The sequence below is a fragment of the Nylanderia fulva genome, unplaced genomic scaffold, assembly GCF_048542155.1.
Source record: "Nylanderia fulva isolate GAGA-0341 unplaced genomic scaffold, ASM4854215v1 Scaffold12, whole genome shotgun sequence".
Lineage (NCBI taxonomy): Eukaryota > Metazoa > Arthropoda > Insecta > Hymenoptera > Formicidae > Nylanderia > Nylanderia fulva.
In genome coordinates, this window is record NW_028189409.1 from 30,798 (window position 1) to 91,745 (window position 60,948).

Genomic DNA, 60,948 nt, shown 5'->3' on the forward strand with positions numbered 1-60,948 from the left:
ACAATTTCTTAGCATGATTGCATAAAAATATTTTATTTAGTCCGTGATTAAACCTGCTAGTTAACGATTTATGTAATTTGTTTCAACTGTGATTGCAATCTTCTAAGAAATTGAAAAATTCATGCTTATTTTTATCATTACAGGAAAATAATACTCATTACTAAATGTAACATGATTTGCAAACATATTTTAATGAATGTAATTTCATGATACACAGTATAAATATTTCTTTTCAATGACAAAATTATGCAAGATACATATAACAATAAAAAAATGAAGAAATTTTTTTCAAAATTACAAAATAAAGAAATTATATTATTTTATAGAAAATACTCATATTAAAAAATAATTCTTTTTCTAGATAATTTTTACTACGTTCCACGTTATTTTATGTTTTTTCTATTCCTTACCTTAATTTTTTTTAATATTAAAATTAATAAATATTAATATATTATTATATATATATAAAATAATATAAGATGTATATATTAATATTAATTACTATTAATTAATAATAAAATAATATAAAATAAATATAAATATAAAATATTTAATAAATAAATGTATAAAATATTTATAAAATTTATTAAATAAATTTTATATAAAATTCTTAAATATTAATGGATTATTAATAATGATATTATTTTAGACCTTTGTGGTTTTTCTTTCTTCATATCATTTTTTTCTTATTTGTAATTAATATAATAGTGCTCAAGATGATCTTACATTTAGTATCCTTTATTTTTTACTTTTCTTATATATACTTTTATTTATTTATAAACCTCTTAACTTTTTTGTATGATGCACTAGCTACTTTGGCAGTACGATTGTTATATCTCGTACGGGAATATATTTTTACAGTAATCATGTATTTTAATGCTTGCATCCGATGATTATAACATTCGTTATTTTTATCTAACCAATCTGGATGAATTTGATTTGTTGCATGTACACATTCCGTCACTATTTTTTCAAGCATCTGTGTGGATGACCAATGGCTTTGCCATGTACAATTAAACGCCATTAATTGCGTTTTAGTAATATTTGTGTATAGAATTGTTGGTCGTACTAATTTTGTTACTGTTGGAGCATCTTCATCTGTATTTGGATATTCACGAAATTCTATATATTTTTCATTTGCTGCAGGTTCATCCATTGGTGTTTTCATCATTGCGTTGCGGCAATCGTCACAGTTACTTTTAGCAATACTTCGCTGTGCCACAAATCCGGCAAAAAATGTAATGGCATTTTCATCGTAATTGCTATCAATCGGATTTATATTATCAATTTGTTCGATATTATATTCTTCGAGAAGAATTCTAACATCTTCGTCAAGCAATTCACTTTCATGTTCAATATATTCTACAGTCGCATTGCTCGTATTCATGACATTTTCTATTGTCTTAACAAGTCGACTTGGTCGATTAATAAGAGTTACACTTTCTGTACATTGAACATTGCCCTTGTCGCTAGTCTGAATATATCCTGTGGAAAGTATATGCCTGATAGATAATCGGATCATTCTTGCGGTTGGATTTGGATTAAAACCTCCGCGTTGTCTCAATTTAGAAAACAAATGTTCGACAGAATCCTGATTACACAATCCTGTCGCAAGTTCAAATCCTTCGTATTGATTTACAAGTTTTTTATAAGTTGCAAGAATAGCTCGTATAGTTAATGGAAAACCTTTGAAACAAGGAATTTGAACTAGATTTTCCGCCGATTTTGACCATCTTGAGCACCATTCGATAGAATCTGTTAACAGATTTTCAATATTTGAATTTCTGAAGGATAATGGTCGTTTTCCGCCAAATGTAATATTAAGGCTGTAACTGTTACAAGCATCAATAATATTATTTAAGCGTGTTGCAAAGTCAGCTGTAGCTTCCCACGTACTCGTATTTAATTCTTTTGCATTACCAGCTGTTCTTATTGCAGCTGCAAATGTGTGACTAAATAATTGAAAAGCTCTTTTAACATTCATTGCTTCGAAATTATTTGGACGAATATGTGCTTCTGTTATATGGGATAATAAATTTGAGCCTCCTTTTGTGGCATTGTCAATATACCAAGTCATCTCAAAATCTGAATACGATGCGATTATTTTTCCATCACAATAAATGTTTTTGTGCGTTCTAAGAAAACTTGCCAATCTTTTTACCAGATGAGGAAAATCAAAAGATGCGTTATATTTTTTTCCATTATGTATAAAACATGGCCTCTGTGCATCAATACCGAGTTCACTATACGCACTTTGATTACATGTGCCTTGATCACATGTTAAAAGTTGCACATCAGCACCCGTTGTACTCAATCTGTCTAAACATTCTTTTAATAATATTATTATTTCTTCTGCTTTCATGCATTTTCCCGGAAGGAAATATGCTAAAGGCTATCGCCATGGGTGACGCGCATTTAAACTGTCTAGGCAAAAGACAAATACGCATTTAGATCTTTCAGATTTTCTTCCTAGAGGACCAAGATCGACAAGACCTTCTATTTTATCTAATTTTTGCGAATATTCTTCATAAGGTTTTATGGCCATTTTGTCCCATTTTAAGGCACACACTCTTTCCTCTACTGGTAAATAAGAAATCTTTTCCTTTAATTTTTGAAAAATAAAATCACAAAATCCTGGCCGTACGTCATATTCTTCCAGCCATCTTCTAATAATTCGTTGCCCTGGAAAATTGCAACCTGCTTTTCTTAAGCGGCAGAAAGCAGCGGGTGAATAATAATATAGTTGTCTTGACAGATTTTTCTCTTCTTCTGTATATGCTGCATTGCGTTTATAGATAGATATGTTTATTGTTGCTCCAATTAGAGATTACAAGGCGTTTTTTCTTGTTTAAAGGAGCGGTCCCAAACCTTTATACCTCCATTTACAATCCGACCTTAACCTATACTTAATCCTACAACTTAAATCTAATTAATCTAAACAATTGTATCTATATAATCATATATATAGTCATATATACAGACATAAAAATCGCCACGCCGCTCGCTTCGCCGTCTACCATGCCTTTTCTCGCCTTTCCACCCTACTTTCTTAGCCTTTCTTAACCTACGTTTTCTTACATAATTATTTTCACTATCTTACGTACTCCTTAACCTAAGTGGGACCTCCGCTTCCGGTTACTGTTACCCATTTTCTCTTCTTCCACTCGATCCCTCTCTCTCCCTCTCCCTCTCTCTCTCTCTCTCTCTCTCTCTCACTCTCTCCCTCTCTCTCCCTTCTCTCACACACACCCCTCTCTCTCTCTCTCTTCCCTCATCTCTTATCTCTTACCCTCTCTCTTCCCCCTATCCTCCTTTCCCATCTGTTAGCGCGCGATAAGCATTAGCACTAACCTTTTTACCTCGTCGCTGACTGGATTCGCGGTCCTCAGATTTATGCCAGATGGATGGATCTCGTTCAATTTATTATAATTTAGTCAGGATGAGTGTGAGGATATATATATGTATATTATGTTCCAGTAAAATGTATTTATTTGCGATCCGATGTGTATATATATATATATATATATATATTGTAGAGTCGATACAGACGCCGGAGCTGCTGGTAACGCCGCCAGAATAAGTACTTTCTCAGATTGTCAGACTGTGTCAAACTGTGTCGCGCGCTCAAATATCCTCATTTTTATACTCGCTTGTCTAAAATATTCCCACCCCAAAGTACCGGACCAATCGGAGTAATTTTACACAAAATCGTTCGGTGCTCGCGAAAACAATAATTCTTACGAACGAGAGAGATTAGGTTGACGGTCGCACAAATAAATAAAAATATAACGCATAATAAAACTAAACCGTCTAAGGACAAGTAAACGAAAATATAAATAAAATAGATTAACACCTCTCTCGCTTTCCTTTCCCTTATACATACGGCAATAAAGTTAAAATATATAAAAATGCTTACAGCTCGGCCATTCCTGACTCTTGACCGACCCGGTCAATCGTTATCCCCGTGATTCACGACAATTTATATCACAATCTCATATTCAAAATAAATATTACAAATAAAATAATGTTGTCACTTAATTACAAATATATGGACGCATATGATCTGGCGCAAAAATACCCGTATACGGTCGCTGCGTCAATTGGAATCCGTCTACATCGGCGATGACGTAACGGTCGCGATCTAACACCTTCTTCACAACGTACGGGCCTTTATATTTTGGAATTAGTTTTTTATTTATACCAGCTACAGTTTCTATGTTTCGAATTTCGACATAATCGCCGACGTTATATTTACGAGTTATATTAGCAATTATAATGTTTGCTGGGCAGTTGCTTCTTGAAAATTACATACGTCTTTTGCAACTGTGTTTTCTTTGCACCTATTAATTGGTCTTATTATTCCGTGCATAAAAAGTATAAATATATAATGAAAATTGAATGTTTTACAAGATATTGTCAATTTTATAAAAGAATTGTTCACTTCAAACCTTTATAACTCAATAAGTACATAAAAAAATCTTTTATTAGTGTTTTGGAAAATTCTTGAGATAAGCTACAAGAATATCTAATAAAAATAGAGGGTTTTGTTTAATAAAAGTTGATCTTGAAATGACCTCTAAATTTGACCCCTACGTCAAAGTCAAGGTCACCATAAAATATCTTATTTTTCCTAGAAACAATTTTTATATATAACAATATAAAATTATATAGAAATATACAAAATTATACATATAATTGCAAAATTAAATATGAAATATGTCTATATATAATTAGATAAAAGAGCTTTTTATATACATATACTTATATAAATATATATATATATATATATTGTATATATAATAAATGAGTATTCACATATATAAATATATATAATGTTTCATATATAACTTGACATGAGATTATACATGAACTTCATAATTTATATATAAATAAATTTAATTATATATAAAATGAACATATTTCACACATATAATTATGTATAATTATATAATTATTTAGATATAATTATATATAAAAAATTTTTCCCGGGTTAAACCCTGCAATTTTTATATTTTATTTATAAGACCACTATTTCTTGAACATAATTGACCGTTGCCGGACTTTTGAACCACCTTGTATATATATATATATGGTAGATTGTATATTTCCTTTGAAAAATACATGAAAATATGCATATATCATCAAAATATATAAAAGAGCAATATTAAAATTGTGTTCAACTATGTCATAAAGAGACACATTTATATATGTATGTTTTATTGTCATTGACACGCTTAGATGCGTGTGCGAGATAATTTGACAGTAAAAATATATTATGTTGTCTGATTTCAATATGTTGAACACACTAAAATGGCTTTTTGACATATATATATTACTGTCGATAATAGCAGAATTAAAATTGTCGGTAATTATCGACAATTTTAGTTCCTCTCAAATGAGGGCGCTAACCCGTCGGAGTTCGGCCAACGCTCCGGCATCCCCTTAAATGCTCTTTTACGATTTGTACCGCGCGCGATTGCTCTTCCCCCCACTCCCATCGCTTGTTCTTCTTTAGCAATCTAGTGAGGGGCTCGGTAACGGTAGCTAAGCGCGATATGAATCGTCTATACCACGAGGCCATGCCTAAAAACCGTCGTAGCTGTTTAATATTTCTCGGTATCGGAAACTCTATCACCGGTTGCGTCTTATCCGGGTCGACTGTAAGCCCTTCACTCTGCACGATAAATCCGAGATACTTTACTTGTGCTTGACAAAATTCGTAATTTTTCCGGGTTTATCGTTAACCCGGCGGACGATATTCTAACTATGACCCTCCTAAGCCACGCCAAATGTTCCTCGAATGTCGGCGTCGCGATAATAATGTCGTCTAAATAGGCGAATGCGAAAGGCTCCATTTCCGGTCCTATTAATTTATCTAGCAACCGTTGAAATGTGGCCGGGGCTCCCGTGAGCCCGTACGGCATCCGCGTAAAATGAAAAAGTCCCTTGCCGGCTACGCTGAAGGCTGTTATTTCACGGCTCTCCTTAGCCAGGGGTATTTGGAAATACGCCTGACTGAGGTCCAAAGTGGAGATGTATTTCGCGGCTCTTAATATCCTCTTGTCGAGGATAGCGTTCATGTTCGGAAGGGGATACGCGTCCTTCTTCGAGATCTCATTAACCTTCCGGAAATCTAAACAGAACCTATACTTTCCGGAAGGTTTCTTCACCATCACTATTGGATTGGACCATTCACTAAAAGAGGGTTCGATTATTCCGCTCGTTAGCATTTTATCAACTTCCTCGCGCACGGCGTCTTGTATTTTCGGGGACACAACGTAACACCGTTGTTTGATCGGTTTCTGTGCCCCGACGTCAATACGGTGTTCTGTCAGGGTGGTTACCCCCGGGTTATCGTTTGGAACTATCACCGCTTCTTTCAATACGCTCTCTATCTGTGCGCGTTGGGAGGAGTTAAGCTCGGGTAGCCCGCTACAGGCGTGTTCGGACGGCTCGGTAGCATTAAAACGGTACCTATTTGAGGGACTTCGCGAGAAGAACCACTCGGATTTGGTTAGATCTAACCCTATTCCGAACTTGCACAAAAAATCCATCCCTAGGATGCACGAAACTGCCAAATTGGGTAATAATCCCACGAAAAGGGTGTGTTCTATGCCGCCTAACTTGAGTGGTACCTCGCTAACCTCATCTATTTTCGCCACTTGGCCATTCGCCGTCCGGATTTTTCCGCCTCGGTATCGCGATATCGGTAATCTGAGAGATCGCACGAGCTTAATTCCCTCAGTCCCTATCAGCGTTCTACTCGAGCCTGAGTCGACAAGAGCCCTCAATGGTCGTCCTTTTATATATACTTCGAAATATTGCAACGGGGGAAATTCGGTATCGTCTAAGGTCACGTATGATTCTATACCCCCGGTGCCTGTAATTTCTCGAGTCCGTTCCTTTTGAGCCGATAGGACCCGATCTACCGACTCTCTCCCTCGTTTCCCGCGCAATTTGGACACGTTCGCGTCGTGTGCTGTTTCTTTCCGCACCGATAACAATGCAGATTCCGCGTCTGCGTACATTCTCGCGATCGGTGTCCCTTTTGTCCACAATTCCAACATTTCATGTCGGCTAATCGGCTATTCGCGGTGGATGAGGAGGGTGTCGGGTCCGTACCCGCGTTATTCACGGCGGCCACCGGAGGCCTCTTCGACTCGGTAGCTTTCCCCCTCTTCTTGGGCGCGGTCGCGGGGACTGCGGCCGCGGCGATCGTTTTCGGGTGTCTAGGCGATCGCGATGCTCCCTTATACGCGAGTTCCGGAAAAATAGACCGCGTCGATGTCGGCTGTCTATCTAGATCGTAACATTCCTCGATCTGCGACGCGAGGGTTTCTAATGACCGAAAATCATAAATTTCGTTACGCCTCACAGCTATACGCAACCTCGGTATCATGTTTCTATGCGCGTAATTTAGTTGTTCGTTTAGCTGCCATGGGGGGTCTAATCGTTCAAACAAGGCCTGCATGCACGTTATATAATCGGCGACGGGTTCGTCTTCCCCCTGCTTGCGTCGCATTATCTCGTCCCGTAAGGTAAATTGGAAGTTCGGGCATCCGAATCGCGCACGCCACGCGGCCTCGAATTGCCCCCAAGTACGCCAAAGATGTTGATTCAGACGGAACCAATGGGCCGCGGTGCCCGATAAAAAGAATGGCAGACACTTAAATATTTCGTCGTCATCTAAGGGAATTAATTGTCGACCCTGCTCTATACGAATGAGGAAAGCTTCCGCCTCCCCGTCGCGTGCACCGGAAAAATTTAAATTCCATTTCCGCATTACGTTATACGCGTCCACGGCGAAATTCGGTTTTACGCGAGGGCGATACGGCTCGGGATTTCTCCGCGGCTCCGGGTGCGTTTCTGTTGGCTCCGGGGGATGTACCCTGATTCGCGGTTTCGAGGGCCCCGCTAGGGATTCGCCTCCAACAGCACCTTTCTCGGTATCCGACTCCTCGTCTGACGCTTCCGATATTTCAGGGGTCGGCATATGCTCTCGCCCTACTAATTGCGCGGCCTCGTATCTCAATAATCGAGCCCTAAGGGTGGGGAGGATCCCTTTGGCGGACAGCTTTCTCTCCGCGAGGGCACACCTCACCTCCTCCTTTGATAACTTTCGAATCCACCGAAATTGTTCTTTTGTCGACATTTCGTTTTATGGTCAGTGACGGTGTGAGGGAAGTGAGATCTCGAAGGGGAAAATAGATAGTACGCGGACCGTGACCGGATTGACTAAACGAACGCTCCCTCCCTCAACTGTCTCGCCAACTAACTCTTTCTCGGTATCTTTGTGAGCGTTGCCTAAATTAGACACCGTCAATCCTCGATTACGCCGCTTGGTCACAATACCCCTCCTCCTAGAACCCGAAAATATGTCGCGAACGATACTCTATAAATTCCTAGTCAATAGGCAAGTCACTTATAGACATGAATAATCGGCGCGAATATCTCTTGAGAAGATAAAGAAGGGACGAGAAGAAGAGAGAGAAGAAAAAAATTCAACTCTTATTCCGAATTCGATAAACAGAAAGAAAATAACAAGTTCGCGAAAGGTGACGTATGCGAGAAAGTATGAAAAAAAAAAATGTTCCTTTGTATACACGGAAGTCTGTTATTGAGTCGAGTCTCGCTAAGGAATTTCGGGAATTCGCATAAACACCTATTCACCAATATTCGTCCTTAGCTCTCGGTATCTTGACAATAATATTTGAGGACGCGATATTCCTTCAAGAACAATACGTGTTTACCCGCTTTTTGATTCGACTCGACGAGTTGTAAATATTTCCGCGAAGAGATCGAAAGAAAGAAAGAAGAGAAAAAAAAATTCGTCGCTTTCCAATACTATTCCCTATACTGGGACAAGAATATTTGCCGACTTTGTATCATACGAAAAACTCGGTATCAATCAGGTGCCTATAATTCACTCGATATATCAAAGAAAGTCGTAAAAGGCGTATGAACGCGTTACCTTTGTAATACGATACTACGCGGTCGGGTTTACGATGCCGCGCGCGACAAAGAAACGTGTCGGTGTTTGCTCTCTGTCATATGCGTAGCGCTCCTCCGCACACGTGCACTTAACGCGATGGCACCTCAAATTCGGGTCCCCCCTCCGTTGTAACGGGAAGTCTCGAGATATCGAGACAAGCACAATGGGAACAATCTCAATAACGCGGGAACAATAATAATTGGGGACAAAGTAATACAAATGCATGCAATAAACAAAAGTCATCGACGGTACTAAATCAGATAATACTCGGAGAGTCTCCGACGGAGATCTCCGGCTCGGGTGAGACTAAAGTCAGCACCCGACAGACAAAGAAAAAGAAAAGAGAAAAGAGAAATTTTCTCTCACCCCACTGTCTCTCCGTTACCCGAAACGACACGTATTTTCCTTTATTAATTATCCTCTCTTTCGAGAGGCCCCACGTTGGGCGCCAAATTTGCGACCGTCTCTCCGTCCTCTCTCGTCAAACTAAGAGAGAGAGTGCGAGAGAGACTGCTGCGCAACCTCGTCGTGCCGCTCTCCCGTTCTCTCAATACTTGCTCGGTATTACTAATTGCTCGGTATCATATCTTTTGGGCGCCAGGTGCGGTCAGGCCGCACCACTCAACAATATCTCGGCAAATAATCAGCGGACACGACGGCTCGGCCTCGGTAGCTCGGTATCAACAGGGGGTAGAGTGTCGTGGTTCTTTCCGTAAGGAGATTCGGAATCGCAGTCTCGGAGAGAGAGAGGAAGTCTCGATATTGATTGTACTCAGAAATAAGATAAAATAAGAATATATTTTCAATTGGTAGTATATAAATATAGTGAATAAAAGTAACTATAATATTATTATCGAGCCGTAGGGAGATCGCTGGGTTTTCCCGAAATCTTTAGTTATCATTACTCTCCTCTCTTTGTATCCGGCTCGGAATCGAATAGATCATACACTAATCCAGCATAACTTATTCTCAAGGACTGCTAATCAATGACTCGATACAATGCTACAATTACAATATATTACGATATGACTGTCGACTCGTTTCGGTGCCCCTCGGAGAGGCGAAGAAGGCAAAGATTTACGCAATAACTTAATGACGCGGAAATCGACGCGAGTCCCGTGAGTCTCTCAACTAATTCTCGGTACTAAATTGTTTACAGCATAATTGCTCGGTATCGTTATATTTCTCTATTAACTCACGGGTCTCTGCCGAATCCGCGCTTACCGGACGATCGAGGAGGTAGCCTTACAATTATTCGCCGTCGCAGGTGGTCGCTGTGGGTCTTCGTCCTTGTTCGTGCTCGCAGGACACCGGCTTGCCGAACAGTGATTTCCTTTCGGGCCGGCGGGACCTCGGAAGGTACGCTGGTGGGGAGGGGGAAGACAATGCGCGCCACCCCGGCCCGGTTGCCAGGTTTCGCGGCAGCGTTGCGCCCCGCGCCGGACCCGGAATCGATCCTTGTATCGATTCCTGTGTCCCGCGGCTGGTTGCGGACTTCCGCCGCCAAATTCAAATTTCAGCCCTCGGGAGCGACGATGCAGCAGGTCCATTCTCGGCGGTCCCGTCCACACCTCGTATGGCCGTATGATGTTCCGAACGACCTTTATTTGCTGAGGGAAGTCGTCTCGGGGTGATCAGTCCCGTTAGATCTCCATGTTTCTCTCGATGTGTGGTGGCGGGTCCCTCAGGGGAATCATCCTGGTCGCGGAATGTAGGCGCCTTTTCCTCCCTGTTTTGGACTGCTCCTGTTCGTCCCATCGAGGCTGTAACGAGTTTATTTGCAGTATCCCTTCCTTATTTTCTCGGTACCGCGTATATTTTATTGTTCTTAATACTCACCGGGCCGGTCGCTCAGTCTCCGCTCCTCCCCCTCCGAGGTCGTTCCTCCGTCGTCTGCCCAGGTCCTCTTTTCCCTAAAACAATGGCCGTTCTCCTGGCCTACCACCTCGATCCCGATACAGAGTACGGGCGAGCTAGCGAAAAGGTCGCTGCTCACCCGCACGAAACACAAAATTGTACAGCGCTCTCAGACGCTTCCCGGCCGGGCGTGTCCGCCCTTGTGACGGGCTCAAAAAGACCACGTCACAATCTTCAATGTTAATTTTTTGTATACTTATGATTTTATAGACATATTAACAATGGCTGTTATCGAGATTCGCAACCGACCTCCGAACAGAACAATTAGCGAGAGATCTGTTTCGCGACAATTACATATAATGACGTTTTGAGGAATAGAATATATACTAAAAATGCTCATGCTTTATAAATGCGTTGATCTCGTGTGTTAGAATATAACTTGACTCCGTATAGTTTTATTATAATGACAGTGATGAATAATTTATTGTTAATTTCTACTAATTTTTAATTTTAATTGATGCGATGAAGAAGGTTGAAAAAGACAACCGAAACGTACGAACGAATTTATTTCTGTCTATTATTTAATATTTTATGTTATAAATCTTTTCACAAATAAATTTTTAGTATAGAACTTAATTAGCTCTTATTGCCTTTTTATTTGTAAATTAAAATTTTCTAAAGAGCTGTTACAAATGATATGTAATTTAAAATATCCTACGGGAGAAAAAGTTCTAATTAATTTTCTAGTAGAACTCAGAAATAAATATTTTTATCGGCTCTCAATATAAAGAATATAAATATGCTGTTTTCTAAGTCGGGCAATAGAGCCAAAGAAACGAAAAATTAATTACTCGGAACTGTATCTCAATTTGAGATCCCAAAGTTCCATATATAAATTAATTTCGAAACTTACATATGGAGAAATAAGCGCGAAAAATATAGGTCCGAAAAGTCGCTGAAGCGGGAATCGAACCCGCGTCTTTCACTTTCCGGGCGACTGCTCTTACCAACTAAGCTATTCAGACCCTTTCGATCCTATATTTTTCATTTGCCTTTTTAGTAGATGTTAGTAAATACCGCCGTGATTAGCCCAAGGCGTGAATAAACTCAGAAATAAATATTTTTATCGGCTCTCAATATAGAATTAGAAAACAGCATATTTATATTCTTTATATTGAGAGCCGATAAAAATATTTATTTCTGAGTTTATTCACGCCTTGGGCTAATCACGGCGGTATTTACTAACATCTACTAAAAAGGCAAATGAAAAATATGGGATCGAAAGGGTCTGAATAGCTTAGTTGGTAAGAGCAGTCGCCCGGAAAGTGAAAGACGCGGGTTCGATTCCCGCTTCAGCGACTTTTCGGACCTATATTTTTCGCGCTTATTTCTCCATATGTAAGTTTCGAAATTAATTTATATATGGAACTTTGGGATCTCAAATTGAGATACAGTTCCGAGTAATTAATTTTTCGTTTCTTTGGCTCTATTGCCCGACTTAGAAAACAGCATATTTATATTCTTTCTAGTAGAAGTTAAAGTAGAGATTGGAAGATATTGTGTTTCTATTCCTATGTTTGTCGCCGCCATAAATGATAATTGTATTTTGGGAACAGACTTTCTTAAAAAGATTAATTTACAAAATATTTTTGATGATGAATTTAATGAATTAAAGTCGAAAGAAAATAAAATTTTTAATTGTGCTAGAATTGAAAACTCTTGTAAAGTTTCAACTATTTTAAAAAATCTTTTGGAAAATAATTCTTTAAATTTGAAAGAAACAGAGAAAGAAATTTTTGCAAACTTCTTAAATGATTTCTCTAATGTATTTTCTGAAAACATTGTGGCTGGCAACTGTAGTGTTGTAGAACATGTCATTAACATAAAAGACTCTCTCCCCATTAAGCAGACACCTCGTCGAATTCTCATTCATTTAAGGAAGAAAGTAGATAAAATTATTGAGGACATGAAGGAACAAGGAGTAATAGAGGAATTGCAAAGTCCATGGATCTCTCCGGCCGTTATGGTGAAAAAGAAAGACGGCAGTATAAGATTTTACATTGATTATCGGAAATTAAATAATGTGACGGTAAAAGATTCATACCCTCTTCCCAGGATTGACGATATTTTAGATCAACTCTCAAATAACTCTTGGTTTTCCACATTAGATTTAAAGAGCGGTTATTGGCAACTAAAAGTCCGTTCCGAGGACAAAGAAAAGACGGCTTTCTCGATCGGCAGGGGTGTGTGGCAATTTACAAGTAATGCCGTTTGGTTTATGTAATGCTCCCGCGACTTTCGAACGATTAATGGAAAAAGTCTTACATGGCTTTTTATCAAAAAAATGTTTAGTATATTTAGATGATGTAATAATTTTCGGAAAAACTTTTGATGAAATGTTAGAGAGTTTGAATTTAGTATTTTCGCGATTGAGAGAAGCTAATTTAAAAATAAATAAAAAAAATGTATTTACTTTCAAAGAATTACGAAATATTTGGGACATATTATTTCAGAAGAAGGCATTACTACGGATCCCGAAAAGATTATAGCCGTGAAAGATTGGCCCGTCCCCCATACTAAAAAATAGTTACGAAGCTTTCTCGGTTTTTATTTGTATTACCGTAAATTTGTGAAAGGATTTTTTTCTTTGGCAAAACCCTTTACGTATTAACAGAGAATCAAGTTAAATTTGTTTGGGGAAAAGAATGCCAAGATGCTTTTGAGAAATTAAAATTGATGTTATCGTCTTCTCCGATATTATTTTTTCCTAAGGGAGAAGATGAATTTATTTTAGATACTGACGCGTCTAATATCGGTATCGGTGCAGTGTTATCCCAGAGACAGATGGGAAAAGAGAAAATGATCGCTTATTTTAGTAAAACGCTTAGCAAGACTGAGCGAAATTATTGTGTGACTAGAAGAGAATTGTTAGCAATAATAGATTCTTTGAAATTTTTCTGTCATTATCTTTTAGGTAGAAAATTTGTAATTTGTACAGATCATGTATCGTTAAAATGGTTGATGTCTTTTAAGGATCTAGAAGGATAATTGGCTCGTTGGCTCGAAAGATTTCAAGAATTTGAGTTCGAAATTATTCATCGAAAAGAACAATCTCATTGAAATGCCGATGGATTATCTAGGTGGTCATGTGAAGCTTTCGGATGCGAATACTGCGCTAAAGTCGAGACGAAAAACGCAGAAGAAACAGAAAATGATCGTTCGCATTATGCTTGAGAAGATCTTGAAGAGTGGCGTCGTGCACAGCAAAAAGATCCAAGCATTTTATTTATTATACGAGGAAAAGAAACAGGAAAAAGACCATTGCATTCGGAAGTTCCTACCAAGAATGTTTCGGCTCAGATTTATTGGTTTTATTGGGATTCTCTCGTTCTAAAAAATGGAATTCTTTATAAGAGATGGAAAGCCCCAAATCTTCAAACTAGTTTCCTTCAATTAATAGTTCCTCAAGATAGGATCAAAAAGATTTTACAGGAAACTCATGATTCTCCGCCCGGAGGACATTTCGGAGTTAACAAGACTCTTGAGAAGATTCGAAAAAGATTCTTTTGGGAGAATTGTAAGCAAGACGTTGAGAAGTGGTGCAGAACCTGCAAGATATGTATATCAAAGAAAGGTCCTTCTGGAAAAGGAAAATCCCTTTTGCAAATTTATAACGTCGAAGCTCCATTAGAAAGGGTGCAAATGGATATCCTTGGTCCTCTTCCGTTGACTAAGTCAGGGAATAAGTATCTTCTTGTAATGGTGGGTTGTTTCACAAAATAGATGGAAGCTTTCCCTGTCAAGAATATTAGAGTCAAGACTATGGCTGAAATTTTTGTGAGTCAGTTTGTTTCAAGGCATGGAATGCCTATTGAGATTCACACAAATCAGGGAAAGAATTTCGAGTCTCAATTATTTGGAGAATTAATGCGACTTCTTGGGATCAAAAAGACAAGAACTACTGCTCTTCAAATCAGATAGCCAGGTGGAACGTCAACATCAGACAATTATCAATTACTTGGCGAAATACATTTCTGAAAATCAGAAAGATTGGGATGAATGGATTCCTATGTTTCTCTTGGCATATAGATCGTCGAAACATGAGACTACAACAGGAGTGACTCTTGCCGAGTTGTACTTCGCTCGAGAACTTAGGCTACCAGTAGACTTGTTACAAAAGAGTCCTAAAATTGTTGAAGAGAAATTGCCTCCAGAGAATTTTGTGGATAATTTAAAGGAAAGATTAGAAGAAATTCATTCTTGTGTTAGGGAACGTATGGCTTTAAAGTCTTTGCAAATGAAAGCCAGATGATAGGAAAGTTAGAACAATTCTTTCGAGAAGGGAGAGAGAGTCTGGCTATATAATCTCAAGAGAAGTAAAGGAAAGGCCCAGAAATTGCAGAATAATTGGGAGGGTTCTTATTCGAATATTAAAAGATTTAACGACGTGGTATATTGTATTCAAAAAACTCCTAGACATAGGAAAAAGGTCGTACATGCTGATAGGATAGCTCCTTTTCTGGAAAGAGATTAGAATTGTTAGAATAGATTGGAGCCCGGGGAATGTCTATTTTATGGAAAATTCAGAGGAAAATTGAACAGATAGAAGTAGGGTAAATTAATTATTGCGTAATCTTCTTTTTCTTTTACAGAATCTCCGAAGAAGAAAAGTTTCACTCGAGGGAGAAATTTCAATTGAAAGAATATTTACGGTTCTGCTTCGGGGAGAAACAGAGTTTCCTGGATATGGCAGAGAAGCCGATTTTCGAGCTGAGCTTTTCAGAAAAAAGAGTTTTCGTCTTAATTCATTCTAAGAAGACTGCCTCTCCCGCGGTTTTTGATCCGTGGTTTTCCCGCGGGACTTTGGGCAGATGCCGGGGCAGGGACTTGAAGAGTCCATAAGGGACAATGGGTCCATAGAAGTTACCCCTCCCCTTGTCTGAAGTTCTTCACGAGGTCACAGGAAAATCAGGATGTGGAAGACAAAACATCGGAGGTCAATTGGGTTCGAGTTGGCAAATCGCCCGGTAACTTGAGGCAGCAGCCCGGGGTAGGACAGGATGATTCGTTACAGCCCTGAAGTCGATGTTGGACTGTCAGTCGATTGGGACTAAAATGACGAAGTCGCTTGGTAACCTGTGGCAGCAGCCCAGGGTAGAGCAGGAAGACTCGTTGGTGCCCTGAAGTCGACGATAACTTGTATGGATGTGCGACGGGATCCAGAATGGCGGATTGTTCGGTAACCTGTGGCAGGAGCCCAGGGTAGAACAGGAAAATTCGTCGGAGTCCTGAGGTCGGCATCGGAATGCAGAGTTATTGGACAGCGTTGGATAACCCTCTGTTTTTGATTGTCGGGACGACAATCTTGAAGAAGGGAGCAGTGTTACGTCCCTGGTTTACATCCCCTGAGCACCTTCACCCCTTTTCATCCTCTGAGCATCATCGCTAGGAAGGTTGTTTATAGACAACCGGCGTTCGAATGTTTTTTCGGCGCCATGACTAGATTTGGTTTAGCTGTCGCACCGTGTGGACGCTTACGAGACCGATGAGCATTCTGGTCTAGTACATATTGAATTTCTTCACTTTATTGTATTGGGGCGTTTCATTAAAACTCCTTTCCACATTACGAGAGTTTGTTCATTCCGGGCACAAGTGAGAGTGTGTATGACATCTTTCGTGAAACAGCGCAAGAGACGTCCCGAGGACGTAACAATATAAATAACTCTTTGAGGCAAGGTTGCTGTCTAAAAGGTTGGAAAACGTCTACGATAATACCGATTCCAAAAATAGAAAAAGCCAGAACAGCAAGTGAATTTAGACCTATTAATATGTTACCAGTATTTGAGAAAGTGTTAGAATTAGTAGTTAAAAAGCAAATTGAGACGTATTTGGAACATAATTATATTATAACAGAGCATCAGTCAGATTTTAGAAAACAGTATTCTTGTGAAACAGCGATTCAAACAGTTATTGACGAATGAAAATTGTTAGTTAGCGAGGCAAAAATGGTGGGGGTAATTTTCATGGATCTCAAACGAGCATTTGAAACAATAGATAGAGAAAGATTATTAGAGAAATTATATCAATATGGAATTAGAGGAGCAGTTTTAGAATGGTTAGGATCATATTTAAAGAATAGAACACAGCAGGTACGATTTAATAATGAATGGTCCACATTAATGGCCACAGAATATGGAGTACCACATGGATCTGTATTAGGACCTTTGTTATTTATAATATATCCATACAAAAGACATCACAGATGTTAAAAGAAAAACGCTAAGTATATCTTTCGTCAAAAAATTAGCAAAAATAATCCTTTAAAAAAATCACCATTAAAAATAATATTATCTTTCTAGAAATTATATTTATAAATTATATTTTATATCTTTATTAATAACACAAAAAAGTTTAAAATATTCGCATGAAAAAATAGTAAAATCAAAAATCATGCTAAGTAAGTCAAAATTATAAATAAACACAAAATTATCTTTTTAAAGTTTACAACCATCAAAAATATTTAATCTTTTCAAAATTACATCTGTAACAAAAATAATTTTTTACAAAAATTATTCAAAAATTATAAATTATATTTTATCTTTATTAATAACACAAAAAATCTTAAAATATTCGCATCAAAAAGTAGTAAAATCAAAAAATCACGCTAAGTAAATTTAGATATTTTTAAAAAATTAAAATTAAAAAATAAAAGAAAAACAAATTTAATTAAAATTAAGCAAAAAACTTAGCGCTGTAACTTTTATAATGCTTTATACATGTAGTATAATATCTATATATAACTACTGATCTCTATATACATAACATAAGTGATAATAACGTATTCAGCTAGCTTTAAAGTAGCCTCCTTGTAAAAACAGCGCTAAGTTTTTTGCTTAATTTTAATTAAATTTGTTGTTCTTTTATTTTTTTAACTTTAATTTTTTAAAAATATCTTTCTAAATTTACTTAGCGTGATTTTTTTATTTTATTACTTTTTGATGCAAATATTTTAAGATTTTTTGTGTTATTAATAATACAATACAAAACAATAAAATATTGTTTAATTATTCTTCTTAACGGTCACTGTATAATGGTAAACCTTTGCCCCCTTCAATCTTATATAAAAATGAAGGTTTGTACCAAAATTCAGTTTTTTAACATTTTTTCCGACATCAAACCCTAAAATGACTGTACTATTATCACAGATATAAGAAAAAGAGAAAAAGTGGAGAGGGGGAGAGAGAGGATGGGAGAAGGTGGGAGTGGGTGAGAGTAGGTGGGAGAGGGTGGGTGAAATGGGGGTGGGGTGGGTGGAAAGCGGTGGGAGGGATGAGTGGAGAGGTAAAAAGGATGGAATGAGTGGGAGGGGGGGAAAGGGATGGGAATGAGTGGAAAAGTGTGGGAGAATGTAGAAAAGGATGGAAGTGGGTGAGAAAGGGTGAGAGAGGGTGGCAGAAGGTGGGAAGGGTGGGAGAGAGTGGGTGTTGGTGCGGAAGAGTGGGAGAGGGTTTGTGAGGATGCAAAAGGGTGAAAGAGCCAGGAGAAAATGTATAAGGTTAAGCAACTATGTGCCTTGGCGAACACCCATCTCGGACAAGACAGCGGCTGAACAAGTACGACGACGTATCTTAATAAAAATGACACAGTTTCTAACGAAAAATTTCTAAAAAAATGCATATCTTTGCAACCACTGCAGCTATCAACTTCGTCAAGATGTCATTTTACGCAGAAAAGTTCACGTTTTTTATCGATATGGCCATTTTTGAAAAATATGTTCTTGTTCATGATACATATATTTCAAACATTGTTTCAAATATTCACGAAATTGTGTTACCTCCGGTAAAGGATATACAGTAGCGTTCCTTTCAGTTTTTTCGATAACTCTCGATGTTTTCGCTATATTTTTGATATGTTTCGATTGAATTTAGGAAATTTGAGTAAAACATATATAGTTTCAATATGAATTTGAAAAAAAAAGATATACTTGGCGAGACGCTACCGCGTCTCCTGATTAAAGTCTGTCCGAAGGAATGTAATATAAAAATGTTTGCAGACGATATGTTAGTGTATGTGAGTGTAGAAAGTAGTGCGGAATTAGAAAGAAAAATGAATACAATGAATAAATGAATACAAATAAGCTAAAAATAAACGTAGGAAAAACGAAATTTATGATAGTTCGAAGTATAAGAATGTCTCTCTCTCTCTTTCTCTCTTTCTCTCTCTCTCTCTCTCTCACTCTCTCTCTCTATATATATATATATATATATAAAGCGTGCTTCTATGCTGACGCCATCTGCTCGGCTGAATCGACTGTTTGTGTCCCTCGTGGTCCAACGGTGGAACTGACTAAGCACAAGTCTGTTAGCTTTCTTGTGACGCCAGACGAGGAAAATATATCTAAGTTTGCATCATCTTCGCAAACTAGAGACGCTCTATATAAGGCGCTAAAGCCTGCTGAATGCGGTCTTCTAGTCGAGAAAATCACAATGGCTCGCAACAATGGCGTCAAAGTAACTGCTCGTGCACCGGATATCGACAAAATTAAAGCATGCAAAAGTCTAGCAGAAATGGGACTCACGTTAGCGAGTATATCAAATCATTATCAAAGCTGATAATTCATTATTTCGGAATACCCGCCGACATGAGCCCTGAAGACATTAAGAGAGATCCGATGGCACAAAATTTAAATGGCTTTCAAAATGAGGACATTAAGATTATATACATCTATTTTTTAAAGCAAAATAGAAGTAATATCAGCTGTGTGATAGAGGTCTCGCCGGAGGTTCGCAGAGCTCTGTTTAGTCGCGGTCGAATTTTTTTAAACTTCTCAGCATGTAACTTCGCTGATCATGTTCGAGTGCTACAATGCTTTAGATGTCTGGCTTTCGGGCACCTCGCGAGAAACTGCAAGGCCGCGCCTTCATGCGGTCATTGCTCGGAATCACACGAATCAAGAGACTGTAAGAAAAAAGACCAACCATCTAAATGTTGTAATTGTCGGGGGCAGAACAGTTCCGCCTCATCAGATATCGCGCACTCAGCATTGGATTCAACCAAATGTCCAATTCTTGGCAGAAAAATCAGGGATAAGATTGCCAACACTAACTATGGCTAATCCTGACTTCACAATGGAGGACCTAAGATTTTGCCATGTCAATTGTCAATCTTTACTGGCACATTTTGACAAATTTAACGATTTCTTTAGTAACTCTGGCTACCATATCATCTGCATGTCGGAGACGTGGTTGAGACCCAGTGTACACGATTCAATGGCTCATCTGCCGAGCTACACATTGTTCAGATGTGATAGACAAGGTAGAGTCGGGGGAGGTGTGGGCCTTTACATTATTGACTCTCTAAATGCCACTGTTCTAAGGCATTCGGATTGTTCGGGTGAGAGTAAACCGGAGTACATCGTTGTCGAGGGACGTCTATAGGGCTCAGCTCGCATACTGTTGGCTACTGTATACCGGCCACCGAATGTTGGTTGTCTTCAGGATTTCTTTGATCTTTTTATGGAACTTCAGGCTAACTATATGCATGCTATGATAATGAGAGAGTTTAATGCTGACATAAATGTGATCACTTACGACAGCCAGCAAATCAACTTATTTGTCTCCTCATCCAGCCTTTTTCTGATACCTTATCAATTTACACATAATTTGAAACACTCAAGCACACTCATCGACCTCTGCATCGTTGATGATTCAGCTAAAGTGGAGAACTACGGTCAGAGGGACATCTCTTTCATGTCGACGCATGATCTCATTTACGTCACCTATAACATCAAACTACTAAGACGTGCAAGCAGATTGGTGACCTGTAGGGACTTCAGGAACTTCAACGAAGAACGTTTCCGTTGAGACATTGAGAATATGGACTGGTCTGACCTTTTTCATCTAATAACATCGACAAAAAAATAGAGATCCTGAACTCTCAACTGCTGCATTGTTACGATAGACACGCACCACTGAAAAGAATTCGCTATCAATATCTACCTGCACCGTGGATTACCAATGAGATAAGAAATGCAATGAGAGCTAGAGATCTTGCCAGAAGAGTATGGAGAAGAAGTAGAAATGACATGCACTGCAACATTTTTAAGACAAAGCGTAATGCAGCCCAGAGCCTAGTACAATCAGCCAAAAGCGCTTACTATCTGGAGGCCTTTGGTAATGCAAAAAGTGCTGCGACCGTCTGGAGCAAACTGAGACACCTTGGACTCAAAATCTAAAGCCAATACTCGGAAGCTGGTTTGCACTGTGGAACTCAATAAATTCTTTACGACTATGACCGACAGTCCAGCTAACAACGATTTCTCTAGGGAAAGTGCATCAGATTGTGAGCTACTCAGTCCTCTGGCGAGTGACTTCGATGACAAGAGACTACACTGGAGTTATGTTCCGGCGTCGGCCGGAGGGTCTTACATAAAGCAAAATTCAATACAACAGGCAATGACGGAGTGTCTCCAGCTCTTATCAAGACGGCACTGCCATGTATCATGTCTATTCTTGAGCATGTATTCAACTTTTCGCTCATGAATGGAATATTCCCGGAGTCATGGAAGACTGCCATCGTTTGTCCAATTCCAAAGATCAAAAACCCGAAAGAAGTGCAGCACTACAGACCGATCTCGATTCTGCCAGCCTTGTCAAAAGCGCTGGAGAGAGTCGCTTTCGAACAAATGAGTCGGTATCTTGCGGATCGAGATCTTTTGAATCCGTGCCAATTTGCCTACCGTGAGCATCATTCAACACAGACGTGCTTCATTAGGATGCTTGACGAAGTCAGGCAAGCCGCTGATAATACAAGGATCACTATTTCGGTCTTTTTTTATCTTTCTAAGGCCTTTGATCGCGTACAGCACCTCACTCTGATCAGCAAGCTAAGGAGCCTCGATTTCTCGAGGGGCGTGCTTAACTGGATCTACACATATCTGACTAAAGATCCCAGGTGGTGCATGACAATGTGAATGATCGAATGTCAACTAGAATGGCCACGAAGATGGGCGTTCCATAGGGCTCAGTGCTGGGTCCATTGCTGTTCTCACTATACCTGGCTGATCTTGGGGAAGTTTTAAGATATTGTCAACTCAACATTTATGCTGACAATGCGCAAATCTTCCATCACTACAGGCCTGCTGACCTTGAGAAAAGAATACGAAAGTCAATAAAGATGTTGATGCCATCCTACACTGGGCAGTCTCTAATAAGCTGATTCTGAATGCGGGCAAAACTCAATCAATCATAATGGGAACCTCGAGGTACTTTAATGCGATAGATCTTGAGACTACTCCACGAATTACGGTTGCCGACACATCAATAGAATATTCAACTCACATCAAGTACCTAGGTGTGTGGATCTCTAACGCTCTGTCCTGGGATCGACAAGTCTCCTATACAACAGGCAAGGTCCGCTTGACGTTATACAGGCTCAAGTTGTGTGCGCAATTATTACCTGATGCTCTAAAAACAAGACCAATTGAAACACTAGTCTTCCCGCAAATCGATTATTGCAACGCTGCCTTTACGAACGTCACTGTGGAACTCGATCTCAAACTATACCGCGTAATAAATGCCTGCATCAGATTTATATTCCGTATTCGTGCAGATGTCAGCACTACACCATATTACTCTAGACTTCGATGGCTTAAGATTGGAGACAAAAGAAACTATCAAGCGCTAAGCCTGCTATTTGATATTTTGAGAAATAAACTGCCAAAACACATTTACGAACAATTCAAGTACAGGCCTGCAATTACCAGTAGAGCTGCTGCGACTGCTGAAAGCTTGCTCTTGATACCTCACTGTCGAACGGAGTTCTACAAATGCTCCTTTAGCCTGAGCGTGGCTAGATTATGGAATAACCTCCCAAATCGGCTTCGAATTCTTATAGCCGAGGCCGAATTCAAACAAGAACTAAATAAATATTTACTGGAAATTTCCGCCGACTCAAACCTGTAATATGCATTTCGGTTCTCAATTTTGCTCATAATATATTTCTAGTCAAAAATTATTAAATTAGTTATTTCATGTTCTATTGTATATGTACAAGTTATGTTAGTTGGTCACTTTGAATAATTTTATACAATGCTGTTATCTACTTATGTAAGCCAGCATTATGCGCTTGAGGGGATTTGTCCCAGAGCGCTCAATAAATGATGCTTCTCTCTCTCTCTCTCTCTCTCTCTCTCTCTCTCTCTCTCTCTCTCTCTCTCTCTCTCTCTCTCTCTCTCTCTCTCTCTCTCTCCCCCGGTACCTCGGGGGAGTAGAGGTCCCGTACCCTCTCCGATCGACCCGTTCGGGCCTTGTGACGGACAATCTCAAATTGTCACGTCACAATATATATACATATATATATATATATATATGTATATAGGCTTAATTATATTAAAATGAATCAACCTCAATTAAGAGTTGAACTGTATTTAGGATTAATGGATCACCTTGATAATTGATCACAAAATAAAGGAATTACAGTAGAATGTAATATTACCATCTTTATTTATGGGCAGTCCAAGGAACATGCAAGAAAGATATCAAAATGCCACGTCTTTGGTAGAAAAGTTTGGTAAACCAGACATTTTTCTTATAATGACTTGCAATCCTCAATGTCCAGAAATTAAGGATAACCTGGCTGGATGTCTAATAGAGTTTCGACCTGATTTAGTAGTTAAAACACTTGGATGTAAAAGAGGTTTTAGAAGATCTATCTCAAAATAAAATTTTTGGAAATGTTATAGCTTATGCAGGAGTAATTGAATTTCAAAAAAGAGGACTTCCACATTTGCATTTACTTGCAATGTTGAGCGATGAAGATAAGCCCCGACTTCAAGAAGTCATTGATATGATGGTATGGGCTGAAATTCCTAATAAAGAAAAATATTCAGAACTTAATGAAAAAGTTTTGAAACACATGATTCACGGTCCATGTGGAGATCCCTCGAGGAGATATCCTTGCACTGAGGACGATGAAAAATGTTTAAAAGGTTTTCCAAAAGAATTTTGTGATAAAACTAATGCTAATGTAAATAAATATCCCATCTATCAACGTAGGAATATTGAAAGAAAATACATTGTTAGAAATAAAGAAGTGGATAATCGATGGGTGGTGCCGTATTTACCATATTTAATCATGAAATATAATCGACATATTAATTTAGAAATATGTTCATCAGTGAAGAGCGTAAAATATCTATATAAATATAGGATTCATAAGGGATAGGGTTCATAAAGGATTTGCTCCAGAAGCAATGGAGACTTAACGGATATGATCTGTTCATGAAATCTCATACAGTAATAAGATTGGCAGTTCATTTGCCTGATCGCCAAATGGTTTATTTTCGAGCAGGAAATGAAGAACAAGCTGCTCAAAGAGAGCTAAATCGAGATACTACGCTGACTGCATGGTTCAAATTAAATCAATATGATGAAATTGCAGTAAATTATCTTTATACAGATATTTCTTATCATTATGTTTATAATAAAAAAGAAACTAAGTGGAAGCCACGTAAAAAAGGTGGTGAAAAAATAATTTCAAGACTGTATACAGTAAGCATAAAAGATATTGAAAGATTTTATCTCCGTCTTCTTCTACTACATGTGACTGGAGCAAAATGTTTTAAAGATTTGAGAAATATAAATGAAATTCTTTATAATACGTTTAAGGATGCAGCAATTGCAAAAAATTTAATAGAAACTGATGACTTTTGAGGAAAAACGATGGAGGAAGCAACAGAATCGAATATGCCTGCACAACTTCGAGAATTATTTGCTTACATTTGCATCTTTGGAAATCCAATAGATGTACCAACAATTTGGAATAAATACAAAGATTTTATGATTGAGGACTTTGTAAATAATAATGTTGTAAATCCCGAAAATATGGAGTTAAACCATATACAACAAATTCTAATAAATAATGGAAGTAGTTGTGAGAAATTTCAATTACCAAATCCAACTGAAATAAATATTTACGAAACAGAGTATAATGTAGATGAAGAAAAAATACGTGGTGATTATTTATTATCTACACTAAATGATCAGCAAAAATACGTGTATGATATAGTAATGCGAGCAATTGAAAATGAAAATGAACCTAAGCGTTTGTTTTTTATTGACGGGTTTGCAGAAAGAGGTAAAACCTATCTATTTAACACATTTCTAAGTGTTATTCGAGGAAGAAATGAAATAATTCTTCCATGTGCTTCAACTGGAATTGCAGCCACACTTCTGAAAGGAGGAAGAACTTATCATTATCTGTTTAAGCTTACAATTCCAATTGATAATGCAGCTAAATCAAATATTAGAGGAAATTCTCAAGCTGCACGAGATTTGATCAATGCCAATTTAATCATATGGGATAAAGTGAGCATGACTGTTGGACATGCCTTAACAGCAGTTGATAAACTTTTCAAGGATTTAATGAAGAATCATCAACCATTTGGAGGAAAAGTAATTTTATTTGCAGGAGATTTCAGACAAAATCTTCCAGTAGTACCTCATGTACACAAAACAGCGATAATTGAATCAACTGTAAAATACAACTCTATATGGAGAAATGTAATTAAGGTTAAATTACAGCAAAATATGAGAACTGCGGAAGAAAAAGAATTTGCAAATTGGTTAATGCAACTCGGAGATGGTAAATTATCAAATACAGATGAACTAAATCTAGACACGATTGAAATTCCACAAAATTTTATATCAAAAGAATCTCTTATTAATGAGATTTTTGGTGTTAGAATTACCCTGAAAAGGATTAGAGTAAATCAAGATCGAGCGATTCTTTGTTCTAAAAATGAGGATACTTTCAAAATTAATGATGAAATTTTTTGTCTAATAGAAGGAGAAGAAAAGGAGTATCTCTCTATTGACTGTATTGTAAGTGATGATCCACAGGAGCAATTAAATTTTCCAACTGAGTTTCTAAACTCACTGACACCTTCTGGAATGCCAGTTCATTGGCTTAAAATAAAAGTTGGTGCTACAGTAATCTGATTAAGAAATTTAAATACTAAAAAAGGACTTTGTAATGGTACAAGATTTATTGTAACTAATTTGAAAAATAATATAATTTATGTAGAAGTTATAACAGGTCCTGCTCGAGGACAAATTGTTATGATTCCGAGGATAGATTTAATTACAAATGATTTGGAACTGCCATTTAAGTTTAAACGAAGACAGTTTCCTATTCGAGTGTCATTTACTATGACAATAAATAAATCACAAGGACAAAGTTTAGAAAAAATTGGGATTTATTTGCCACATCCTGTATTTGCTCATGGTCAACTTTATGTAGCATTTTCTAGAGCAACAAAAAGAGAAAGTGTAAAAATTAAAATTGATGAATGTAGCAATCAAGGACATTTAATTGAAGAAAGTGAAAAATGTTTTACAAAAAATGTAATATACAGGGAAATTTTGTAAATTGAAGAAATAAAATTGTATGAGAGCTAATAATAGCGGGTTAGCGGTGGGTACATTAGAAATAAAAAAAAATTGAATAAAATGTAAAAAAGGATATAATAATTAAGTAATAAAAAAAATATTTAAAGTATATATTAACTAAAATAATGTTTTATATTTAAAAAATATGAAATTGTGTGGAAATTAAAATAAACAAGAAAATAAAAATAAAAATATATAATTGTTGAAGATTCGTTCTTCGGATCGAATCCTCGAGGACGATCGAATTTTCTAGAATGTTTTTTGTTAAATTCCTTAGTGTTTACGCCAAGGAAACACGTGAAACCAACGTGTACACTCGCCGCTAATTGGCGTGTGTACATCGCCTGATTTTCCGATGGTCCAATCGAGGACCCCGATCGGCTGCCGCCCTACGCGAGCTCCGAAATTCGCGCAGCCCTCGAGTCAGTCCTCGAGAGAGCGAGCGCCGAGAAACATAAGTCTAGGTACGCGACGAACTTGTAGAAAGTGAATAAACTAAATTAAACCGTTTCAAAACGCGTACAATTATTTGATCACGTTAACCCGGCATCCTACAACGTTAAATCTTATACATATAAAAAATGGTCCTTCGAGCCGGATGTTAAAAACCGATCGAGTGATAGTGAAATCGCGAAAAGAACGGGCTCCTTCGTTTCGTACCTTATTCGAACAATTGACAATTTCTGCCTCGTGTGCCTATATCGGGGCAGTAAATTTAAAAACGCAGTGATCCGCGGCAAGAGAAATACGCTAATTACGCGTTCTCGTTTAGAGTAGAAAACCTCCGTGTGCGGGAGTGAGATCGCGCTACAAGACAACAAGCCGTCGCGCGCGCTCCGAAACAGTCTATCTCTCTCTCTCTCTCGCGCTCTCTCCAAGACGTGAAGAGCGAGAGAGACGGTATCACGCCGCGCGCTCCGAAGCTCTCTCGCTCGCTCTCTCTCTCTCTAGCTGCGGCTCTCTCGGCCGCGCGCCTGCCGTCGCTCCGGCCTAAGCCGCGGCGCTCCGGCCACGTGACGGTCACGCGCCCTCACGTACCCGGTGTACATCGAATTCTGCATTTGAGTAGACAGAATTTCGACGTTGAAGTGTCACTTGCAGTGCAAGCGCCGCTATCACGCGCTTTGCAATCTTGCATTCGGACGGCAGTTAAACGCCGTTCGAGATTAGTGACTGCACGTGTACTCCGCTACTCGCGCTCAGTGACTCTCAACTCCGGCGCCGCTATCACGCGCCAGTGATTTTTAATTGAGTGCGGTGAACATACGCGAGTTATCCGCAAGCGCCGCAAGCACGCGCTTTGCGTTACGGTATTCGCAGTGACTCTCAATGATTAATCGTGACTCGTACTGATTAACAGTGACTCTCAGTGAACGTGCGCCGCTATCACGCGCACCGCACCGGTGAATCTTAACCAGTGCATTTTTCTCACTGACTTTTGACTCTCGCAGACCGAAGTGTAAACGACCGCGAACGCCGCTAGCACGCGTACGCGTCGTGCATCTCTCTGTGACTCTCTCGATCATCTTGGTGATTTTCGACGTTTCTAAACATTTTAAAAGGTGCGCGACTCGCTATTTCGACGCCGCTATCACGCGTCCGCCGTCGTGCATCACTCTGTGTCTCTCTCGATTATCTTGTTGATTTTCGACGTTTCTAAACATTTAAAAAAGTGCGCGACTCGCTATTTCGACGCCGCTATCACGCGTCCGCGTCGTGCATATCTCTTGACTCTCTCGATCATCCCGGTGATTTTCGACGTTTCTAAGATTTAAAAAAAAAACCACGCGATTTGCAATTTCGACGCCGCTATCACGCGCCACGCAATCGCTTCGTGTGAGAAAGACAGCCGATAACGGCTTAACGAGACGGTGCGCTAGCTCGCGCTCGGACTCTCTCTCTCTCTCTCTCTCTCGCGCGTCAATCAGCGGGCGCTTCAAGTCCGCGCGCGCGCTTGAAGATTTCGCTTCAGTAGCGAATAATCGATAAACGATTCAACAATCCGGCATCGATAATCATGTCGACTGTCGTGAGTGACCTGCTCATCGAGCAGGGAGCTTGTATTGACGAGATCAAACGAGATCTCGTCAACTTCAAGAAGCTGGCCAAATCCAACGTGACACTCGCCAAGACGCGAAGTAGGCTTGCCAAGTTGGAGGAGCACTGGGCCGCCTGCCGCGGCCTTCATGTCAAACTGCTTCAAAAGACGACCACGGAGCAGCAAACGACCTTGCCGTATTTCACTCTGGAAGAGTTCCTGAGAGCTGAGGATGTCTACATCGACACGGCCGATCTGCTGCAAGATACGATAAGTCGATTATCTCCTAATACAATTCCGTTTACCGATCGTAGTTCCGATTCCTCCGTTCGCGAAACAAATAATCATTGCTTCCAATTGCCACGCATCGCGCTGCCAAAGTTTTCTGGGAAATTAACCGATTGGGAAAATTTCCGAAACATTTTCGAATCTCTTGTAGTAAGTAACGACGCTCTTTCAAATTCACAAAAATTTCATTACTTAAAAACGAGCGTAACGGGAGACGCTTCCTTGCTGATCAATAATTTAAAAATTTCTGATGCGAATTACGAATCTGCCTGGCAATTGTTAACCAATGAATACGACGATAAGCAAGCGTTAATCTATGCTCATTTACACACGTTTATTAGCCTTCCGGTTATAAAAAGCAAGATTGTAAGCGATTTGCGAAAATTGCGCGACACAGTGTCTGCATCGTTAGCCGCGTTAAAAAATCTCGATCGTCCGGTAGAACAATGGGACGACATTCTTGTTTATACAATAACGCAAAAGTTTAGCGCGAGAACACGTACCGAATGGAATTTAAGGCGAATCAAACAAAATGAGCCTTCTTCTTATCAGGAGCTTAATGAGTTTTTAACTCTCCGTATACGCGGATTGTCGGACTTTGCCGATTCAAGCAAGGACTCCGGTTTTTCGAAAAATGATAAACCGCGTTTAACAGTAAACAACGTGACTGCCTTTAAATGTATTTGTTGCTCCGGTGAGCATCACGTTTCGAAATGCGAAGACTACGCGAAGAAATCAGCTTCACAGCGCTTTGCTCTCGCGCGCCAGCATAAACTCTGCTTTAACTGCTTAAAGTCCGGACATTTCCCGTCGAAATGCCCGAGCAAATATCGGTGCAGACAATGTCGTCGCTCGCATCACACATTGCTGCATTCAGCGGCAAATCAAAATGCCTCCGATAACTTAGCCAGTTCCGAGGCTACTATCTCCGAATCTGCGTCACAAGCCGCATCTAATGCGACTACTAATCAAACGGTCAATACGATTGCGGCCGTCCAGATAGTACCCCCCTCGCTTCAGGAACATCCAAATGTCCTTTTGGCGACCGCATGGGTCGACCTCCACACCGGGGAGGGTCGCTGCTTAAAGGTTCGCGCGTTGTTGGATCAAGGATCCACTTTTAGCTTTATATCAGAATCGCTCTCACAGGCGTTGCGCACTAAATGGCAACGAGCCGATTTACAAATTAAATGCTTCGGCGAAAAATACACGGGTACTGCGAAATTGCGCGTAAAACTACAGTTAACCCCGTGTGCTCAAGCCGATCCGAGCTTTCCTCTGACGGCTTACATTTTTCAACGCATTACTTCATACGCTGCCTCGCGGATTCAGCCCTTCGATGCGTGGCCTCATTTACAGGGTCTATCTTTTGCTGACCCTGATCCTTCCAGTCAACATCAAATTCATTTGTTGATCGGTGCTGACCTTTACGGCTCGCTTCTGAAGCGCGATGTCCGTCAAGGTCCTATTGGAACTCCGACAGCGCAATTGACCGCTCTCGGTTGGATCCTTTCCGGCCCCACAAATAGTAGGCCGACTACTACTGCTCAAGCATCTGTATTAAACTGCGTGTTGGAACAAAGCACGCACTCTCTTCTCCAGAAGTTCTGGGAAGATGAGAAGATCTCGCGGCCTGTCCCCCTCACGGAGGAGGAGAGGTGCGAGGCTCATTTCATCGCCAACCACTATCGTACCCCTCAGGGACGCTATGCGGTTCGATTGCCCTTCAGGCATGATTTCCCGATAAAAATCGGTGATTCTTTGCACATTGCAACCTCGCTTTATAATAAAATGGAAGGAAAGCTACGGCTTCGTCCTGAACTTCACGCGCAGTACAACGAGTTCTTACGAGAGTACAATTCGCTCGGTCACATGAGGAAGGTGGAATTATCTGACCGCTCCGAGTTCGAGCCGGTATATATTCCTCATCATCCCGTTTTGCGCGACTCGAGTTGCACTACGAAATTGCGCGCTGTCTTCAACGCTTCGTGCAAAACGAGCAATAAGACTTCGCTTAACGATCACTTACTGATCGGTCAGAGACTGCAGCAAGACCTCTCCGCTATATTATTGCGCTGGCGTCAATGGCAATTTGTTTACACGGCGGACATTGCTCAAATGTTCCGCCAAATTCTCGTGCATCCGTCTGACGCGGATTTTCAAAGAATCTTATGGCGATCGTCGGCCGATGGGCCGATTGAACACTATCGCCTTCTCACTGTAACGTACGGGCTCGCCCCCGCTCCATACCTCGCAATGAGGGTACTGAAACAGCTTTCTCTAGATGAAGGCGACAACTATCCCGCGGCTGTTCCAATTCTCAGCGAGTCCCTCTACATGGACGATGCACTCTTTGGCGCGGACGATACGACTTCATTGATAGAAGCTCGTGTCCAACTAGTTGAGATCCTGCGAAAGGGAGGTTTTCAACTACGAAAGTGGGCTTCTAATGCCTCCTCTCTTTTTCAAGGACTTTCGGCTCATCAGCCGGAAGTCACCGATCATTTACTCGTAAAGGACGATAATCTCAAGGTTCTCGGGCTTTCATGGCTTGCTAAAGAGGACGCGTTCAAATTCGTGATAACTCTGTTGAGATCGGTTACGCACACGAAACGTTCCGTTCTCTCGTTCACGGCAAAATTATACGACCCACTAGGATGGGCTGCTCCGGTTGTCGTAACCGCGAAAATCTTGCTACAAGAATTATGGCTTCTCAAATGTGATTGGGACTCCCCTCTTCCAGAGGAGTTGCGCGATCGTTGGGAGAGCTACACCAACGATTTAGAATCATTGAACCGCGTCCGAATACCGCGTTGGACCGGTCGACATTCCAATAACCTCGCGTTCGAAATCCACGGGTTTGCCGACGCTTCAAACCGCGCTTACGCGGCGGTCGTTTATATTCGAGTGCTTCCTTCGCCAACGAAGTTTCAAATCACTCTGCTCGCTGCTAAAACAAAGGTCGCGCCGATCAAAACCGTAAGCATCCCGCGCTTGGAACTGAACGCTATCGTCCTCCTCAGCCGGCTAATCAAGTGGACCTTGACATCATTGAAATTACCTCCGATTCCAATATACGGATGGACGGATTCGACCATCGCTCTCGCGTGGCTCCGTCAACATCCATCAAAATGGAGCATCTACGTGGCTAACCGCGTATCCGAGGTGCATACCGGTCTGGATTCCGTTTGTTGGAATCACGTTCCGTTTCGCGATAATCCGGCGGACTGTGCCTCGCGCGGCTTGACCGCCTCCGAGCTCGTGACTCACCCGCTATGGTGGAACGGTCCACGATGGCTTCAGAAACCATCAACTGCGTGGCCGATTCTGAATGTCTCAGCTCCGCTCGACTCTGTCACCGATCAGCAGGTGTCGGTGGAAAGAAGACGGCCTGTGACGCTCCATGTTCAAGAGGCCGAGGGTTGGGAACTCCCATATAGGTTTTCCACTTGGACCAAGCTTGTCCGCGTGACTGCCTATATGAATCGCTTTATTCATCGTGTAAAAGAAAAGAGCGCGTCTCGCTCCCAACAATCCCCCTTTCTGAACGCCGACGAGTTTAGGAGGGCGGAACTCTTCTGGTTGCGCTATCTGCAACAGAGATTCTTCGAACGGGAAACGCGCTCACTAAAGAATAACGGCACCATACCGCATTCGAGCTTGTTGAGCAGATTGAGTCCTTTTCTAGGAGAGGACTCTTTACTCCGTCTTGGCGGGCGGTTGACGAATTCCGCGCTCAGCTATGACGAGCAACATCCTATAATAATTCCGAAACATCACTTATCCGATCTCTTAATTGATCGCGCTCATAAATCCACGCTCCACGGGGGAACACAGCTAGTACTCCGTGTGCTGCGTCAGCGATACTGGATCATTGGAGGCCGCAGCTCAGTAAAGGCGCACATTCGAAAATGTGTAGTCTGCACTCGTCAAGCGGCTAAATTGTCTTCTCAGTTCATGGGCGACAGTTCCAGCCGCTCGTGTCACCCCTTCGGCGCCTTTTACTCATTGTGGGGTTGATTACGCCGGCCCACTCCACGTAATTTCATTCGTCGGCAGAGGGCAAAAGGCCAGAAAGGTATATATCGCTCTGTTTGTTTGTCTTGCTACAAGGGCGATTCACCTCGAATTAGTGGAAGATTACTCCACGCCCGGCTTTCTTGCAGCCTATCAGAGGTTCGCTAGCCGAAGAGGTCTGCCGCGTCACATGTATAGCGACAACGGCACAAATTTTCATGGAGCCAACCACGAACTCCATCGACACTTTCAATCCTTATCGAAGGATGCTGAATTGCGAAACGCGCTCGCAGGCGACGGAGTGCACTGGCATTTCATTCCCTCCGCCGCTCCACATTTCGGCGGCCTTTGGGAGGCCGGAGTCAAGAGCCTTAAAACGCATCTGAGGCGCGCTGTTGGTTCCCACACACTTTCGAGGGCTGAACTCGCGACGCTTCTATGTAAAATAGAAGCGTGCCTTAACTCGCGACCAATCGCTCCGCTTAGTGACGACCCGGGTGACTTGTCGGCGCTCACCCCGGGTCACTTTCTGATTGGACGGCCCCTCGTAGCCGTTCCGGAGGAATCGGTACTCGCGATCGACCCGCGTAGGCTCTCGCGATGGCAACTAGTCCGTGCCATGCAGGAAACCGTGTGGCGTGCCTGGTCACAGGATTATTTACATTCGCTTCAACAGCGAAACAAGTGGTGCAAGCAGTCTCCTAACTTCGCAATAGGCGAATTAGTATTAGTTAAAAGTCCCGTGCTCCCTCCGAGCAAATGGGAGCTTGCCCGAGTACAGCAGATCCATCCTGGATCTGATGGACTCGTTCGAGTTGTGACCATACGCACCGCACGGTCCACATTGAAACGACCTATTGCGCAATTATGCCGACTGCCAATACGTGATAACTCTAACGCGTCCGCAACGGATAAAGCCGCTAACTTGTAAGAGTTATGTAATCTTCGAGACGACTTTCTCAGCGCGAGTCGTCTTCACCTGTATGTTTTGTAATCATCTTCCTCGACGATTCGTTCCCGCTTCGTTTAACTTTATTTCGCATTCGTTCGCATACGAGGCGGGCGGTATGTTGAAGATTTGTTCTTCGGATCGAATCCTCGAGGACGATCGAATTTTCTAGAATGTTTTTTGTTAAATTCCTTAGTGTTTACGCCAAGGAAACACGTGAAACCAACGTGTACACTCGCCGCTAATTGGCGTGTGTACATCGCCTGATTTTCCGATGGTCCAATCGAGGACCCCGATCGGCTGCCGCCCTACGCGAGCTCCGAAATTCGCGCAGCCCTCGAGTCAGTCCTCGAGAGAGCGAGCGCCGAGAAACATAAGTCTAGGTACGCGACGAACTTGTAGAAAGTGAATAAACTAAATTAAACCGTTTCAAAACGCGTACAATTATTTGATCACGTTAACCCGGCATCCTACAACGTTAAATCTTATACAATAATAAATATTTAAATATATGCAAAACGCGGTGTAAAATAAAATATCTGGGAGAAAGAAATAGATAACATAGTAGTTATCCACAAAAAAATTTAAACATTTATTTTGGTATAAATTTCGTGAAAGTCGGACAACAAATGTGGAAGTAATTCACGGTAATACAAAAAAAAAGAATTAATTTTTTGTGTTAAAACGGATTTAATATAGGCTATATGAGGACCGCGCTTCGCGCGGTCCGAAAAGCTAAATAGTATATGTATAAGCATCGTCTGTCTGTCTGTCTATCTGACCGCGAACTACTTCCACATTTGTGGACCAATTTTTGTGAAACAGGTACCAAAATGTTGCAAATTTTTTGGGGATGGATGTTATGTGGTTTTTTTTTTAATTTTACACCTCCACTCACGCAATTGCATATTTATGGATCAATTTTTTCGAAATTGGTACCAAAATGTTGCAAATTTTTTGGGGAGTGTGACGATGTATTTTTTTTTAAGTTTCCATCCACCCACGCACCCATCCACGTATTCACAAATATATTGACCAATGTTTTCGAAATTGATAGTAAAATTTTCAAGAATTTTCAAGGATGGTGACGATACGGTTTTTAAATTTTTTTCGGGGAGTGTGACGATGTGGTTTGTAACGGTGCTCCTTTTCCGACGCCGTGGATCGGCTCGTCAGTTCCAGGATCCAGGAGAAGGGAAGACTCAGACTCGTTTATTCCTTGACAAAATGATTTATTCAATGAAAATAAAAGGTAGATTGTCCACCAGGGACTTACAAGTCATCCAGAGGTGGTACTGACTGAGACTATATAATGCAATAGTATCGTATACATATATTTTGTCCCGGCGGGACGTACAAACTATTATACAATGTAATGGGGATCGAATCCCCTACAACGGAGGCGTATAGCCTGGGACGGTGTCCAGAAGAGACTTACAAACTACCCGGTATATACAGTATAACAAAGAACGGATATAATACGGTGGAGGCGTATAGCCCAAGACGGTGTCTGGAAAGGATTTACAAGCCGGTATACGGAGGCTGGATATCACACAGCAGAGGCGTATAGTCTTATGACGGTGTCCGGGAGGGACGTTCAAGCGATCCGGTATATGGAGACTAGATATAATACAGCAGAGGCATATAGCTTAATGACGGTGTAGCGACTTATAAATAAATTCACCAGATCTTTGAAAAAGTAATGTTTATTCATTGAAAGTATAAAGCGAAAGAACAAAAAGAATTAATATGTAACAAATAAATGAATGAATGTGTTGTTATGGAAATATTGATTTTTCTTAAAAACATTATGTATATTAATGAATTGAAGTTATTACAAATGTATAAAGATGTAAAAAGTGTAAAAGTGCAGTGAAAAGTGTAAGGTGTAATAAAAGTGTAGAGTGTAAATGAAAGGTGTGGATGATGAATGCTACAGTACTCCCCCCCAAGTGACGATATTCGTTGCGAAATGGACTTTTTTCTTCTTTGGTGGGTAGGTGCGTAAAGCTTTTCCAACAGTAGAAGAAGAAGAAGGATTTGAAGTAGCAGAAACAGGAGCTGAAGTAGCAGGAACAGGAGCTGAAGTAGCAGAAACAGGAGTTGAAATAGCAGGAACAGGAGTTGAAATAGCAGGAACAGGAGCTGAAGATCTGGTAGAAAGTTCAGTAGAATCTGAAGTTCTAGGAATGAAGGCTGGCTTGAGACGTTCTGTCGAAATATTGACAACTCTTCCTGAAACATTAACTGCAAATAAATGATCAGAGATACGTTTCTCAATAGGAAAAGGGCCAGAATAAGGAGGTTGTAGTGACTTCCTAACAGTATCTTCTCGAATCCAAACATGAGTACAATCAAAAAGATTCTTGTGAACAAAAGGTGATCTTTTGCAATGATGACTTGTAGGAGATGATCTGATATTCCTCATATGAATCCTGTGTTTTTCAAGAAAGATTTCAGGATCTGCAGGAAAATCTTCTTCAATGAAAAATTCTCCAGGAATACGAAGAGTGGATCCATAAAGAAGTTCTGCAGGTGAAGCTTTTAAATCTTCTTTGAAACACGAACGTAATCCCAAAAGAACTGAAGGTAAAGATTCTACCCAGTTGGTTGTTTCGTGGCACATAATCGCTGCTTTCAAAGTCCTATGCCATCTTTCCAGAATTCCATTTGAAGCAGGATGATAAGCAGAAGTTCTAATCCTTTGGCATCCAATTAGGTTTGTTAAAGCTTTGAATAAAGCTGCTTCAAACTGAGGACCTTGATCTGTTATAATGCCGATAGGAGAACCAAAACGTGCTACCCAATGTGAATAAAATGTTGTAGAAATAGTTTCAGCAGAAATCTCAGAAATAGGAACAGCTTCAGGCCATCTGGAAAAACGATCAATCATAGTAAGACAATAACGGTAATTTTGACAAATAGGAAGTGGTCCAACAATGTCTAAATGCACATGCTGAAAGCGTTGATCAGGAATTGCAATCTTAATTGGAGAATTCTTGGTGTGTCTTGAAATCTTCGCACGTTGACATGGAAGACAAGTTCGAGTCCATTCCTTCACATCTTTCTTCAAAGAAGGCCAAATGAATTTCAGTAGTAATTGTTTAGATGTCAATCTGCCGCTGGGGTGAGCGAGTCCATGAACAACATCAAAAATTTTCTTGCGTAAGAGTTTAGGAACATATGGACGAATTAATTCCGAAGAGCAATCACAATAAATAGGTATGGTTGATCCTGAAAGAATAAGTTTCTTCAACAGAAGTGAAGAATTTGAAGAAAGTAAAACTTGAAGTTCTTCATCTTCTTTCTAATAATTAGCAAGTTCTTCTAAAGAAACTATAATAGGCATTGAAATAGATTCAATTCTTGACAGAGCATCAGCAACTGAATTCATTTTTCCAGAAATATAGGTAATATTTGTAGAGAATTGAGCAATAAAGTCCAATTGTCTGATCTGTCTTGGTGACGCTTTATCCAATTTCTGACGGAAAACAAAAATCAAAGGTTTATGATCAGTTCTGATAATCAATTGTCTTCCTTCAACAAAATGCCTGAAATGTTTAATAGCCAAATAAATGCTAAGAAGTTCTCTATCATAAGTGCTATAATTTCTTTGAGCTTTGTCTAGTTTCTTTGAGAAAAATGCTATTGGTTTGATATCGTCGTCAATAGACTGTTCAAGTGATGCACCAACAGCAAAGTCAGAAGCATCACAAGTTAAAATAAGAGGAGCATGAGGAGCAGGATGAGAAAGGGTAGTAACTTGTAAAAGTTCTTCTTTACATGACTCGAAAGCTAATTCCGCTTCTTTAGTCCAAGAAATAATTCTTCTATCCCTCTTGCGACTGTCCTTTAAATATTCTGTTAACAGAGCTTGATGATTTGCAGCATCCTTGAGACAGCGACGATAATAATTGATAATTCCTAAGAATCTGCGTAATTCATGAAGTGTCTTAGGTTTAGGATAATCAATAATTGATTTCACTTTTTCGGATGTAGGTTTAACTCCTTGGTTAGAAACTAAGTAACCAAGAAAAGAAATCTCGCTTTGACCGAAAAGACATTTAGCGACATTGATTGTCATTCCAGCTTGTTGAAGACGATCAAAAATAATGCGTAAGTGAGCAATATGTTCTTTCTCATCTTTAGAAGCAATAAGAATGTCATCAAGATAACAAAAGGCAAAACTCAAATCATTAAGTAAAGAGTTCATGAGCCGTTGAAAAGTTTGGGCTGCGTTTCGTAAACCGAAAGGCATTACGACAAATTCAAAAAGCCCAAATGGAGTAGTGACAGCTGTTTTGTGAATATCTTCTTTAGCGACGGGTACTTGATAGTACGCTTTAACTAAGTCGATTTTAGAAAAGATATTCTTACCAAAAAGTGAAGAAGAAAAATCTTGAATATGAGGTAAGGGATAACGATCCGGGATAGTCACTGAATTGAGTGCACGATAATCACCACACAGTCTCCAAGAATTTTGTTCCTTTTTAGGTACCATATGTAGAGGGGCTGCCCAGGAGCTGCTTGAAGGCCTGCAAATTCCTTGCTCCATCATAGACTTGAATTCTTTCTTGGCACATTTAAGTTTCTCAGGAGTAAGTCTTCTGGGAGTCGAAAATTTAGGAGAACCTTCCGTAACGATATGATGTTCAACACCATGTGTTTTTACCGAGGAAATTGGAGAAAAACGGGTGAGTCCTGGAAATTCGGTTAAAAATTTGTGGTACACAGAATCAGGAGATGTGGTAAAAATTGACAAATGTGCAACTTCTTGAATTTTTCCAGTATTCATAAGACCGGTAACATTATCAATCAATTTCTTGTTTTTAATGTCAATTAGGAGATTAAAATGACAAAGGAAATCGGCGTCTAAAATAGGACGTTGAATATCCGCGACACAAAATTTCCATTTGAATTCTCTCCTTAAACCGAGGTTCAAAATTAAAGTTTTAGAACCGTAAGTATTAATTTGAGTACCATTTGCGGCAAAAAGTTTTAAATTAGTATGCCACGGCTTCAATAAAACCTTTTTAGGTAACAACGATATATCAGCGCCCGTATCGACAAGAAAATTCAAATTTGAATGTCTGTCGAAAATAATGAGGCGATTGTTAGAAACACCGTCGTAAGCAGCCTCAGTCTTAAGCGGCGTTTTTAGTTTTCCTGTGAAGCCAAGAATGTTTTGGACATAGAACAAGGTAAAGTACATCGTTTAGCCTTATCACCAAACTTCTTATGGTAAAAACAAATTGATGTATCTTTAATATTTTTATTTGATTTGTCTTTGTTACGCGATAACGATCTAAATCTTCTATTCTCTCTAGACCGGCTTTTGGAACGATCTCGACGACGAGAAACTTCAAGAGCTTCGATTCTTCGTAGCAAATCCGCGAAATCCGAAGATTTATTACTTGTATTATTGGAAATTTCCGCGACTTGCAAACCGCCGTCCCGATCAGCAATTTTATCGGCTAATTCCGCAAGTTTAACAAGAGGAACATCCTCTACTACGGCTAAAGTCGTTTGAATTCTATGTGGTAAGCGTTAAAGCCAAATCATTTGCAAAACACTATCCGCTAAAGATCCTCCAGATAAATGACGAATTTTTCGAAGTAATTCCGAAGGCTTTTTATCATTAAGTTCAATTCCAGCTAATATTTGTCTCAAACGTTTTTCCTCTGAATCCGTAAAGCGATTTATTAATATTTTCTTTAAATAATTATATTTATCTGTTTCAGGTGGATTTTCAATGACTTCAGATATGTTTATTAAGGCTTGTTCATCAAGATGACGAATGACAGAACTATATTTAATATTATCTGATCGAATTCGATAAACCGTAAACTCACTTTCAATAGAAGCAAACCAGAGTTTAGGTTGTTTATGCCAGAAAGTCGATAGTTTTAATAAACGAAACTCATTTGAGTGAATTTGTAACATAGTATCACTCACCTGATGTCCAGTTTGAGAAGGTAAAATATTAATATTATTCGATCCAACCTGATTTGATCCGCTCGCCAAATCCATATCAACCTGTGTATCCGAACAGGGTCTAACTGGTGATCTATCGATTGGCATTTTCCTCTTGTTCCAGGAATCCGATAAAATGATTTGAGAATTTCCGTGAAGGACTAATCTGCCTCTGATGTTTCAAAGATCCGGAGAATGAATCTCTTAAAATCAGGATATCCAGCAATTCTTCCAAGCGATGATAATATTTCGCAGAAGTCTACGACGATCACTTGGCACTTATTCCGCATCAGCCTTTAAAATGCGTCGGCTTTAATATCACGTCGGCTTTAATATCACGTCGGGGTCACCAAAAATGTAGCGACTTATAAATAAATTCACCAGATCTTTGAAAAAGTAATGTTTATTCATTGAAAGTATAAAGCGAAAGAACAAAAAGAATTAATATGTAACAAATAAATGAATGAATGTGTTGTTATGGAAATATTGATTTTTCTTAAAAACATTATGTATATTAATGAATTGAAGTTATTACAAATGTATAAAGATGTAAAAAGTGTAAAAGTGCAGTGAAAAGTGTAAGGTGTAATAAAAGTGTAGAGTGTAAATGAAAGGTGTGGATGAAGAATGCTACAACGGTGTCCGGAAGGGACGTACAAGCGACCAGGTATACGAAAACTAGATATAATACAGCAGAGGCATATAGCCTTGACAGTGTCCGGAAGGACTTACAAATGACTCGATATACGGAGACTGGATATAATATAACGGAGGCGTATAACCTTGACGGTGTCCGGAAAGGACTTACAAGCTACCCGATATGTACAACGTAATGGAGACAGGGTACTCCGGAAACCGGAAAGCCCGGCCCAACGACAAGAAGCCCGTCGCCCAGCTTGTAGCAGGAAGAAACCGGAAAGCCCGGTCTAACAGCGGGAAACCCGTTGCCCGATGCAAAAGGAAGGAACCAGAAACTGAGAAGTCCGGCCTAACAGCGAGAAACCCACTGCCTGGTATAGGAGTTTGGAACGGGCTCATCCGCGGAGCCGACTTATATATCCGGTCGCAGAGCCCTCACCATACGCTGAGCACACGGCGGGGGTAGCGTCAGTAATCGCGGTGGCGCAGGAGTGGGGCGCCCCCGGAGTGAGGCATTTAGAGGATGCCTTAGGCGCCAGAGCCTCACGTGGCGAGCGGATGATCGACCCGCAAGACGATAGTAACGACTAGATCGTTATAGGTTTTTTTAAGTTTCTATCCACCCACGCACGCATTCACAAATTTATTGATTGATATTTTAAAAATTGATAGTAAAATTTTCTAAATTTTTTAAGGATGGTGATGATATGGTTTTTTAATTTTTACACCTTTACTTACGCATCTATCCATGCATCACCTATGCACCCACCCACGCAAACACATATTTATGGACCGATTTTTTCGAAATTGGTACCAAAATTTTGCAAATTTTTCAGATAGTGTGACGACGTGGTTTTTTCTTAAATTTTCACCCACCCACACACCCACTCACGCATTTACAAATTTATTGATCGCATAAAAATATTTTTCAAAGATGGTGACAATATAGTTTTTTAATTTTTACACCCCTACTCATGCATCTATGCACGTATTACCCACGCACCCACCCACGCAATCGCATATTTATGGACCAATTTTTTCGAAGTTAGTACCAAATTTTGCAAATTTTTTCTAAAGTGTGGCGATGGTTTTTTTTACGTTTCCACCCACGTATTCACAAATTTATTGATTGATATTTTCAAAATTGGTAGTAAAATTTTCAAAATTTTTAAACCCACGCACCTACCCACGCAATTGCATATTTATTTATATAAAAACATTTTGATACCTGTTTCACGAAAATTGGTTCACAAATGTATAAATAATTCGCGGTCAGACAGACAGACGGACATATAGACAGACTTAAAAAGTCTAAAGAGTACTTAAAAACCACATCGTCGCACACCCCGAAAAATTTGCAACATTAAAGGAAATCCGAAATCTTTTACGACAAATGTATACAAAGTTTTGTAAAATGAAAAATTGTGTGAACATTAATAATAGCGGGGTCAATGTTGGGAAAAGACTTTGAGGCCCGCGCAAAATGCGAGGTGAGAAGCTAGTATATATACATATATATATATGTATGTATGTAAGTATATATATATACAGGGTGTTCGGTAACAGGTGGGCCAAAATGTAAGGAGTGATTCTACATGATAAAATAAGACGAAAATCAAGAATGACAAAATTGCGTTCGAGACTTCGTTTATTAATTATAAATATTTTACACTTTGCAAAATATACATCAACTGTTACGATGTAAGTTTTTGTATACTTATGCGTCACAGTGTATTTTGACGGCGACTCTACCGATGTACCTTACGCACGCCAAATATCGGAAAATTGCCGTGCGTCAGGCGCCCTTAATGCGAAGTTTAAAACATTTATAATTAATAAACAAAGTCTCGGACGCAATTTTGTCATTCTTGATTTTCGTCTTATTTTATCATGTAGAACCACTCCTTATTTTGACCCACCTGTTGCCAAACACCCTGTATATATTTATATATATCGGACGTTTCATGTCAAAATGCACACCGGGCTGCCCATTTTTCACTTAAGAGTAAAGGGTCGTATTAGGGCTTAAATTTTAGCTTTTTTCACGTAGAATCGAATGCCGTCTGGTGAATTTGGATAAATTTAAAATGGCGACCATGATGACGCTATCCGTCTTTTTTTGCTTAATTTTGGCGATTTTGGCGAAAATAGTGTCACCATAGTTGCCATTTTGAATTTATCCAAATTCACCAGACGGCATTCGATTCTACGAGAAAAAAGCTAAAATTTAAGCTCTAATACGACCCTCTACTCTTAAGTGAAAAATGGATAGGCTGGTGTGCCTTTTGACGCGAAACGTCCGATATATACATGGTGCGTTCACAAAGTTTCAAGACTGATTCAAGAGGCCTATAAAGAAGAAGCCATGTGCAATGGTTTTCATGTGGCACAAGAGGTTCAAAGATGGCCGCGAGGACGTTGACAACGATGATCGCGCTGGGAGACCTTCAACAAGCCGAACTCATGAAAATTTAGTGAAAATGCGTGAAAGACGACGATCAGTATTTAAAAGTTCACGCACTTTCACCAAATTTTCATGAGTTCGGCTTGTTGAAGGTCTCCCAGCGCGGTCATCGTCGTCAACGTCCTCGCGGCCATCTTTGAACCTCTTGTGCCACATGAAAACCATTGCACATGGCTTCTTCTTTATAGGCCTCTTGAATCATACCAAAAGCTCTGTAGCGGTTTTGTTCAGTTTCGCACAGAACTTTATCGAATAACGCTGCTCCAAATGACGCTGCATTTTCGACTCTCCTAGTTTTCGACAGGGGTCACTGACACGCACTCACGCCACTAGCGATCTGCTCACTCCAGCGTCTCGGAGGCAATTGCCGCTGAACGGTCGGTTAGCTGACACCCCCAACTACTTTACCCTGTCGGTGGAACCGGTCTGCGCGCCTTCTCCTACTCAGGAAAAAATCAGTCTTGAAACTTTGTGAACGCACTATGTATATGTATGTATATATATGTATGTATATATGTATGTATATTTGTAAATATATTTTGGAATTATATTTGAAAAGGAGATATTTTAGTCCTTAAATTCAATACCTTTATGATTAATTAACAGTACATATTTCTTATTTTTTGTCAGAAAATATGAAAGTGGATAAGGAAATATCAAATCTTTGACATTTTTCACGAAGTTTTGTACATTAGGAATTTCTATGACTTGATACGAATTTTTGGTAAAGTCAAAATATTGAGTTTGCAATTTTGAAATAACTAGTAGAATTTTTTTATTAAAAACAAATATTTCATTTACTTCTTCAAACACTGGTAAATTATCGTCACAATATTCAAGCAAAGTTATACTTTTGCAATGATATGTGGTGCCATGCACTATTACTTTTGGTGATCGCATCATTTGGCAAGTCATTCAGATTCATTAATCATTCCATAAAATATGTTTGTGCAAAAGGCAATTACATAGAAGTACAGATACTCCAAATGCTACATAATCTCCTTTATAAAGAAATTTTTTAAATTGTGTAGGGGTCTGATGGGCGTGAGAGAGAGAAATAGAATGTTTCTCTCACCGTTTCGATTAGGATATCGTGTTTCAATGGATAGGCCAAAGGTTTAATTTATCCCAACGCAAAATGATAGTATGTATATGTATGTATAATGTGCAATTGTGAATATTACACGTCTTCACGTCGACAATTCTTCAGAGCCGTATCTTGCCGTTTTCGCCGTCGTTCGATGTTTCGAAGAAGAGAGATATGATCTGTTCTGTTCGGTTCTCTATTGTCTGTCCCGATTCCCAAAAAGTCGGCATATTTATACCCGGTGTTAAAACCTTCCCTACCCGAAACATCGGACCAATCAGAATTACCTTCGTTCATCGCGCAGAACTGTGTTTTCGGTTTTCTCGACAAACAAAGGATCGCTCAGAACGCTTTCAATAATAAATATTACAAATAAATAAGTACCCGGCACGAGGTCGACAAACAAAACACGTAAATCAGCTAATCTCATCGTCGGTTAACGTCTTTATAAAAAAATGCCTACAGCTCGGCCATCCTGACTTTTTGACCGTCCCGGTCAACGTTATTACCAAAATTACAATACGCAATAAATAAAATTCTTTTACCAAATAATATATAATAATGCTCGAATATACGGGTGCATTTGATCCGTCGCAAATTATATCACATCTCGTTTTTTCTTTTGCGCTTCGTCAATATTTGTCTGAGGTTTATCTCGCGTCGAGGTCGCGCTACGGATAATCGCTCACCTTAATTGGATCGCGTAATAGATCGCTCGCATCACCTCGCTGCTCAATTTTTCACCATCGGAATTATCATTCTATCATATTTTCCACCTGTCCGTTTGCCCTCGGCGTGCCCACAGCAATTGATACGTGCTCTATAGCACCGGATCCCAAATATCTCTCAAATATGTCAGATTTGACACAAGTTCCTCTGTTCGAAATTGAACGTCTCGATTTACCATACGCGCAGAAATATTTAAAGAGATACTCTATCGATTCCTCCGATGCTGTTGACTTACGCGGGTAGAGCCGGATAAATTTAGCGAACACGTCGATGACGACAAACAGGTGACGCCCAAACTTGAAAACAGAGTTTTTTCGAATAAAATCGTACAATGATTTTGCCACCAATAAAAATCTCGGCATAGATCGATGAAAATGACTCGCGAGTCCGACGAACCTATGTACGTCCCTGATGTTACATGGCACCGGATCATTCAACGCAGACTCTATACTCTCATCGCTCGGTCGTTCGTGTTTTAATTCGATAACCCTCTCGAGATCCGGCACGCACTTCTCCGCTCGAAGACTACTCAAACCATGAGATTCGTAGACCTCGCAGATCTTTTTGGTGGTATCTTCATCAACCGCCGGATTAATTTTCACTTTTTCGCTCGAACATACCACATTGTCGTCGCATTCAATATGCATCATTTGACTAACGCGCGCTTCTTCCGCGTTTGTAATTTCAAAATCTCGCTCTAATGTTACACGCAGCGACGGACAATTCAGGAAATCCCGACCGAGTAATACGCTATACGCCATCGTACTATGGGGCACCGTGTAAAATTTCATTTCCAAACGCACGCCTCTCACCTCTAAGTCAGCGTGAGCGATGCCGTCGATATTTAACCGCGAGCCGTTGATTCCGCAAAATTGATCGATGCTCTCGTTCTCGAGCAGACGTGAATCGCCCTGAATTATCTCGCTTTTAACTAAACTGATCGGAGAACCCGAATCTATGATTGCGTCCATCACGTAATTGTCAAAACCTTTATTCTCGTTTTCAGTTATAATTTTTACAGTGATTGTATATGGCTTTAATAATGCAACCGGTTGCACGACGTTCATCGACGTAGTTTGCGCAACGCTGTTCGGCGTTTCCGACGCCGCGGACCGATTTCGCTTTGGACATTCTCTGGCGAAATGATTCGGAGATTCGCACACATAACACACCCGCTTCGCTTGCGGTCGCACACACTGAGCCGCGGTATGTCCCGTTTCGCGACACTTATAGCACCCCGTCGAGTCTCCCCGCGTCGCCGTCTCTGCTCTTCCTCCGCTGGTCGTCCTCGCTCCGTCTCTCCCTGGCCGGACGTCTGGTCTCTTTGGATTCCCTCGAACCACCTTCTCGAACGCCTTCAATAGCTCTCTTCCAGATTGGAAGTTCATCAGGCGCGCCTGACTCTGCAGCCGAGGATCCGTCACTCCTTCGATGATGTAATCGAGGAGTTCGTCTTCCGCGATTGGTACGCGATTTGCGAGAATCACCTTTTCGTGGTAATAATCGCAAAACTGCTCGTCTCCTTTCCACACACGAGCCTCGAATTCTCTCCTCAGTGTCAGCTTTCCTGGCCGCAGGTCGAACATCGACTCCATCTCTCGCAGAAGGTCCTCCAGGTCCAGCGTCACATACTCGGCCTTTGAGTAAAACCAGGTCAACGCACGGCCTTTCAACCGAGAGCTAATCAACACTCTCGTCGAATTCTCGTCCAGCTGATACGTGCGTCTCAGCAGCTCCAACTGCTGCTTCCACCTCCAGAAGGTGCTATCCGTTGCGTCAAATTCAGGCAGCAACTCCTTAATTCCCCTCACACCGCCGAACGCAGAAATGACACTGCCGTTCGTTGTCGTCGGTGTGGAGGTTGCACTTCTCATTACTTCTATTTCTCGTTGAAGTAACTGCCGCTCTCTCTCCAAAATCTCTCGTTCTCGACGCAATAGCAAAAGTTCTGCCTGCATCGCGTCGTCACACTCTCTCGGTTCCGGCGTCGTCATGCTCACTCGATCCGCTAGTCTCGGGGTGTCGTCCACGGTCTCCATCTCCATAGCGTCACCTTGTTCACTGGGCGAACGCGCAGTTTCCGAATCCAGGATGTCATCCGAACAAATCGCCTGCCTCCGTTGATCGCTCAATTTTGTCCACACACCTGAGTCGTTGGTGTTCAGCCGCTGGATGAGCTCGGCCTTTGATCCTCCTAACGTCAGTCCCCTCTCGCGAAGAGCCTCCTTCATCTCGGCAATGGTAAAGTCACTTGGCTGCATCGTTGCTGTCACTCCGATTCGCTCGACTATTCGGCACACCGCGACGTCCACGATACTCACGCAACCCGACGATCACCACGCGTCAATCGTCTCTACCTGCGCGTCTCACACTCGACACGTATCGTGAACAAATCCCGAAATCGCCTGTCTCCAGTCGAATTCGCGAAACTGGGTGCAACGCCTCGATCCCACTTCTGATTTACTGTAGGGGTCTGATGAGCGTGAGAGAGAGAAATAGAATGTTTCTCTCACCGTTTCGATTAGGATATCGTGTTTCAATGGATAGGCCAAAGGTTTAATTTATTCCAACGCAAAATGATAGTATGTATATGTATGTATAATGTGCAATTGTGAATATTACACGTCTTCACGTCGACAATTCTTCAGAGCCGTATCTTGCCGTTTTCGCCGTCGTTCGATGTTTCGAAGAAGAGAGATATGATCTGTTCTGTTCGGTTCTCTATTGTCTGTCCCGATTCCCAAAAAGTCGGCATATTTATACCCGGTGTTAAAACCTTTCCTACCCGAAACATCGGACCAATCAGAATTACCTTCGTTCATCGCGCAGAACTGTGTTTTCGGTTTTCTCGACAAACAAAGGATCGCTCAGAACGCTTTCAATAATAAATATTACAAATAAATAAGTACCCGGCACGAGGTCGACAAACAAAACACGTAAATCAGCTAATCTCATCGTCGGTTAACGTCTTTATAAAAAAATGCCTACAATTGGTACCAGGATATGAAGCTAATGTGATATACAGGCGCGATTGATGTCTATATGACATTGTAAGAGCCATATTTTTAAAATTATGTACAACTGGCACAAGCGACTTAAAATATGCATGACATGCTTTAAATCTGAAGCACCATTGTTGTCTTGGTGGTCCAAATAATTTAATGTATCTCGAAACATGAATTAAAAGTGAAATTTTGATACAATAAATCTGGATATAAATTAATGAATTGTGTAATATACACTTCAATCATTCGACTCAATAACTTAATTCTTCGTGTATCTCATAAGCAAAACAAACATTCATGATTTGCAATAGTAAAATATAACAATTTAGGTGCTCAGTCAAATGTGGATTTTCATATTGCATTCAATCTGCAATTAACAAAAGCAACATGTGTGCTAGAGTAAATATTTATGCTTTGCACTTTGTCGTAAAACGCTATCAACAAAATAATTACGAAGAATTAGAGCAGGTTTATCTTTCTTAAAATGACCGTAATCAAAATGAGTAATACTGTTGCGGATGAGAGAGAGAGAGAGAAAGAGAGAGAGTGTGTATGTGTGTGAGTGCATGTACGCATGCAGTGCGGAAAAGTGATATTTTTCAATATCAAATTCGGCGCGTCAATTTGCGCTAATCGCAAGGCACCAATCGCGCTGCGCGCGTTTCGCGCGCCAAACGCCTTCGGCTGTCGCCAGCCCGCTTACGCGGGCTGGCCAAACAAAACAGAAACGGCAAAACAGTTTTGTCCTCCGACACTCGAGAGGATTCCACATCATTACATTGCAAAATTACAAGTTCGGTAATTTTACATTGGAACCTTCTCGAAGGTCGGCAGGATAAAACTGTTTTCCCGCGCGTCCTATTCTCACTCGCTTTGTCGCAGCTCGCACGCACAGACCGAGAGTTTTTTTCGTTACGCTTTTTACAAAGTTCCGTGGTATCGCACTTCTCGCGAATACTTTATTCCTTGTCGATTGCACTTCTTGCAATCCGTGTATTTTTTATCACGCCACCTGTGCGCGACTCTCATTTCTTGTATATAGTAAAAAATACAGTGCCGTTCTCATTAACATTGTCTTCCTTTTTTTTTTGGTGTCGTTGTGCTGTGCTCCGTAGGTAATATCAATATTCACTTGCACACCGGTTCGCACTCCGCGTTGCCGCGAATTCGCACATTTTTTGGTCCTCCGAGCCGGATCTCTCCGCGTCTTCGTCGCGTCCGGCATCTTCTGTGCTTTGCAGTCTAAGTGTGTGCGCGACCGGGGTGTCCTGTGACCTGTAACAAACAAAATGGGCATGGATAAATTGATCGACGCTCAACATGAACTTCACGTGCGTATATTACGTAGTGTCGACAATTTACGAAAAATCGGGGCGGCCAAGCTGAACGTGGACACCATCCAAGCTGCGATCCGCCTCCTGGACGACAAGTGGACCAGATTTCAGGAGCTGCACGAGGAGCTCCGCGACAAATACTGGAAGGAGATAAAGGAAGATGAGTACACCTCCGACGACCTTCCAAGCAAGGTCGAAACGGCGTATTACACGCAACGCTCCGAACTCGCCGAGATGGAGGAAAGGCTTTCCAAGCCATCGGAAGCTGACACCTCCGAGAAGACTCGAGGAAGCGCGTCGTCCCGCAAGACCCTGCCACGCATCAATCTGCCTCAATTCTTCAGTGGCAAGTTCGAGGATTGGCCAAGCTTCCGGGACCTGTTCTGCTCCATCATCCTCGGGGATCCATCCTTGACTAAGATCGAGCAGCTGCACTATCTCAGGACGAGTGTCAAGGGCGACGCGGAGCAGCTCATTCGGAACTTGCCCTCCACGGAAGACAACCTGGAACAGGCATGGGACATGCTGACGACATATTTCGAGAACAAGCGCTTCCTCGTGCGTTCCTACCTGACGGCCTTCACATCGCTGCCGAGGATGAAGGCTTCCTCGCCCGACGGCATCCGTCGAATCTTCCACGGCGTACTCACCACAGTCGGCGCTCTGAAGGGCATCGGGCGTCCGATAAGCGACTGCACCGACCTTTTTGTGCACCTGGTCGTCGAACTGCTGGACGCCGAAACTTGACGCGAGTGGGAGAGTTCGCTCGGCAAGTCTGCCGAGCCGCCGTCGTACGACACGCTCCGGGAGTTCCTGCAAGAGCAGCTGATGACCTTGGAGGTCCTCCAGTCCACCAGGCCCGGACCATCTGGCAAGCCCTTGGAGAAGTCCAACCGCGCCGCTCGCACGTGGGGAGCAAGGGATCAGACCCGAGCCGCAGCTGTCCGCTCTGCAAGAAGGATCACTTCATCGCGTACTGTGAGCTGTACAAGAGAAAAACAGTGGCTGAAAAAAAAGAGGCAATCAATGCTCACCAACGGTGCTGGAACTGCCTGGGTCGGCATCTCCTTGCTGATTGCACGTCCTCCAAGGTGTGCATGAAGTGCTCTGGCAAGCACCATTCGTCTCTTCACGACACCTTCACCGTTGTGGCTCTGCCTGCTGCCGGACCATCTTCCGCGGTGACGACCCACGTGGCCAGGCGACCGCCGGTGGAATGCCGATCAGCGCTTCTGGCAACCGCGCGCGTGCTGGTGGCTGATCGCGCGGGCACTTGCCACGACGTCCGCGCCCTGATTGACTCGGGTTCGGAGACATCACTGATCGCGGTATCTCTGGCACAACGCCTTCGCCTGCCGCGGACTCCCTCCTCAGTGGCCATCTTCGGAGTAGGTGGCATCCAGTCAGGCGTCTCTCGAGGGCGAACAGCGGTCACCATCTTCTCGCGCGACGGGCACTTTGCGTTCGCCGCTTCGCCTCTCGTGCTGCCGCGCCTAACCGTGTACGGCGGCATTCCTGAGGGAGAAGCGCGCACCTTGAGGACCTCGACCTCGCTGATCCTGAATTCCACCGCCAGGATCCCGTGGAACTACTGCTCGGTGCGGACGTGTATCTGGACCTCGCCTTGCCGGAAGGTCTTTGTAGAGGAGGGCCGCAGGAGCCAGGAGCGCTGCTGACGCGCTTCGGATGGGTGCTGTTGGCCACATCACGAATCCCGTGTCGTCGTTGCAATGTACCACAGTGGAGGACCTTGCCGAGCTGGTGCGTCGTTTTTGGGAAACGGAGGAGCCTTCCCGTGCCGTCCTTCCGCTGACCGCTGACGAGCAGGAGTGCGAGGACCACTTCTTGCGCACCCATCGACGACTATCAGACGGCCGCTATCAGGTGCGGCTCCCGCTGCGATCGAGGTTGCCGGACCTAAGCTCCACCCGTCGCGCCGCATCACGGCTCCTCGACGTCATGAGGCGTCGCTTCGACCGCGACAACAACTTCGGGGTGCTGTACCGCGACTTCATACGCGAGTACATCACCCTCGGGCATATGACGCTCGCTGCCTCCACTGTGGCTTCACCAGGTGACCGGATCAATTTCTTGCCGCATCATGGGGTGCTGCGGACTTCGGCTGCCGGTTCCAAGATCCGCGTCGTTTTCAACGGATCAGCTCGCACGGGCGCCGGGGCGTCTCTCAACGGTGTGCTGCACTCTGGACCTAACTTGCTGCCGTCTCTCGCTGATGTCTTGACTCGATGGCGGCGGCACCGGTACGTCTTTATGGCCGACGTTCAAATGATGTACCGGCAAATTCAGCTTCATCCGGACGATCGAGATCTACAACGGATCCTGTGGGCAGAGAACAACGGGGTCAGCGAGTACCGGCTAAATACGGTCATGTATGGCTTGGCGAGCGCACCATACCTCGCCATACGAGTGCTGCGGCAGCTTGCGTCAGACGAAGCCAACCGTTTCCCGCTTGGTGCCGACGTCTTGCAGCACGACGTGTATGTGGACGACATACTCACCGGAGCTGCTGACCTGGACTCTGCTCGTTGCCTTCTGAGACAAGTGACCTCGCTCTGCATGGCGGGCGGCTTTCCGCTGAGGAAGTGGGCCTCTAACGACAACCGCCTCCTGGAGTTCATCCCTGTCGAGCATCAACTAGGCACGACGACCGGCGCGAGGTTACCTGCAGACGAGCATTCGGTGCTGGGTCTTCGCTGGAATCCGCACGAAGACACCTTCTCGTTGTCTGTCCGACTGACTCCATCGGCCCCACCTACCAAGCAGACCGTGCTGGCGCAGACCGCTCGCCTGTTCGACCCGCTGGGCTGGCTAGCACCAATCCTCGTGCGTGCAAAGTTGCTGATCCAGTCGGCGTGGCTGCAGCAGCTCGAGTGGGACGCACCGCTATCACGCGAGGACACCGCCGCATGGACAGCCCTCGAGGAGGAATTGCCGGTACTGGAGAAGATCAAACTGCCACGTTGGCTGCACAGCAACGCTCCACACAGCCCCGTGGAGCTCCACGGCTTCTCAGATGCCTCTGAACGGGCTTACGCTGCTGTGGTCTACAGCAGGGTGGAGGATGACGGACTGCCCCGCATCAACCTGGTGGTCGCCAAGAGCAGGGTGGCCCCGTTGAAGCGTGTATCGCTGCCGAGACTAGAGCTTTGCGGAGCGGCTCTGCTGTCAAAGCTAGCAGAACATGTGCGGCTCTCCTTGGGTCTGGAGAGGTCGGCGGTCACCCTCTGGACGGATTTTACGGTGACACTTGGCTGGATACGTGGACACCCTGCAAAGTGGAATACGTACGTAGCCAACCGCGTCGCGGAAATTCACCGCGACAACCAGGATGCAAGATGGCGGCACGTACCTGGCAAGGATGAACCCTGCAGACTGTGCCTCCCGAGGGGTGTCAACGAAGGAGCTCCTGGAACCATCTGTGGTGGCGAGGGCCGGAATATCTCCGTCATCACGCGGACTTTTGGCCGAAGGACATCGGACTCTTGGAGACGGCCGACTTACCGGAGCAGCGACCGTTCCGATGCCATGCAGCCGCCGAGGAACGAGAAGCTGAGGAGCTCTGCCGCTTTTCCTGCCTTCGTCGCCTGCTTCGCGTGTCCGCCTGGATCTGGCGCTGGAGGGCACGAGGGCGTCACTCAGCAGACAGCGAAGCTGTGTCGGCCTCCTTGGAACCTGAGGAGTTGGAGGCCGCTTTATCTAAATGGATCCAGGTAGCTCAGGAGTCGAGCTACCATGCCGAGCTGCAGAACGTCCGTGCTGGAAAGACGCTGCCTGCCCGGAGCTCACTCCGCAAGCTGGTTCCCATGTTGGACGACGAGGGCACCCTGCGAGTCAGCGGACGTCTGAAACACGCAATTTTGGATGCCGATCAACGTCATCCTGCCATCCTACCGCCGCAGTCTCACCTGACGCACCTGGTGGTTGACGCCGCCCACAGGCGAACACTTCACGGCGGAGTCCAGGCCACCTTGGCTCATATCAGGCAGCGTTTTTGGATTCCGCGAGGACGTCAAGTGGTTCGCAGCCACATTCATAGTTGCCCCCCGTGCATCCGATGGCGGGCGGCCACTCCACGGCCAAAGATGGGCGACCTGCCAAGAGCGCGCGTCACTCCGAGCCGCCCATTCCAGCACACCGGCGTGGACCTCGCCGGCCCGGTGTGGCTTCAAACGACGAGAGGCCTAAGACACAAGGCCTACAAGGGTTTTTTGGTGGTATTCGTTTGTTTTAGCTCCCGCGCCGTACATCTTGAAGCTGTCAGCGACTACACCGCCGAGGCCTTCCTAGCGGCCTTTCGTCGGTTCGTGTCCCGACGAGGGTTGTGCACAGTCATGTATAGCGACTGTGGCACTAACTTTGTGGGCGCGGACCGACATCTTAAGGCCCTCTTCAAGGCTGCTGGCCGTGAGATCCAGACTATTGTTGGGCACCTGGTGGGAAGCCCTCTTCTCGCCATCCCGGAGCCGTCACTCCTGGACGCATCAGCCAACCGGCTGAATCGGTGGCGTCTCCTGCAGCAGATGCGGGATCACCTGTGGCAGCGGTGGACCCGCGAGTATATACAGCACCTCAGCCCGCGGCCCAAATGGTGGGCCATTCGTAGAGCTATTCTCGAGGGCCAGTTGTGTCTGGTCAAGGGCGAGAATACCCCGCCGTGCCGGTGGCCGCTTGCTCGGGTCACGCGCGTGCACCCCGGCATGGACGAGGAGATACGCGTGGTGGACGTCCGCACGTCCGTTGGCGAGTTAACCCGGCCAGTGGTTAAAATCGTACCACTGCCGACGGCTGCCGCCAAGGACCCAGGGCCACCCGCATAAACCCCGTGCCGCGAGTTCCGTCGCGACTGTATATACTGTAAATAATAATAAAACGCATCATTATTCTTGTTCGTCGTCAAAAAACTGTAAAACATTGAGTCGTATACTCACTCTCGTTTCGCGCATCGTATTCTCCGCTGCATCTCAATGCTTCCTTCGTTTTAGCACCTCTCATTAAAAAAAAAAAAAAATCGTTCGTCGCTCGTCGCGACGAGGCGGGCGGAATGTTGCGGATGAGAGAGAGAGAGAGAGAGAGAGAGTGTATGTGTGTAAGTGCATGTACGCATGCAGTGCGGAAAAGTGATATTTGTCAATATCAAATTCGGCGCGTCAATTTGCGCTAATCGCAAGGCACCAATCGCGCTGCGCGCGTTTCACGCGCCAAACGCATTCGGCTGTCGCCAGCCCGCTTACGCGGGCTGGCCAAACAAAACAGAAAAGGCAAAACAGTTTTGTCCTCCGACACTCGAGAAGATTCCACATCATTACATTGCAAAATTACAAGTTCGGTAATTTTACATTGGAACCTTCTCGAAGGTCGGCAGGATAAAACTGTTTTCCCGCGCGTCCTATTCTCACTCGCTTTGTCGCAGCTCGCACGCACAGACCGAGAGTTTTTTTCGTTACGCTTTTTACAAAGTTCCGTGGTATCGCACTTCTCGCGAATACTTTATTCCTTGTCGATTGCACTTCTTGCAATCCGTGTATTCTTTATCACGCCACCTGTGCGCGACTCTCATTTCTTGTATATAGTAAAAAATACAGTGCCGTTCTCATTAACATTGTCTTCCTTTTTTTTTGGTGTCGTTGTGCTGTGCTCCTTAGGTAATATTAATATTCACTCGCACACCGATTCGCACTCCGCGTTGCCGCGAATTCGCACAAATACGCTTGTTAAATTATTCAATTGTAAACAATTACATTTCAAAAATGAAATATTTTAGTAAACAACGAATAGCAATTTCTACAAGACCTTTGATGAGAATATGCATACAATCTTGAGGTAGACATAGTGTCACATCTACATTAGAACTTCGTAACAGAGGACTTTTATTTATCACTCTAAATGTTTTTTTCCAAAATGTCGCTTCCTTTGTTAATGTAGGATAAGTTACAATTTCAATATGATTGTTTTGAGTTATCTTATTACGAATCGTAAAATTATTTTTACGAAAATAATTTTTATATTTTTGAGATATTGCTAAACAGGATCGACAAAATCGATAAGCTGAAACTGATTCTTTAAAGCCACCTAGAATTGCAGCAGCAGGAGTATCTCTCACACAAAATAATATTGAACACTTAAAACTCCTTGTTTCTGCTCCAAGATTTATACTAATACCTTCATTTTCTAATGTTATATTGTAATATTTTTTATGAGTAATTCCAAAGTTCCTGGTTTCTTAAATATTTTATTTTTAAAATTGCATATAATTGAATAGCATTCTTTGACGATCTAATTTCAGAATATGTTTCCTAATGTTTAATAAAATACTGACAATTTTTGATTCTGTGATGCTGCACTCGAAGGATTGGTAATACCGAGATTATCATAATAAAGAATTTTGCTGATTTTGCTGAATTTGATTATCATAATAAAGCGTCGATGTCTGCACCAGGCCATGCAGCCTCGTCTCCTGACAGCCAGGTAGGTCCTGTCCACCACAGTTTATGATTGAGTAAGTCCTCAGGTGTAACACCATGCGATGCACAATCTGCAGGGTTTTCTCGTCCGGCGACGTGTCTCCAATGAGCGTCTGGAAGCAGGGTCTGGATCTGCGACACTAGGTTGGCAACAAAGGTCTTCCAGCGGGTGCAGTGTCCGCGAATCCAGTGAAGAGTGACCTTGGAGTCGGACCACAGGTGCACCGGCGTAGCAGCCAAGCCGAGGGTAGTGCGTACATGCAGCATGAGCGTGGTGAGTAATGCGGCGGCACAAAGTTCCAATCGAGGTAGCGACACCTGCTTGACTGGTGCGACCTTCGATTTTGCCATCAGCAGATTAATTGATGTTTTCTCTGTTGCAGCGTTGCGGATGTACACGACGGCGGCGTATCCTCGCTCCGATGCATCGGCAAACCCATGGAGCTGCAACTGCGACTGGTCATCTCCGGTGCTAAGCTAACGATCCACACGGATGTGATCCAGCAACGGAAGTTGATTCAACAGTTGTTTCCAGCGGTGTGCGTCCTGATCAGGCAGCGGAGAGTCCCAATCCAGCCGTTGAAGCCACGTAGACTGGATCAGAATTTTGGCTCGGATGACGACAGGCGCTAGCCAGCCCATCGGATCGAATAGTCGAGCTGTCTCGGCCAAGACTCGTCTCTTCGTGAGGTCGGTGATTGAGCGTGGACGTATGGCGAAGGAGAACCAATCACCTTGAGGATGCCATCGAAGACCCAGGGTAGCGTGGCTCTCTCCTTCCCACGAGTGCGGTCCGCGTTGAAGCCGATGTTCCAGTGGAATTCCGGTGAGCACCTGCTGATTGTTGGCAGCCCACTTTCGCAAAGGAAATCCGCCCGCCATGGAGAGACTCTGTAGTTCCTGTTGGAGTTCGATAGCATCCGCCAGGCTGTCAGCACCGGTGACCACGTCGTCGACGTAACAGTCGTGTCGCAGCGCCCTGACTCCGCGTGGATATTGTGCCTCTTCGTCTGCAGCAAGTTGGTGAAGAGTCCTGATGGCGAGGAAAGGCGCGCACGCCAGTCCGTAGGTCACGGTCTTCAACTCGTACTCGCGGATGTTGTCCGAGCTGTTGTGGCGCCACAGGATGGTTTGCAGGCGACAATCCTCCGGATGCACGAGAATTTGTCGGTACATTTTCTCGATGTCCGTGACGAAAACGTACCGATGCCAACGCCAACGGAGTAAGACGTCAGCGAGTGCGGGCAAGAGATTAGCTCCAGTGAGGAGGTGCGAGTTCAGCGACTCTCCGGACCGTGTGCGTTGGAAGCCGTTGAACACAACCCTGAGCTTCGTGGTCGTGCTCGACTCCTTGAGGACCCCGTGATGCGGTAAGTAGCACCTGGGGCCAGAACCTGTTGTAGACGTACTAACCTTCTCCATGTGTTGCAGGTTTTCGTATTCGTCCATGAAGTCTCGATAGAGATCACCGAACCGAGCATCACGGGCTCCCTTCCGCTGCATTGCTTCCAGGAGGCGCTCTGCAGGTCGACGAGTCTCGCTGAGTGATGTTGGCGGTGAGGCAAATGGCAGCCTCACCACGTATCTTCTACTGGATGTGCGTGTGACTGTGCGCACATAGAGGTCCTCGCATCTGGCTTCGTCGGCGGTGAGCACGATCCCAGCTGCTGGCTCGCGTTCCTGCTCTCAGAATCGTCGCACCAGGTCAGCGAGGTCGTTGTCGGCGGTGCACTGAAACGTGCAGCGATGTCCGTCGGTGACTGCTGAGTCGTAGCCTCCGGACAGGATCCATCCTAAACTGGTCTGCTGGGCGATCGGCATGCGTGAGTCGCCCTTGCGAAGGCCTTCCTCAAGAATCAACGAGTAGACCTCTGCACCAAGAAGTAGCTCCGCAGGGTCGTCATCCAGGTACCGCGGGTCGGCCAATCGGAGTCCTTGGATGTGAGGCCAGCTGCAATTCTCGCGTTGGGCGGTGCCTTGTTGTAGTGAGATGCGGGGCAGCACAAAAGCGACCACGCGAAGCTCGGCGTTGGTCACGTCGGATGTGATGTCCAGGGGACCTTGCCACGAGCCGATCCAGAGCGAGTCCCTCCGATGCCAAAGATGGACAGATCCGTCGAAGCTCGAGGAAGGCGAAGACGTTGAGCCAGTGCTTCAGAGATGATGGACACCTCGGAGCACTGGTCGATCAAGACTTTAACCTCGTGTGGTGATCCGTAGCGGTCCGCGACCTTGACGCGAGCAGTTGCAAGAAGGACGGCCTTGTGACTCTCAAACTGCCGTGAGGTGGCCAGTGTGGTGGCAAGTGAAGTGGCCTCAGCGGACGGTGGTAACGTGGATGCCCCGTGCAGCATGGTGTGGTGTCGCGCGTTGCACGTGAGGCAATTCTTTTTCGATTGACACCGCGACAAGAAGTGATTGCCCAGGCAGTTGAAGCACAGTTGGTTGGTCTCCACGAATGTTTTCCGTTCGACCGCGGTCTTGGCCTTGAACTCCTTGCAGGTCATCAGTGTATGTTTTTCACGACACAGTGCACACTGAGGCGAATCTGTGCCTTGATGTCTGGTGACGTGCGCTTTGGCGAATCGTGATGCCTCTCCAGGTCCCTTTGTGACACTCCTCGGTCGTGCGGCGTTGAGGGTCAATACGCGTCGACTAATGAAGTCGAGAAGTGCCTCGTTCTGTGGTGGTTCGGTGGAGTCTGACGTGGCTGACTCCCATTCGAGACGAGTGCGTGCGTCGAACAATTCGATGACCAGGTGATTGAACAGATCCATCCCGTGCGTGTTGATAGGGCGTCCAATACTCTCCTGTGCATTGATGGCGGCGGTGACAGCGTTGTGGATGCGGCTCAGCTCCTCGGCGGTATCTCCCTTCATCTTTGGCACGGCGGTAAACGTGGCAAAGTTGGAGCGGATCAACTCTCTTTTGTTATCGTAATGCTTGTTCAAGATTGCCCAAGCGCGATCGTAATTGTCACTTGTGACAGGTAGTGATCTTATCAATTTTTCAGCCTGACCTGTCAAACATGAGCGGAGGTGGTGAAGGCGCTCGATGTTTGAGATGGAATTGCTGCTCACAACGGACAGGAAGAGATCACGAAATGACGGCCAATCAGCGTAGGCGCCAGAGAACGGCGGCAACTTGATGCGCGGCAGCGACGACTTTGATGCGACGTCGACGGATGGAGATACGTTTGGCTTCCGGAAATGTTCAGCGTAGCCATCCAGGATACTGCGTTGTGCCACGTAAAGATTTTCAGTATCTCCATGCAACTCCGACTTGAAGTATTCGCTCTCACTAAACTTCTCTTTCAGAGCCGCGCGAATGAGATCATGCTGGGCCTCAAATTTCGTCCACAGCTGATCTAGGATCCTGATGCGTGTAGATACGGCACTGGCGGTGATGTTGGTCGTGCCCAGCTTCTTCAAGTATTCCACAGAGCGTGAAATACGGACTTGGATCTCACGTTGGCAATCGATCAAGGTGTTCACATCCATGTCGAACTACGAGCTCACTGACTGCACCAAGAGACACGTTCACAAACTTGCGGATGCCGGCACGATGGATCCGGCTCGAAGGACCAGAAATATGTTCGCGAACGCGCTGCGTGAGAGAAGATCGCGCGACACAATAGGATAAGTCACCCTTTCTTTTGTATTAAAAAAAGTTTAATTTCAATACACGCTTAATTACAAAATACTTGAACAAGACTTATAACATTTAAATTATTTCACAGAAAACGTAATCGAGAACAAAGTGCGAAATAAGCGGCGGTCGTCAACGAGATTTTTGCGGATCAAATAATATGCGGTTTGCGTTATGCGGTCACTGCGGAAAGCGATAAGGCCCGGATTTCGGGTGCGAGCTCGCTTTTATGGGTTTCCGAAGAAAACCCACTTTTTCGGGAAGCGCCAATTATTGCGAGCAATTTAAATTGTGCTCGAGGTGACTCGAGGGCACAGCTCATTATTGGCCGCTTTTCTAAGATGCGCAACAAACTCGCGTCTTGCCATGCGCGCGCGGCCGCTCGCTCTTTCTAATTGGTAATCAAGGCCGCGTGGCAATTTTACGCATGCTTGTAGCGCGGAAAGTATCCGGTAAAAACGGTTGCGAAACCGCTAATTGTTTGTGTGCAAAGAATGTTTTTGAGATGACAGGTTTAATTTATGACAGTTTTTTATCGTGACAAACATACAAAAAAGACCGTGACTTTTATTATTGACGCGGATGGAAAATTCTAGAATTTACAAAAATTTTACTTAACATCTCAAACAGAATATAAATATTAAGTAATTATTTAAAAATATAAATTTGATTAACATCTGAAATAATAAATATAACTTACTATTACAATCGCTGAATACGTGTCTAATAAATAAATTACTCCATCCATGACATACTCAATAGCCGTGTGAGACATATTACATTTTTCTTGAATGTTTATAAAAAATTGTGTGGCGTACATTTGTAATTGTTCTGTAGCTGTTTCTAGTTGTTTTTTCGTTGATAGAGATTAAAAAAGGATTAAATTAAGGACGTTTGCTTAGAATTAGAGCAGCGACTCCAATAAAAACTTCCCAGTCGTATTAGACACTGTTACACGACACTTTATTTGCTTGAATGACTCATACATTACAATTAATCGTCTCTTTTATAACAAGAGCAGTTTAGCACTGACTTGACACACACGAGTCATTGCCGGAAGGCTTCCTTTTGACTGCCAACGAGACAAGAATACGGTTTTTATCCCGAGAGCTCCTTCCGCGCTGTAGCGTGGTCGTTACGATTCTGAATTCTTTTTGTGAAAGCCGGTTCCGCGATCCGCGGCGCTAATCTTCACCTATCAGGTGCTGATGCCGGTGAGGTGATGCGTGTATTACAAATCGGAAGAAAAACGTATGAGAAACGATAACCACTACCTTTGGAGCGTATGAGTTATGATAGTTAACAAAAGAAATAATCAGAACTTATCTTTGACAAACCGCTCGCCTTTACATCTTGTACGAAATGAATTATGTTATTTTGATTAGCGCCAATTCCTGGAGTGATTACCGTTCCGCACATAGTTGAGTCTTAAACTAACGAGTAACGATTTTTTTTTACGACTAGATCTGAGTCTCTTTGATCAAAATACAATCATTCATATGAGAACATGATCGCCACCCGCCGTGCGGCTAGTCTTGATTTGTTTCTCCATCTCCTTTTATCGGTAATCGACATAAACGTGTGATTGGTCGTTGATATATACCCGAGCCAGCTTTTATCTCCACCACGCGAACGCGTCCCTTCTCGTCGGGATAAAGATGAACTATTCTGCCTAACTCCCATTTTGAGGGTGGCAGGTTTTCGTTTCGGATGAGTACTAAATCATTTATGCGAACGTTCGAACAACTCTACTGCCACTTAAATCTTTGTTGCAAAGATAGCAGATAGTCCTTTGACCAAACCTTCCAGAAAGTCTCGTACAAGCGACGTACACGCTGCTAACGGCTGAGTCTTGATTCGTTCAAATCTAGTATGGACTCCTCAGGGACCGCTTTCAACGCTCTTCCTGCTAAGAAATGCCCCGGGATTAGATAGAAGAGGTCTCGAGGATTATTAGATAAGGAAGATATCGGTCTAACATTTAGACAAGCTTCGAT

General features: G+C 42.8%; 8 protein-coding genes, 1 long non-coding RNA gene and 1 pseudogene across 9 annotated transcripts; 4 read left to right on the plus strand and 6 right to left on the minus strand.

Moving 5' to 3' along the window:
• Positions 1-698: 698 nt before the first annotated feature.
• Positions 699-1,629, minus strand: LOC146724683 (uncharacterized). Its single transcript, XM_085490206.1, has one exon. The coding sequence runs from the start codon at positions 1,520-1,522 to the stop codon at positions 767-769; it is 756 nt and encodes a 251-aa protein (XP_085346332.1). The 5' UTR covers positions 1,523-1,629; the 3' UTR covers positions 699-766.
• Positions 1,630-22,098: 20,469 nt separating this feature from the next.
• Positions 22,099-22,812, plus strand: LOC146724684 (uncharacterized). The gene has a single exon (XM_085490242.1). It carries the CDS (start codon positions 22,099-22,101, stop codon positions 22,810-22,812), a length of 714 nt encoding a protein of 237 aa, XP_085346368.1.
• Positions 22,813-28,315: 5,503 nt separating this feature from the next.
• LOC146724685 (uncharacterized) lies at positions 28,316-32,644 on the plus strand. Its single transcript, XM_085490243.1, has one exon. The coding sequence runs from the start codon at positions 28,316-28,318 to the stop codon at positions 32,642-32,644; it is 4,329 nt and encodes a 1,442-aa protein (XP_085346369.1).
• Positions 32,645-32,831: 187 nt separating this feature from the next.
• Positions 32,832-33,572, plus strand: LOC146724686 (uncharacterized). Its single transcript, XM_085490244.1, has one exon. It carries the CDS (start codon positions 32,832-32,834, stop codon positions 33,570-33,572), a length of 741 nt encoding a protein of 246 aa, XP_085346370.1.
• A 4,811-nt stretch (positions 33,573-38,383) lies between these two features.
• On the plus strand, positions 38,384-39,402 carry LOC146724687 (uncharacterized). Its single transcript, XR_014926536.1, has 4 exons — positions 38,384-38,550; positions 38,628-38,791; positions 38,918-39,130; positions 39,332-39,402. It is a non-coding gene; the product is annotated as an uncharacterized LOC146724687 (long non-coding RNA).
• Positions 39,403-43,233: 3,831 nt separating this feature from the next.
• LOC146724688 (uncharacterized) lies at positions 43,234-55,253 on the minus strand (annotated as a pseudogene).
• Positions 44,958-46,769, minus strand: LOC146724689 (uncharacterized). The gene is given in 2 exon segments (XM_085490207.1): positions 44,958-45,002; positions 45,004-46,769. Coding segments are annotated over 2 exon segments (1,785 nt in total). The 5' UTR covers positions 46,744-46,769.
• Positions 55,250-55,654, minus strand: LOC146724690 (uncharacterized). Its single transcript, XM_085490248.1, has one exon. It carries the CDS (start codon positions 55,652-55,654, stop codon positions 55,250-55,252), a length of 405 nt encoding a protein of 134 aa, XP_085346374.1.
• Positions 55,655-55,780: 126 nt separating this feature from the next.
• On the minus strand, positions 55,781-56,806 carry LOC146724691 (uncharacterized). The gene has a single exon (XM_085490249.1). It carries the CDS (start codon positions 56,804-56,806, stop codon positions 55,781-55,783), a length of 1,026 nt encoding a protein of 341 aa, XP_085346375.1.
• Positions 56,807-56,989: 183 nt separating this feature from the next.
• LOC146724692 (uncharacterized) lies at positions 56,990-58,803 on the minus strand. Its single transcript, XM_085490250.1, has 2 exons — positions 57,444-58,803; positions 56,990-57,363 (listed from the first exon to the last, which is right to left on the minus strand). Exons 1-2 carry the CDS (start codon positions 58,801-58,803, stop codon positions 56,990-56,992), a joined length of 1,734 nt encoding a protein of 577 aa, XP_085346376.1.
• Positions 58,804-60,948: the final 2,145 nt, after the last annotated feature.

What these genes read in the sequence shown, in the direction of transcription:
- LOC146724683 (XM_085490206.1), bottom strand. Translation starts at nt 1,522, where the DNA reads ATGATCCGATTATCTATCAGGCATATACTTTCCACAGGATATATTCAG.
- LOC146724684 (XM_085490242.1), top strand. Translation starts at nt 22,099, where the DNA reads ATGGGAACCTCGAGGTACTTTAATGCGATAGATCTTGAGACTACTCCA.
- LOC146724685 (XM_085490243.1), top strand. Translation starts at nt 28,316, where the DNA reads ATGTCGACTGTCGTGAGTGACCTGCTCATCGAGCAGGGAGCTTGTATT.
- LOC146724686 (XM_085490244.1), top strand. Translation starts at nt 32,832, where the DNA reads ATGTATAGCGACAACGGCACAAATTTTCATGGAGCCAACCACGAACTC.
- LOC146724690 (XM_085490248.1), bottom strand. Translation starts at nt 55,654, where the DNA reads ATGGCAAAATCGAAGGTCGCACCAGTCAAGCAGGTGTCGCTACCTCGA.
- LOC146724691 (XM_085490249.1), bottom strand. Translation starts at nt 56,806, where the DNA reads ATGCAGCGGAAGGGAGCCCGTGATGCTCGGTTCGGTGATCTCTATCGA.
- LOC146724692 (XM_085490250.1), bottom strand. Translation starts at nt 58,803, where the DNA reads ATGGATGTGAACACCTTGATCGATTGCCAACGTGAGATCCAAGTCCGT. An exon ending in CTCTGAAGCACTGGCTCAAC is followed by an intron (nt 57,364 to 57,443) that starts GTCTTCGCCTTC and finishes GCTCGTGGCAAG; the next exon opens with GTCCCCTGGACATCACATCC.